Source organism: Mustelus asterias, unplaced genomic scaffold (assembly GCF_964213995.1).
Source record: "Mustelus asterias unplaced genomic scaffold, sMusAst1.hap1.1 HAP1_SCAFFOLD_42, whole genome shotgun sequence".
NCBI classification, from domain to species: domain Eukaryota; kingdom Metazoa; phylum Chordata; class Chondrichthyes; order Carcharhiniformes; family Triakidae; genus Mustelus; species Mustelus asterias.
In genome coordinates, this window is record NW_027590119.1 from 552501 (window position 1) to 624589 (window position 72089).

The following is a 72089-nucleotide window of genomic DNA, read 5'->3' on the forward strand; positions in this document are numbered from 1 at the left end:
CACCACTCTCTGGGTCAAGACATTTCTCAGCCTCAAAGCAACTCAGTCGTAAATGATTTACCCCTCGTCCTCGAACTATGACCCTTAGTTCTAGACTCCCCCACCATTGGGAAAATTCTTTCTGAATCTACCCTCTCTAATCCAGTTAGATTGACTGATTAATTAGCAGTGTACCTCTAATCCACAAGTAATCAATCCACAAGTGTGAGCTGCGGTTCTGAACATTTGTCACTTTCTATCGTTATTTGGCTCCCAGTTTACTTCTCTGGCTTTGGCATCCTACAATGATCCATTTAACGCAAAATATACTGGAAGAATTACACCTCTTTTTTTTCCATTTAAATATTTTGCAGATGTCTCGACTGAATAAGAAGTTAAAAAAAAAACAACCATTGGCTCCTTCTCTTTCCTTTTGTTCTTGTTACCTCCTTTGATTGATTTTGATATATGTTGGTGACTATTCCGGGATTTATATTGATATAATACCACGCATCCGTGTGGCATCGTTATTGTTCCAGCCTCACATTATTTTGTTTTTCACCATCACCACTTCAGACATGTATTCTTTCCTGCCTTCTAACTAATCACAAACATATGCTTCTGTGCATTCAGCACTGCACTAACACCCTCCACTTCCACGCCACCCCACACACAAAAACAAAGGTAAACACACACGCACATAAATATACAAACATACACAAAGAACACACGGACGCACTGACAGGCACACACACACACACATAAACGCGCGCACACACACACGCACACACATACAAACACACACACAGAAAAACACATTTGCAAGCACAAACATACATAAGCACATTCAGCCACCCACATAAACAAAGACATCTCTAAATGCACACAAACAGGCACGTGCACACAAAAACACTCACACACATGCATGCAAAAGAATGCAAACACAGGTAAAGACATGCAGAGATAGTCGCACACATGATTTTGCATACAAATACACACACACTCACATGGGCACACATGTAAAGACACGGACATAAACACACATATACACCCACACATAAAGCCACACAAACACACGGATGCATGTGCGCACAGGCAAACACACATATTCAGACATTAAACAAACACACATACACTCGCAAGGGAAAACACAGGAACACACACAAAACACATGCACAACAAAACGCATGCAGCCACGAACAAATACACAAGTGTACCCAGAAAAAGGTGCATGCATAAGCACACATATACACACAAAATTATACACACAAAAAATTACACACAGACAAACATGCACTCAGCCACTATGCTTTCTTAAATCGTGTCTCATTACCATCGTAAGAAGTCACAAAACACTAGGTTAAAATCCAGCAGGCGTATCTGGAATAACGAGCTTTCGAAGAGCTGTTCCTTCACCAGGTGAGTGATGAAGGAGCAGCGCTCCAAAAGCTCTTGATTCCAGATAAACCTTTTGCACTTTTATCCTGGTGTTATGAGACTTCTTACTGTGCCCACCCGAGTCCAACGCCAGGATCTCCACATCATAATTACTATATATTTCTCGTTTGGATGTAAGGTTACCATCTTGCAACATACACCGGAAACGTGTTTCTCTCCACAGAAACTGCCTGATATATTGAGTATTTCCATGATATTTCTTTTCATTCCATTAATCACGGACACATTCAGTGTGCAAATGCCCCGTTTAGTGTCGTTGTTTCAGGCTGCACAGATCCAGTCCTGCACAAAACTTTCAGCGTGGGCCAGTCGAATTTAGTTCCCTCCAACATGAACATGTCTGTCCGGGAATAGGAAATGTGCAGCCTGTTCACTCCTTGTGTGGAAAGATACAGTTCCCCATGTTTGAGCTCACTGCTTCATGGCTAAACTCAGTACAATGATATTCACTGAAGACAGGGTCCAATTGACACGATTGTCGTTCCTCACTGTTCGACGTTGTGAACAAGTTTCAGTGCAGCCGGTTACCATTACTGATGATCGGGAAAGCAGATCAATTTTCAGTTTGCAGTGCCAAATCACGCAAATTGTTTTCAATAGGGTCAGTTCAAATGATGCACTATTGTCCTCAGTATATGGCGACCCACTTCAGTCATGCTTCATTGATGGTGCACTAATTCTATTCTGCAGGGTTTCTTTGAACGTGGACTGATGAAGTCCCGCAATACGCATTTTGCAGAGTCCCAGTTTTCAGGGTGTAGAAATGGCTTGTGCAAAATGGTTGTCTTCAAATAAGTTTCTCAATGTGCCTGCGTTCGATGGAGCGCATTCCAGTTGAGTCCAGCTTTAATCAGCGTGGATTACTGCCTGTCTGTTTTGTGATGATCCGAACAATGAAGCCAAATTCGTGTGGCTTCATCCAGAGTGCATTGATTCATTTGTGCATTCCGAAGCTCCAATGCGCACTTGTTGTATTTTGTGTTTACAGGCCCAGTTCAGCACTATGACTGTCATTGTGCGCCAACCTAATTTGGTAAGGGCTAGTGCGCAGATGTCTCATTCAGAACGGTTGCATTCAGTGCACACAGATTCAGTTCTGCAGCATTTCTTTTAGTGAGATCGGCTCTCGCTCAGAAGGCTTTTGTGTATGCTGGAAACCACTAAGAAATTAAAGACGGCAGATTTGGAAAATCATAATCGAATCAGGCAGAATCAGCATGGCTTTATGAAAGTGAAATCGTATCTGAATAATTCATTTGCGTTTGTTGGGGATGTCTCAACCAGAGTGGATAGAAGGAAACCTTTGGATGTGTTGTAGTTTGACTTCCAAAAGGTATTCGACAAAGTACCTCACAATTGTTTAATCATAGGGTAAGAGCCCAAGGTGCTGGAGGTAGTATATTTACATTGATAGCGAATTGGCTAATGAGCAGTAAACGCCAAGTGGTGGTAAGGGCTTTTTTGAGGTTGGCAACCTGTAGCCTGTTGGATTCCACAGAGATCAGTTCTGGGACCACGTCTGTTTACAATATATAGTCATGATTTGGAAGAAGTTAGCGAAAAGACGGCTGCCATATTTGCAGACGACACAAGACTAGATGGGAAGGCCAGTAGTGAGAGTGATACACACAATTTACAACGAGGTATTGATAGGTTAAGTAGGTGGACAAAACGTTGGATGATGTATAATGTTAGAAAATGTGAAGTAGTTAATTTTGGAAGGGAAACAAAAGAACACATTATTTAATGGGGATAACTGCAAAAGACTGCTGCAAAAAGATACTTGAGGGCGCTTGTGCATGAAAAACGCAAAGCTAGCACACAGATCCTGCAGGTAATCACGAAGGTTCGTTGATTGTTGGCTCGTATTTTAAATGTGTTGTAATAAATGAATAGGGAAGTATTGCTGCAATTATACAAGATGCTAGTCAGACAATATCGAGAAGACTGTGAGCAGTTTGGGACCCCACATTTAAAGAAATATGTTATTTGATCGGAGGTAGTTCAGAGAATGTTCACGAGGATGATCCCCAGTATGGAAGGATTGTCTGATGAGGAAAGGTTAAATTTGGTCCTCTACTCATTGGAGTTTAGAAAAATGAGAGGTGATTTCATTGAACTGCAGAAGATTCTGAAGGGATGTGACAGGGTAAACATTGAGAGGATGTTCCCTCTCATGCGAGAGTCTTGCATGAACGGGCAGTCTCAGAATAATTGTGGCGGGGTGTTGAGGTGGCGGGGTGATATAAGACTGAGGTGAGGAAGGATTATTTCTCTGTTCTTAGTCTTTGGAGCTCCTTTCCACTTCCTTTCTGTGAGGGCAGACTTCTTATATATTTAAGGGTCAGCTCGGTAGATTTTAATCTGTAAGGAAATCAAGTGTTATGGGGAAAAGAGAGCAAAATGGCCCAGAGGATTATTGGATGACCCATGATCCTATTGAATGGCGGAGCAGACTCAAGGTATCGAACGGCCGACTACTCTTCTTTCATCTCACTTTATCTCACGATCCTACGGTCCAATGGTTATATTGAACCACAGTCATGTCCGGGGAGCACAGTATATTCTGGAACTTTACAGTGGACAGTCAAAATCTCCAACCCAAGAGAGTCAGGCACCTCCCATTGACATTTTATGAAATTGAAAGCGCAGAGTTCCCCCACCGACAAGATTCTTGGGGGGGGGGGGGGGGGGGGGTGAGTGATGGATGAGGTTGAGCAATCAACAGAATAGGTGGACCGCGTCAATGACGTAATTTCTGTCTCTCGCAGTGTATCCAATGCATTTACGGACAGTTTTGTTTTGTACTATTAACTTCCAAAACCGTTGCCACAATCTGCAAGGTACAAGCCAGTGGTGTGCTGGGATATTCATTCTTATTGGGGTCAATTCCAACGAAACGCAATAAACTAGATAAAACAAAACGCGCACAACCGATTATGTTAAAATGTCACTCCTTCCATGGGGAAATATATTGGCTGCAGATGTGCCATCGAACAGATGTCAATCAGTACATCAGCATGGATTCCGCCTGACTATCATTCAGCAGCTCGTACTGCTGCCGGCGAGATAAAGACCGTTTTTTCCAGGAAGTGACATTGACTGCAATATTAATATTGCTGGACAGGGAAGCAAAGTGCGCAAGAATCTGGACGCGACATCCAACCTTCTGATGTAAACTTATCTGTATAATGTCGTTAGGAACCCTGCAGATGGAGTGCCGTAATTGGTCAAAGAGCTGAGGATTCTCCACGATACAGAAACAGCCACAGAAAGGGCATATTATGATAAGCTGGTTAAATTTGTGAAGAAAATATGGTGGTAAGGGGATGAAATTACACTGTTAAACTGGGAGATTGTATTTTTTCCATTATCAGCGAGAATAAATAATCATGTTCAGTAAAAGAAATGCGGTTGAAGTAGAAACGTGTTGCTATACACCATCGACAAGATGCACTACATCTTGGAACAAACCAATATCCCTTCTGCAGCACATTCCAAACCCACACCCATCTAGATGGATAAGGCCCGCAGTTGCCTGGGAACTTGAAGGTCCCCCTGCAAGTCACTCACCATCCTGATTTGGAAATGTATCACTTCTCTTTCAATGCCGCGGTGGCAAAGTCCTGGAAGTCCCTCCCTAGCAGCACTGTGGGTGTGTCTACACCTCAGTGATTGCTGTGATTAAAGATAGAAGCTCACCAACACTTTCTCAAGGGCAACTGGGATGGGCGAGACCCCATCCCGTATATTAATAATAACATTTTTTAAAAACGTGGCCCTCTGCTGGCCAACGACGTGACCTGAAAATGAGGACCGGACAACAGAAAATTAAGCAGCTTGTCTGCCACTTCGCCCACATATAGGGACAATTACGTCAATCTAATGGGTGCGTTCTATGTTTCTTGTTTAATGTAATATTTATCATCTACCTCTGATATAGCTGAAACTGAGATTAAAATACCCAGTTACGGAGACATTGCTGCCAACTCACTTACCAGTTGTAAAGTGTAAGGGTGGAAGTGACTGAAGCAATGGTGATATACTGACTCTCACTCTATGGGGCTATAATGAATGACGGATATCGTGAACTGAACTATCCATATCTGAAATTGTGCCCTCAGAGTGTCACCATGTTTGATCAACAGGTTTATTTTACGTTGCATTTACACAAACAGAACAGTAAATATGTGAATGCAACTGCACTGAGGTGGTCATGTTCATGGTGCACTAGGCCTGTCCAAACTTAATACAGTAAGAAGTGTCACAACACCAGGTTATATTCCAACAGGTTTATTTGGTAGCAAATACCATAAGCTTTCGGAGCAATGCTCCTTCGTCAGATGGAGTGGTCTCTGTTCGGACTCTTTAACCTGGTGTTGTGAGACTTCTTACTGTGCTTACCCCAGTCCAACGCCGGCATCTCCACATCAAAACTTAATACAACAGCGCTGATCTGTGCACGGAATCCAGTTATGTTGAACCTGGAGTATCCACACCGAATACAACAGTACTTAACTGAACGTGTCCACATTAAGCATGCACACAGTTGCAATAAAGCAGATGTGTAATCTCAGAGAGGTTGGAAAACAACGTGCTCCCGGTTAATGATCAAACTGGCTCACAGAAATCATTGACACGATTCTGGAATGGAGTCAAGAGAGAGGTTGGCTGATTTGGCCGAAGCTCATAACACAAAACCTTACCATTTTCACAATTAAGTTTTGTCAGGTTCATTCTGTTCATAATACTTTGGAGCTGTATCAGGTTCCATGAAAAATAAACATTTCGTTCAATGAAAAACAATAAATATCAGGGCAGCAGGTGCTGTACTAACGTGTATGTTACAAAAATAATCACCTTAAACGTAAACCATCTAATTATCTCCCAGGGGACTGCTGTCATGTATAAATTTCACCATTTTTCAGTGCATGCAGAACGCGCTCAGAGCTTCAGATTGAAATGCATGGAATACCAAAAGGCCTGGTGTTTGCGATTTACTATCCGGTCATTGCAGCTATCGGAGTTCCAGGTGCTGTATTGCAGTTTGTTATCAGCTGTGTGAATCGTTGTTTAGTTGCATTAACACTGTCAGTTTACCAGTTGTGCATTTCCACGAAACAAATATTCCTTCTCCAATGTAATAGGATATCATTTTCAGATTCAAAGGTATATTTTCTTCCGTTTCGTATCAGCATTTATATTTAGCAATATTGACACGCCATTCGTGGTGATAATTTATTCTCTCCATTGCCATATATTTGTGGTATAAATTGTTTAATTTTCACACTCACGCTCGCCCCTATCCCCTAACAATTTCTTGCTGACAGTATTCGGGCTCATTTGATCAAATCAGATGTGTAATATGCCTCATTTATCACAATCACCTCTTGCTGTTTCGGTGCTCTGACTGCAAGTGAATGAGTGTACTGCTATCACAATATCAATGCATTGTTGACAATATTATTGGAGATCGATTATCACAAAGTGTTTCGGATGTACAGTTTGTTTCAATATGGCATCAGCATTGCTGGTGCGACTGAATTTTCATGCTCTTTCACCTTCCACAATGATTCCTAATGTCTCGATGGCATTGTCAGTGACCATCCTCTTCGCTTCGAGGGATAGTCAGTTAAAAGATTTCCAACTGAATTGGTTGAAGGGACTATGTTTTGCAAATGCATTTTGACAGATACAAGAGCATTGTAAAGATTTCCCCTCCTGTGAACTGTTGGAATGTCCCCTCAGTCACAAAAAAAGTATTTCGATCTTTATCCTATCACATTGACTACTTCACAAGGTTGCCCTTCTTCCAAATACGCTTCTGTAGTTTGTTGATTGCGGGATTTCCTTCTGCGCCCATCGGCAACAATGTCGAGGATTGTTCTGTTCGCAATTAATTTATCAGCGTTATATTAGTTACCATGACTCCTGGCATCATCTCAGGTAACGTGCAAAATGTATATTGCAAATATTCACTATCAGGTTAAACTGAGCATTCGGGTTGTCAGTTCCATTGGTTCTGATCAACGCAGAAGTGATTATTAGTTGTAGGAACAGACATAACTCTGCATCCAGTTCAAAGTGTCAGCCGGAATGTAAAAATAATAGTCCATTTAATTCGCATAGTTTGAACAATCCGATTACTGACATTTCCGACAGTGAAATATTCGATTATTTTTTTATTGCTCCGGGGAACTTCTGATATAATTCAGATATAATCTGTGTTCTTGTTAGATTTCACACTTGTTATTCTTTTTCTATTTTGTCGTGATTGAGCCAGTTCAATATTCTGCATGGTTATCTGATGTTGCGTTTTCATATTTGTCTATTCCATTCTTCAGTGATATGATTTTGATTCTGTGCCTTTATTTGTTACATCCCACGGCAATAATTTCTATTCCGAATTAATTTATCAGCCCCCTTTCGAAACCGAATGATTATTTTGAACTGATAGCGATTTTCCACAGCGTAAGGGATAAGTTTTTGGCAGCAGGAAGTGATTACTTCACACATAAACTGTAAAGTGGATGATGTCGTTTTTCGTCGATTCATCGATTCATACGCACACACTTTGTCTCTCCCTTTCTATATTACAGCTAACTTGGCAGTGATTGTGATCTTCTCTCGAGGACGATGTGGCCTGTCTGGATGTATCACTTACTACTTGATGTCCATGGCGGTGACTGATCTCTTGGTCATTATAACAGCTGTAATATTAAACCGGATTGCTGGCATTTATTTCCCGTTCAGTTTCCTGTCTATCACGCCGATATGCAGTCTCCGTTCTGCACTCATATTTACAGCAATCGACAGCTCAGCCTGGTTAACGGTCACTTTCACCTTCGATCGATTTGTTGCCATTTGTTGCCAGAAGCTGAAATTGAAATATTGCACCGAGAAGACAGCTGCTTGGGTGATAGGAATCGTGGCTGCACTGACCTCCATAAAAAATGCCTTTTTGTATTTCATATATGAACCTAGATATACAATTAACCAAGTGCCCTGGTTCTGTAATGTAAAGGCATTTTTTTACATCTCAGCAGCTTGGGCTGCATATGACTGGATTCGTTGCATTGTAACCCCTTTTCTCCCGTTCATTCTGATTTTACTGCTCAATGCTCTGACTGTCAGATACATCCTTGCGGCAAATGGGGCTCGCAAGAGGCTCCGAGCCCACGGAAATGGAGAGAATCAGACTGATCCAGAAATGGAAAAGCGGAAACGATCGATTATTTTACTCTTCACCATCTCGGGCAGTTTCATCTTGTTATATTTGTTATTTTTTATAACTATACTCTACGTCCGAATTGCAAAAGTTACTTACTTTTCAGGTTCCAATTCCAGTGAATCAACATTTACCCTGGAGGAAAAAGGATTTATGCTTCAGTTTCTGAGTTCTTGCATGAACCCATTCATTTATGCTGGGACACAGAAAAAATTTAGAAATGAGTTAAGAAATGGGCTGAAATACCCTTTTCGTCAATTTATTAAATTCCTTAGAATCTTAAAATAGGAAAATCCTTCAAGGAATGAATGTTGTATTCCAATGTGTCCTATTCTTGTTCCTGTTAAACACGACCCGCAACAAATATACATTTGGAATTAATTTCATTCCCAATGTGTCAATGTATGAACGACAAAGTAAGACAACATAATTCCATCAGTGAAATATGATCAGTTAGATTTCAGCTCTTTTGTCGCTGCTGACTCAGTTGTTTTATGTACTCCAATTAGCCTCGGGAGTTAATCTATAATTTTTCAAGCACTTGCTCGAATTATAATTTATTTGGATGTTTGTTTCCAACTCGGTTATTGCTCTGACCCCTCTGTGAGGAAATAATTATCATGCAATCGTTTAGATCAGCCTTAAAACTGCGAATAGCTTCCGCCATCACTCTTGCCAGTGGATTCAGTTATGCGTCGATCAAAAAGTAATTTTGACATGTCATATTATATTTATTTTGTTTCGTGTGCCATCATGACAAATTTGCCGTAGAATAAACAAAAGCTTAACATTTGAAAGTGGAAAATATGTGGTTTGTGTCTTTCTTCGGCGGAGACTCTTTGAGAACTCAGATTATAAATGCTTTTTACTGACTTTCTTACAAGTTGGGCTAAACAGGAGAGTAGACTTCACTTCTGCACTTGTTAGGAACGTGCGTCGAGCACTCTGTTTTGTTTCCCTCTCTTTAGCTAAGAAAGGATGCTGTTGCCACAGATCAATGCGATCAAATTTCACTCAAGTGATTGCAACACATACGAGGTCGTTCAAAAATCATTTCATGTCAGTTCTGTGCAGAACAATAATGTCAGTTCAATATCCATGCCTTATTCAAACAATCTTGCAATTTTATTTTCTAAATGTCCAACACCACCATCATCAGTATCCTCATGATCATCACTTTCATCTTCATCACCATCATCAGAATCATCATCTTCTTCATCCTTCTCGCACTGCCAGTCAAATACTTATATTCATAGCTGCAGGACTCATATATATGCCATCACATAATTCCACCGCATCATAACCCTTCTTTTGTCGTTGTTCCCTTAGTCAAACAGTTACATTCAGCTAAATGCATGTCCTTACTTAGTCCAGAACAGATGACAATCGATGTCAATGATGACCTTCCGTTTTCAATCTCTTCTCAGCTGCATTCTCCAATTCTTAGCTTTTATTAACAGGGGGTTGGAGTTTAAGAGCCGTGGGGTTATGCTGCAACTGTACAGGACCTTGGTGAGACCACATTTGGAATATTGTGTGCAGTTCTGGTTACCTCACTATAAGAAGGATGTGGAAGCGCTGGAAAGAGTGCAGAGGAGATTTACCAGGATGCTGCCTGGTTTGGAGGGTAGGTCATATGAGGAAAGGTTGAGGGAGCTAGGGCTGTTCTCTCTGGAGCGGAGGAGGCTGAGGGGAGACTTAATAGAGGTGTATAAAATGATGAAGGGGATAGATAGAGTGAACGTTCAAAGACTATTTCCTCGGGTGGATGGAGCTATTACAAGCGGGCATAACTATAGGGTTCGTGGTGGGAAATACAGGACGGATATCAGAGGTAGGTTCTTTACGCAGAGAGTGGTTGGGGTGTGGAATGGACTGCCTGCAGTGATAGTGGAGTCAGACACTTTAGAAACATTTAAGCGGTTATTGGATAGGCACATGGAGCACACCAGGATGATAGGGAGTGGGATAGCTTGATCTTGGTTTCAGATAAAGCTCGGCACAACATCGTGGGCCGAAGGGCCTGTTCTGTGCTGTACTGTTCTATGTTCTATGTTCTATAATCTTCACTGACCACTCTGATACAATAGCTATTTTAATTGTTCTGACCAATCGTTCCAGATACCTGTCCTAACATTATAATGCAGTAACATGCATTCGTTGTTCCTCTCAGCTTGTTGATGCCATGTTTTCTTTAAATATTGTTTGCACTTAGAAATACAACAACAGGGGACTTACGTGCAGAAATAAGATATTCGGCCTTTCAGATCTGCCATTTTTTATTATCACCTTGCATAAAATTATTGATGAAACCACTTCTAAATTCTTTGAAAAACACCCTAAATATCAATGAGCGAAAGTGAGTAAGGAAATCACTTCTAACTGGAAGGGAAGGACGTTATAGTTGATAGATGTCCTCTATTATGGCCACCCCACTGAAACGGCACATTAGCACAACCTTATCGACCATATGACCTCGATCTCCTGATCATGTCCCCTCAGGATTTCGATGGTTTCAATAAGATCACCACTTCTACTTTTTTTCTAATCTCGAATGGGTATGGGCTAACTCCTTTCAATCTGTTGTGATAATGTAAACACTTAACTACAGGAATGAGGAGAGCGCACATTTTCGTTTCAACTATTTCTCCTATTTCTTATGTTCTTATGTTCTTATGTTCTAACTCCTGCAAACGCAAATGTATTATTATTCCACAAAAGTGTACACAGTACCCTGGATGTGGTCTCACCAATGCTGTCAGCAACTGCAGGAAAACCTTTCAACATTTATATTCTACTCCCTTGCAATATGCTGCAGTAATTCAGTTGCCTTCCTGTTTCTTCGGTTACCTGCACAACCAACCTGTTTTGCTCAATGTAGTGGGCACGCCGACCCCTCTTTACCTTGGATGGTTCTATTCGTTCTCAATTTAAATAGCACATTGTGTTCAATTTCTGCCTGCTGAAGTGGACAATTTCGAATTTTCCCACATCAAACTCGACGGGCAAATTACTCTTTGCCACTCAGGTATCCATCAATATCCATTTGGAGGTCTCCACACTTACTTCGACAATGCATGCGCCCGGCCATCTTGGTGTTCTCGGCAAAAATATCTCCCATACTTTCTGCCTACTCAACCTGCTTCACGGTCTAATGATACATGCAGTTGAGCTCAAAGAACATGTCCCTGTGTCTTCCATTTTCTGCAGTTGGGAAGCCCCAAAATTAATTTTAACTTTTGTTTCTTCTTTTTAGCTAATCAGCCCTCTGCCCATGACATGATGTTTTCCACTACAGAATCAGCTCTTACTGTGTCGTATGCTTTGACGCATAAATTTATCAAACAACGTTTGGAAATCAATGTGTACCACAGCCACATGTTCTACTTTACTTGCTTTGAGTTAATTCCTCAATGAACTCTAATAAATGTTAAAACACAATTTCACTTGCATGGAGCTATGCCAATCCTTCTTGAGACCAGTATGATTTCCTCAATGTCTTCTTATGTCCTGACAAATATTGAAGTATTTCACTTACCCGTGCAATCGATAGTCGGCTGACCAGATTATAGATTGCCGATTTCCGTCACCCACCTTTCTATAATAAGGGTGTTAGTTTAGATATTTTCCAGTCCATTCATCGCGAAAAAGTTATTATATATTGACACTATTATTCATGTGCTGAAAATGAAACCCACTGCTTTTTTGTTTACAAAATAAATTCCGAAGTTTGAAATAAAAAGACATAAATTATGTAGGTAACTACTTTAAATTTGTATTGAGAAATAGATCAATGTTCTGTTTCCAGGGTGCATTTGTAGGAGATCCGCAAAGGGTAGAATATCATGTAACTGTCACCGACTGTTAAAAATGGACAGGTGTTTCTTGAAGCGTTATTTCTCATAATATCACAACACTGTTTGCAAGGACTGGAGTCTTTATTCTTCGTGCCAGTTTCCTACACGGTGAAGGTCTCATACTGGCAGGGTGAAAAAAGGTCTCCAGTTCATGACAACTATAGGATCATAAGTTGTAGAAAGAGCATTAGGCCCATTTGATCCATCACATCTGCTCCGCCTTTCAATGAGATCTTGACAGATTAAATGTGATAATCATCTAATCATTCTGTCTCGCCTCATCCCCATAACCATTGATTCCCTTACTAATTACAATCTAGCCTCTCTCTGCGGTGAACATAACTAGTGGCCCAAACTCTGCAGTATTGGTAAAGCATTCAACAGATTCACCGCTCTATAAGAGAAGAATTACTATTTAACTCGTCTTGAATTGATGGCCGCTTACACTGAGGTTATTCTTCCTGGACCTAGACTCTCCGCTAAGGCAAATAAATCCCCTGAACCTCTCTTGTCTTCAGCCCTATGGGAATCTGATATGTCTCAAAGTGTTCACCTCATATTCTTATGCATTCCAATGAGTCCAGGCACAAACTATTCAACTTCTCAACATAAGAATATTCCTCCATGCCGGGAATCAATCATGTGAACATTACCTAGGCTGTCTCGACTTCCAGCATACCTTTCCTAACATCTGGGATTCAAAAGGTAGATCCCTCTGTTGTCTCTTTGTGTCATCCTCACCTCTTGTCTTCACATCCATTTTTGTGTCATCTTCAAGCTTATCAATAAAGCATTCATTTCCATCGTCGAAGTTCTGAATATATACTGTAAATCATTGTGTTCCCAGCGCTGATCATGTTAACACTCCATGGGTTGTGTGTAGCCATATTTAAAATGCTTATCTTACCCCAACTACCTGTCCTCAAAGAGTAAGTCAAACCTGGATGCATGATTACCTACTGTAAAATATAACATTTGTTTGGTACATTGTATGGGGGCGGCACGGTATCACAGTGGTTAGCACTGCTGCCTTACAGCGCAGGGACCTGGGTTCAATTCCGACTGTGTGTGTGAAGTTTGCACATTATCCCTGTCTCTGCGTGGGTTTTGTCCAGTTGCTCAGGGTTTCCCCCACAGTCCAAAGATGTGCAGGTTAGGTGGATTGGGCATGTTAAATTGCCCCTTAGTGATGGAAGGGTCAATATGGGGATATGGCCTGAGTGGGATTGCGGCCGGGGCAGACTCACTGGGCCGAATGGACTTCTTCTGCACTGTACGCATTCAATGGTTATCAAACATTTTTCAAGTTTATCACAACAACTGTCTCCACTTCATCTATCCTGCTCAATTAATTGTAATGAATTTTGCAGACCGGATTTCCTCTGATGCTGCCATGCTGACTCTGCTTGGTTAAAGTGTGAGTTTCTAAACATTCGTTTCTTACATGCTTTACACTGAGCGCTCATAATTTCCCAATGGCAAATGTCAATCTAAAAGTCTTACAAATACGGTTTTGTTTTATTTCCCACCCTCCCTTTTTTAATATGGATGATATTTTAGCTGATTTACAAAATTCAGGGACAATTCCAGAATGTAAACATTCTTCGAAGATTACGACCAGTGCATCCATAATCTCTGTAGCTATTTCATTTAATATCCTAGGATGCAACTCATGGGGCCTACCGGACTTTAGCCCCATTAGTTCCCGTCGTGCTTTTTACCCAATTACCGTTATTGCTTTTGTTTCTTCTCCCTTTTGCCCCTTAATTGTTTTCAGTAATTTGAATGTCATTGGCAACTTTTTCCATGAAGTTTCGCAGAAGGTTTTGACGTAAATATCATCTCTTGTGTCCCGATTATTAGTTCCCCAATCTCAATGTCTAAAGGCCCTGTATTCACTTCGGCTTTTCTCCTTTTTGTAGATGTTTATAAAAGTCATTACTAGCGGTTATTATATGACTCGTTAATTAACAATCGTAGTTTATCTTCTACTTTTAATTATTTTTTTGGTCAACTAGACCAGTTAGATCTGCTGTTGAAGCAGAAAACAACTTTCATTCTGCATACTTTCACTCATAGTTTCACTTGTTGAAATTTTGACAGTCCTTTGGGGATGAAATCCAAGTTATTATCGCCAGGTGCAACTTAGCGATGATGAACAGTTACACAAAGATTTTACAAAGCTGCTTGATGACTTACACATTTCTACTTAATAATGATCGTTATTTAACAAGCATAGCAGTCGTTCTTCTGCTGACTGTGGAAGGTTGAGACTTGTATACTCTTGAGTCTAATATTTAGCAGTTATGTTGCCACCATGGGACTTTTTATGTTCGACGTAAACTTACCATGATTGGCAAAAAAAAGTGTGCTCACTGAATTTGAACAGGGACTACAAGCAATTATTGCTCGTTAGGAATTAAAACTGGAAATACCTGAACTGTATCACATCCTGTTATAGTCACAACACCATTACATATTATCCTGCTCATGTGGAAATAATTGAAATTAGTTTGAGAAACAACTCTTTGAAACCTCGTACATATCATATTACGACAACTCTTCCCTACATATTGACCGAGTGAACAAAATAATGGCCAAAATGTAGTACTGATGTGCTGAAGCATTAGCAATGGCTGCACGATGCGGATTGGGGGCAGTGTCTCTTTCCCATTGTCCATGTGGTGGCTTCAGAACAACCAACCATCGTTCTAAAGGGACACAGCACATCCACGGGACGGAAAATCTACCAGGCAGATGATGTGCATGGCTTGAAATTCACAGAAGTCAAAACTATTGGCATCAGGAATAGTTTTCCATCAGACGTCCACAGCCTTCCTCAACATCATCCGAGGCTGTTAGGCTGTGCATGATACAGGGAAGTGTCACTGACCCAGTTAACAAGTAAACATAGAAACATAGAAAGTCGGCGCAAGTGTCGACCGTTGGGCCATTACAACCTGCTCTAAAATACAATATGATTGCGGCTGATTATCTACCTCAAAGCCATATTCCTGCTTTCTCCCCACCCACCTTGATGCCATTATAATCTAAAATGTTATGTACCTCTTTCTTGAATGCAAGCTCTGATTTGGATTCCAAGATTTATGTTAGGAATTCCACAAGTTCACTAGAATTTATGTGTTACATTTTTCCCAAATGGAAACACTCTGTGCCAAATGGCTGGTCCCATACCATTAGACCATGTATGCTGGTTCTAGACGCACGCCAGTGAAAAACAATATTTCTGAACATGGTCTAGCCAGTCCTGTAGAAATGTAATATGCTTCAATCACGTTTCCTGCCAACCTTCTAAATTGTTGTCAATACAAGCCCAACCGAACCAATCACATCTCGTAGGACAGTCTCGGCAACCCGATAACATCTGAGTATATATACAACGTATGTACTCTCTCTGTGACAGGTGTGTCGTTTGATAAGGGAAAGAGGCCAAGACTGTACGCAATTCTCCAGGTGTGATCTCACCAGGGCCCGTTATAACTGCAGTAAAACGCCGTTTTTTTGAAATCAAATCATCTTGCAACGAAGGCCGACATACCGGTTTTTCTCTCTAATTGCTTGGTGCCTCCCCAGTTTTAGTGACTGGTGTACAAGGATACCCAGATCCCTTTGTACATCCACACTTCCCAATATTTCAACATTTTAATATTACCATTTTTTTCTTCCAAAGTGCAGAACGTCACATTTTCCATTCTGTATTTCATATGTCATTTTTACCCAGTTAGTCAACTTGCCAAAATCCTCTTAAAGCCTCATTGCATCCGCTTCACAACTCACAACAGTACCTCATAATGAAACTTTGAAATATTACATTTGATGCTCTCATTAAGGTGATTTATAAGTATAATGAGCAGCTGGGTCTCAGCATTGACTCATGCGTGACCCCATTAGTCAGTGCATGGCACTCGGAAAAATGTCCTTTGATTTCCATTAATCAAGGCAAACGATCAGGAGAAACAGTTTTAAATCTCAGGGGGTGGAATGTAAATTCACTTAATAGATAATAATTGAAATATTTTGTCAATAATGGTGATTTTAACAATATAACTTTATAATCCTAACGTTTAAACAATTTTGTTCATTAATTGTTTTGGGGACAGAAACCTGTTCCCCCTCCCGGGTCTGGCTTTTATGTGACTCCGGATCTTTGGCAATGTCCTTGACACCTATTTGTCCACTGAAATTATAGAGCCATAGAATCGATTGAGATACATACATATGAATGGATTGACAAATCACTTAGTGAAGGGTAAAAGGTATGGCGAATACATCCATGCCTTGCCGGAGACGGCCACCTCCACGAAAGCATAAAGAAAAAAAATAGAACCATAGAACCATAGAAAATTACAGCTCAGAAACAGGCCTTTTGGCCCTTCTTGTCTGTGCCGAACCATTTTATGCCCAGTCCCACTGACCTGCACTTGGACCATATCCCTCCACACCCCTCTCATCCATGAACCCGTCCAAGTTTTTCTTAAATGTTAAGCATTTACCACTTTATCCGGCAGCTCATTCCACACTCCCACCACTCTCTGCGTGAAGAAGCCCCCCCCCCGCCTAATATTCCATTTAAACTTTTCTCCTTTCACCCTTAACCCATGCCCTCTGGTTTTTTTCTCCCCTAGCCTCAGCGGAAAAAGCCTGCTTGCATTCACTCTATCGATACCCATCAAAATCTTATACACCTCTATCAAATCTCCCCTCAATCTGCTACGCTCCAGGGAATAAAGTCCCAACCTATTCAATCTCTCTCTGTAACTCAGCTTCTCAAGTCCCGGCAACATCCTTGTGAACCTTCTCTGCACTCTTTCAATCTTATTTACATCCTTCCTGTAACTAGGTGACCAAAACTGTACACAATACTCCAAATTCGGCCTCACCAATGCCTTATATAACCTTACCATAACACTCCAACTTTTATATATAGCTTGAATATGTTTTTCTTTTCTTTATTCTTTAGTTCTCATTTTTGTGTCTTGATTTCCACCACCATTGAATTTATAATCTGCAATGATATTTCATTGACTGGGAATATAGAACATAAATGACATGGAATCCAAATGCCACAGAAGGAGGAGATTAATCTGAGGTGCCCTTATTTCGCCATCCGCTGCCCATCCGTAAATATGGAGGTAATTGTTTGTCGTATTTTCCTTTGTAAGTAGCGGTGTAAATACACCGACACTTATCTTTAGAGTAAATCAATCCTCTATTAGTAACCCCACAACAAACCATAGTTAAATTAAAATACGAGGGCTTGATACTTTACGTATACACACAGAAAACACAGGAAGCGGTGTTTGCAATACCTTCTCCTATTACACTCATATAATGAAAGAGAAATTCGTAAAATAAAGAGGTACGGGGCAAGGCCACGATTACAAAGCAAAAGCTATCATTTAAGGTGAGTGTGGAGTCCAAAATCCAGAGGGCAATGATCACTTTCTTGAGAGGACACCAGCTAAATGTTGGAGGATGATACTTTCCAGAGGGAAGGCCGTCCACGATGAGTGAAGAAACGGAGGGTAAGATTGCTCAGGAAGGTACAGGCACATAAATTCCAGTATTCCAGTCTTACACAGTGCAGACCGTGGCTAAGCAATTTGGCTGGACAAGCATTCTGTTGCTATCTGCTCGATGACAAAATGACTGATCCTCTGAACCTTCCAGCACCTTCAGTTAATATCACCTTATGGTGAAGGAAACAAAGCAGCGAGTGACTCCATTCCCAATGAACATGATTTCACTCGAGTTGAGATGTACATCAAATCTCAAGTCCAGTTCTACCTGATTGCAGAATTTATGTGCAAAAAACAACACATCAGGGATAATATATTGATGTTGTCCATGTACCAGAATGAATTGACCAGAGTGACTCATTCTCTTTCTCTGAGTGCCTCTTTCTCATTCTCAGAGTGCCTGAGACTCTCAACACTCGGTAGCCTACATGCTACATGATGGTCTCTACCAACAAGCACACGAACGAGGCAGGGGATAGAGGACAGCCCCTTTTTGTTCCAAACGTTATTGTTTTTATTTCAATTTATACATGGTTAATATCTGTAGATCAGAGAGATACAAATGATTGTCCATTCCACAAAACACATTCAGTGTTTTTAAGGCCATTGACGAGATCAGAAGGACAATGGCAGGTGTTGAATTCCCTTTGCTTGTACGGGACAATTCTGTGGGATATTATTGAGGTGACTGAGGAATACATGAGGGTGGCATGAAGTAAAAAATCCAACTGAATCCTGAAAGCTAATGGACAGCTGGGATATATTTGATGGTGGCAACGCGCTGAACGTAAGTGGAAATGGAGACGACGATAAATTGATGGTGCAGATTTTTGGGGGTGGAGTTCTGGGAAACTACACACGATTTTGGTTCTTATCGAGGGTTTAACATAGCAGTTGCAAAGACGAAACGAAATCATTGCCGAGTTTGCTCAAATATGTTGAGGTATAACTGCAGAATCTGAAAGTATAATATAAACTGCAGTGTCGAATTTGCACCAACTGAGCAAAGACAGCAGAAATGGAAAAATGGAAGAACAAACTAGGGTCTTACAATAGGCCGCTCCAGTGGATACCTGTACAGTATGGTTCTGGGCAGTTGTTGTGTTTATCATCTCTGAGGGCGAGAGCCTGACCCCAGAAATCTGCACATCAAATTCGTGGAAGGGAATGGAAAATGCAGAGGGGATCCAATACGTGACTAGGATCGAATTTGGAAGAAAACGATATGCGATTTTACAGGTCAGGGACTGACCAGAAGCAACGCTAATGCAGTCACCACTGTACGTGGAAAACAAGCGCGGCTGACAAACTTAATTCGGATTTGGAAACGAGTCGTCCACAATTCCTTCTGAGTGCAATACGTAGCGTGTCCTAATGACTGTCGGCCGGTGGCTCTGACATCCATCACTATGAAGTCCTTGGAAAGATTAGTCATGGGACGAATCAATTCCCGCCTCCAGAACTACCTGGATCCACTACAGTTTGCCTACCACCGTAACAGATCCACAGCAGACGCCATTTCCCTGGCCCAGCACTCATCCCTGGAACACCTAGATAACAAGGACATCTATATCAGACTCCTATTTATTGACTGCAGCTCAGTCTTCAACACTATTACTCCCACGAAACTCATCTCCAAACTCCGTGTCCTGGGCCTCAGCACTTTCCTCTGCGACTGGATCCTGAACTTCCTAACTCACAGACCACAATCAGTAAGGATAGGCAACAACACCTCCTCCACGATTATCCTCAACACCGGTGACCCACAAGGCTGTATTCTCAGCCCCCGACTGTATTCCTTATACGTCTATGACTTTGTGGCCAAATTCCCCTCCAATTCGATTTTCAAGTTTGCTGACGACACCACCATAGTGGGTTGAATCTCAAACAATGACGAGACAGAGTACAGGAATGAGATAGAGAATCTGGTGAACTGGTGCGGTAACAATAATCTCTGCCTCAATGTCAACAAAACGAAGGAGATTGTCATTGACTTCAGGAAGCGTAAAGGAGAACATGCCCCTTTCTACTTCAAGGGGGACGAAGTAGAAAGGGTCGAGAGCTCCAAATTTTTTGGTGTCCAGATCACCAACAACCTGTCCTGGTAACCCCATGCTGACACTGTAGTTAAGAAATTTCACCAAAACCTCTACTTTCTCAGAAGACTAAGGAAATTTGCCATGTCAGTTACGACTTTCATCAACCTTTATAGATGCACCGTAGAAAGCATTATTTCTGATTGTATCACAGCTTGGTATGGCTCCTGCTCTGCCCAAGACCGCAAGGAACTACAAAAGGTCGTGAATGTAGCTCAATCTATCACGCAAACCAGCCTCCCATCAATTGACTCTGTCTACACTTCACGCTGCCTCGGCAAAGCAGCCAGCATAATTAAGGACCCCACGCACCCCGGACATTCTCTGTTCCATCTTCTTCCTTTGGGAAACAAATATACAAAAGTCTGAGGTCACGTACCAACCGACTCAAGAGCAACTACTTCCCTGCTGCTGCCAGACTTTTGAATGGACTTACCTTGCATTAAGTTGATCTTTCTATGCACCCTATCTATGACTGTAACACTGCATTCTGCATTCTCTCGTTTCCTTTTCCATGAACCGTATGTTTTGTCTCTATAGAGCGGAAGAAACAATACTTTTCACTGTATGTTAATTCACGTGACAATAATAAATCAAATCCAATCAAATCAAATCAAAACACACGGTAGCCCAGTGGTTAGCACTGCTGCTTCACAGCTCCAGGGTCCTGGGTTCGATCTGTGTGGCGTTTGCACATTTTCCTCATGTCTGCGTGGGTTTCCTCCGGGTGCTCCGGTTTCCTTCCACAGTCCAAAGATGTGCGGGTTAGGTTGATTGGCTATGCTAAAAAATTGCCCTTAGTGTCCTGAGATGTGTAGGTTAGAGAGATTAGCAGGTAAATATGTAGGGATATGGGGGTAGGGCCTGGGTGGGATTGTGGTCGGTGCAGACTCGATGGGCCGAATGGCCTCTTTCTGTGCTGTAGGGTTTCTATGAAAACATAGATAGAACTCAAGGATACACATAACAATAAACTTAACCTGAAGAAAACGAATGAGTTCGGGCACGCTACTCTGGCTATCAGTGTTAAGTCAGCATGGGCATAATGTCACGAACTGTGCTGAATAAGAACGTCCAACAAGCTGGGTGAACATATGCGCCCATGAATTACAATCGCCGGTGGAAAAGCATTGTCCGCCAAAAATAGAAAAAAAATGCATACTTAAATTCAGCACCGATGGCTGCAGCAGCTTCGGACGCTCAACGCAGCCATTTCACCAGGTGCCAGCGCATCGCAAGAAATTGCAAAGTACACCCCCTTATGAAGCAGCAAGCCTGGTAACGCTCTTGTGCTCCATGTTGCAAATGGCAGTTTTGCAGTGAAAATGGGACCCTTGCTCTTATAAAAGGAAATTATTTGTATTTGCATTCCATTCCTTGCTATTTCTTTCAAATAGTTCATACTGATGATATTTTCTCACTCACACAGCATTTTTAAAAGTTATTTTAATTGTTAAAAATGAGTATTATTTGAGATGTGTAAATAAAAGTTTGATTTGTTTCAAATTTGTGAAAGTACTATTTAGAGTCATACAATCAGAGGGTTGAATTTTCCCTTTCCAGCCGCCACAGGAATTGTAGCGAATGAGGGGCGGACAAGGGAAAGATCCGTTGACCACGGGCGGGATTTACCAGTTTTGGAATGAATGCAACCAACAAATTCTACTCGAAGGACGCCATTCTGCCGATGGTTTCTGAACTGAAAAGAGTTCGGTAATCCTCCTCAATCTGAGGGCAATTTAGCATGGATAATCAACCTAACATGCACATAATTGGATGATGGAAGGAAACCGCAGCACCCAGAGGAAAGCCATACAGACAAGGGGAGAACGTGCAAACTCCACACAGACAGTGACCCAAGGCAATAATTGAACCTGCCTCCCTGGGTCTGTGAGGCAGCAGTGCTAACCATTGTGTCACCGTGTCGCCCTAAATCTGCACTGTTTTAATATGTAACTTTTTAATAAGTGTGTCATGGTTATAACTGTTTGTGTGTTTTAATTTAGAACATTTTCAGAACTTTTTGAACCATGATTTGGATATCTGCATGAAATTGATCAAAGGAGAGTTCCGTTTTGGGCCGTGGAAAATCTAAATGTGTTTGTCATTCGTATTTTCTGCCTTGCTTACTTTAATTATAATTCTCATATTTAACTGGTATGTTTTAATAAAGCTTTTGTATCAATTCAGATTGAAATGTTGTTTTGTTTCAATAAAGCTTTACTAGAATTGTGTAGTTTAAGAAAGAATAATTATGAATAAATATAATGTTATAATCACAAAACATTGATACCATGTTCACATTAACGTAAACAGTTTATTCAGTAGCTGCACTGACATGTTTAATTGCCTCGTATCTTCAAGTTTCTTTCAAAATAAATTTCTGTAACCACAATCAATGAAATATCGATACATTAACACAACAATGCTGTTGTCGCTAAACAAGGAGATGGGCGATGGATCAGAAGAGGGGTAAGGAGGGGATGGGACGGGTAAAGGAGGGGTAAGAGAGAGGAGCGGAGTGGAAAAGGAAGGGAGGGAAAAAGCAGAGGAGGGGGAAAGTTGGGAAGGGAAAAAGGATGGGAGAAAAAGAGGGAGAGAAAAATGGGAGGTGGAAGGGTTTAGATTTTACACATAGCGTGGCTCTTCCATGCCGACATCAAAGTCTCAAAAAGAACTTCAGTTAAGAATCAAGTGAAAAGTGTGATGCTCCAACGGTGGTAGATCACGACTCCAGTTTTTAAAGTTGCACTGGATGCTGAGTTCACATCAGCTCAAATGATCATCTGAAGGGATACGCTTTCCTGAAATATTTGAACTAGCCGAGTTACACAAGGATCAACGTTGCATCAGGGAGACTCTTAAAATAGAGTTAAAATTGCTTCAACTACGTTGCAAATTCCAAACTCTGAAATTCGTTCCAAAAACTGACATCCACTTTGTTATACAAGAACGAAAATTTTAATGGAATTAGTTGTCATGACAAAGTTGATAAACAATCTTATTTTTTCACTTCCGTTGTTTTATTTATATCTTAAACAACTTTTAAAAACATATACCAAAAGAAAACCAACCTCAAGAATGCCTCTACGCGTTGTAGCCAGACCAAAAAAAAGAGCAAATAAATAACGGCAATAACTCACCTAAGCACAGCGGAAGTGTCGAGGTTTTGGCACAATTACAGTTTCGCGCTTCAGGGTCGGCAGCTTTCCGAACCTCCATAGGAGGTGTCAAATTAGCGCGCTTAATGTTCACAGGCGCATGCACCGTGACTTCCGTGACGCCCCACGCGCAAGCCCGTAATCAACGGATCCCAGCATTTCGGGCCAAAAGTTGCAGCCAGAGAATCTAGCATCAGCATTGGCAAAGTCAAGCATGATTGCGTCAAGATTTGAACTCATATCGCTGAATTCAGGGTCCAGAATGCTCAACCGTGCACCAAAGAACACACTACTTTATCGAAAATTGAATTTTAAACAGCGGGGAAATTCAGCAAATTCCACTTCAATCACATTGCAGGCGATGCAGCAATTGACACTCCTGGCGTCACTGCGTCAGCCCCAGAGGACGATTGCTCAAGAATACAAAGCGACCAGGGGCAGAGAAGCTACATGGGGCAGGAGTCCACCAACAGGTGTGATTCACTCACTCATCTGTTCGAATTTTAACAGTAGCTGGGTCGACGAGAATAGTGGTTCCACTGAGATTCGAACTTGCATCCTGAATTCAAAGTTCCAGATTGCTAACCGTTACATCATGGAACCGATCGGACCCTGGTGTAATGCACGAGGCCTTTGCCTCAAACACACACACGCACAGAGATAAATGCACACACACACACAAACGCACATACACTTTCTCAATAATTGACAGACTCCAGTCGAATGGTTGTTATTATGTGACACCAGCTGCTCCTTTCTTTCAACAGAGCAGTTAAAGTGTAGCGAAGAGATGAAAAACATTGACGTTGCGGGCATCTGGCACCAGAGGCTCAATGATGTGCATTGTAATAGCAGCTGAACTTGCTGACAAATTGCCCTCTCCATTCGTACTTTGTGAAAAATTTAAACGAATCAGCAAATCAGCAAATCGATCTTCAGGCATTGGTAAAGAAAAGTAAGGTTTCGCCGAGACTTGAACTCAGATCGTTGAAATCAGAGTCCAGAGCTCTCCACATTACAAACAGAGCCAGAAATCAGCAGGCAACTGCAAATGTTCGCTCAAAGCATTTGACGTCTTTCATTCAATGTGGCAGCAACAGCAAATGTAACAACAATAAGCCAGAAATTCCCATCGCCGTCGGAAATGCATAAATAGAAAAAAAAAGTACATGCTTGCATTTCAGGAGCAGCTCCGCCGAAACTGGCGATGTCTGCAGCATCCGCAGACCAACAGCGAAACCTTCTGGCCAGGCCCCAGCGTTTCGCAAGAGATTGCTAACCGTGCCCCCTTATGACGTGAAAAGCCTGGGAACGCGCATTGAGGTCCAGGTTCAAAAAATCTTTCTTGCAGTGAAAACGGGACCCTGCTCTCCTACAGGCATGTAGTCGCATTTCATTTCATTTTGCTATTTCTTTTAAGTTCTTAATATTGCTGTTATTGGCTCATTCACCTGTATTTTTTTTATTCATTGAACATGATTATTACCATAGAACCATAGAACCATAGAACCATAGAAAATTACAGCTCAGAAACAGGCCTTTTGGCCCTTCTTGTCTGTGCCGAACCATTTTTTGCCCAGTCCCACTGACCCGCACTTGGACCATATCCCTCCACATCCCTCTCATCCATGAACCCGTCCAAGTTTTTCTTAAATGTTAAAAGTGACCCCGCATTTACCACTTTATCCGTCAGCTCATTCCACACTCCCACCACTCTCTGCGTGAAGAAGCCCCCCCTAATATTCCCTTTAAACTTTTCTCCTTTCACCCTTAACCCATGCCCTCTGGTTTTTTTCTCCCCTCGCCTCAGCGGAAAAAGCCTGCTTGCATTCACTCTATCGATACCCATCAAAATCTTATACACCTCTATCAAATCTCCCCTCAATCTTCTACGCTCCAGGGAATAAAGTCCCTACCTATTCAATCTCTCTCTGTAATTCAGCTTCTCAAGTCCCGGCAACATCCTTGTGAACCTTCTCTGCACTCTTTCAATCTTATTTACATCCTTCCTGTAACTAGGTGACCAAAACTGTACACAATACTCCAAATTCGGCCTCACCAATGCCTTATATAACCTTACCATAACACTCCAACCTTTATACTCGATACTCCGATTTATAAAGGCCAATGTACCAAAGGCACTCTTTACGACCCTATCCACCTGTGACGTCACTTTTAGGGAATTCTGTACCTGTATTCCCAGATCCCTCTGTTCAACTGCACTGTTCAGAGTCCTACCATTTACCCTGTACGTTCTACTTTGATTTGTCCTTCCAAAGTGCAATATCTCACACTTGTCTGCGTTAAATTCCATTTGCCATTTTTCAGCCCATTTTTCCAGTTGTTCCAAATCCCTCTGCAAGCTTTGAAAACCTTCCTCACTGTCCATTACTTAACATGCATGAATACAAAATGTTTTATTGGTTTCAAATCTGTGAAGTTTGCTCTGTTTCCTACATTGCAATAGTGAATCCACTTCAAAATAACTTTATTGGCGAGAAAACACTTCGAGATTCCGGTGATGGTGAAAGGTGCTATGCAAATGAGTGTTTTTTTCTCTGAATCGATGTCACTGATTATTGTTCTCTATTTTCAACGCAGTAGATCAAACTTCCCCACTCGATCGAGGTCCCTCATTTTCAAAACTCAATATAATCTCCCCTTTGCCTCCAATACTCCAATGAGAACAAACACATTCAATCAAATGTTCCCTCACAGCTCATTGCGTTGTGTGTACGTTCAGGAGCAATTCATGAATACTCTCCCCTCATCTCATCAAGAAATTGACGAAAGTAAGCCAAAAGCTCCAATATGTTCCATTCAGTCATCAATAACATCGTTCACAACTTGTTATTCAGAGCTGCATCTCCTTCCAAACAATGCAAAATAATTTCCTCGGGATTTGTTCCGGCTTTATGCCCTCATTTTGAAATGAGATTCGCTTCAATATCTGACGCATGAATATCCTTGATCGTGAATGCTTTAATACACTTTTTTTTAACTCGCAAATTGATCACATCTCCATTAATTTGTCTCCAATTTGTTCGTATCTGTTCAAGCACACATTTCGAAATGACTTTCGCTTTAGTATCCAACACAAATTGAATTCCAAAACTGACGGACAAACACTGGGAAACAAATAACTGGGTAACACAAATCCGATTGTGTTCATTTTCAGATTCACAACACTCAGCCTTTCAATCAAATTGACTAATTTAAAACAGAAATTATTTAGAACGTTTAGGTAACATTTTTGTAAATCACTCGCTCGGGTATTTCGTAAATGCTGCTCGGAGGTTTCGTGAGCGTTCTCCTGTGCCTGTGCTCAGTGTATTGGGAGGTTTGACCCTGGTTGGAGCATCTTGTGTCCCAGGGATGGGCAGTAAGCTCTGATTAAAGCTGCAGTCGCCGCTTTCTGCTGGCATCTGGAGATTGAAGAATGTTGGGTAAAATCGTGCTGCTGCTCCCTGTTTCACTCACTGTAGAGGTGATTAAAGTATGTGATTATCTAAATTGCGATATATTTATAGATATGCAGTTGGTGAGGTGTAGACACATGATAGGGCTAGTTGCTTTCTCATTATACCATAGAATCCCGGCAGAAGAAGTCACTTGGCCCATCGAGTGCGCACCGACTCTCCGACAGAGAACCTAACTCAGGCCTACCACATTTTCCATAACCCTATTCATTTCCCATAGCTAATACTGGGAAACTAAGAGGAAATTTAGCATGGATATTCCACTTAAATGTCCATCTTTGGACATATGCATCGGTACGCCTAGGGTGCTGTTGGGAAGGGTGTTCAGGATTTTGATCAGAGCACATATATTGAGAAATCAGGATGGCGAGTTCCACATGGTGTTTGTTTGATGTCTCAACTGCTATTGTCCTTCTGCATGCAAACAGTCGTGGATCTGCAACATGCTGCTCAAGGAGCCTTGCTGAGTTCATCAAATGCGCCAGATGGTGCTCACTGCTGTTATTTATCCAAATATTCACACTGCTCAGCAGGCCCTCAGATATTGTATGCATGACGAAGGATCTTACAAATTCGTCCAAGTTCATAGTCCAATAGTTCACAAGGTAGAAGACTGATCAAAATGGTAGACGAGTAACAGCAGTCTTTCATTAAATTGCTGACACGTAAGCAAGTTTATGTGTGACAACAGCGTTTCTGTTTTGTTGTTAATAACAATGTCACTCGCAAGCAGCACTGCTTAAATTTGGACACCGGCTGAATAAATGAAAAGGTAACGGGTCAGTTTCAGTCTGGACATCAAAAGATCGAATGCGAGATGATAAATATTTCGCCTGACTTCATTGGTCCGGATCTGTCATTAGATACCAAATATTAACGATTTTATGCCGAAGCTTCGACATCTCTCCTGCCTATCGGTTGAAACTTCATGTTAGCCTGTGTCTTGAAGCGGGAAATTGGGTGAAAGCTGAGACTGTCTCTGCTTTTGCACACCATGACCGTGAGAATTCCCAGGCCGACCATATGTGCAGTATTTACCAAAAATTAGAATAGAGATTCACTGTTGTGATTCATCCAGAATTTATAAACATTATATACACTACTTTTGCAATGTCAACATGCCATTCAGAGCATAATCCGTGCTGAAGCTGATGATTCCACTGAATTTCATATAGATTTTTAAATTTGGCTGTTAATGATGCATAAACATTTAAAAGCTAATTATGTAATTAGAGTCGATTCGCACTCTTCGTGGATACTATGAATGTTGTTCTCATTGATTATCTAAAAGAGTACCCAGTAAATAGATTGTTTTCTCCCTTGTCATTTCCCACCCCTGTTCCAATGTTTACAACAGAAGGGTTCCAGTGCAGGCTTGTGAGGGGGGAACAATCAGCGGGAGTAGTATTGCACACATTTCAAGGCACAATCTACCTTCCAGATACAAACCATACAGAGGAGGAATGCCGAGAGGAGTACACTAAGTAGTTAACGTATTGTATTTAATATAGACAACATAGATCGACAACATTAGAACATAGAACATAGAACAGTACAGCAACAGAATAGGCCCTTCGGCCCACGATGTTGTGCCGAGCTTTATCTGAAACCAAGATCAAGCTATCCCACTCCCTATCATCCTGGTGTGCTCCATGTGCCTATCCAATATCCGCTTAAATGTTCCTAAAGTGTCTCACTCCAATATCACTGCAGGCAGTCCATTCCACACCCCAACCACTCTCTGGGTAAAGAACCTACCTCTGATATCTTTCCTATATCTCCCACCATGAACCCTATAGTTATGCCCCCTTGTAATAGCTCCATCCACCCGAGGAAATAGTCTTTGAACGCTCACTCTATCTATCCCCTTCATCATTTTATAAACCTCTATTAAGTCTCCCCTCAGCCTCCTCCGCTCCAGAGAGAACAGCCCTAGCTCCCTCAACCTTTCCTCATAAGACCTACCCTCCAAACCAGGCAGCATCCTGGTAAATCTCCTCTGCACTCTTTCCAGCGCTTCCACATCCTTCTTATAGTGAGGTGACCAGAACTGCACGCAATATTCCAAATGTGGTCTCACCAAGGTCCTGTACAGTTGCAGCATAACACCACGGCTCTTAAACTCCAACCCCCTGTTAATAAAAGCTAACACACTATAGGCCTTCTTCACAGCTCTATCCACTTGAGTGGCAACCTTTAGTGATCTGCGGGTATGGACCGCAAGATCTCTCTGTTCCTCCACAGTCTTCAGAGCCCTACCTTTGATCCTGTAATCCACATTTAAATTAGTCCTACCAAAATGAATCACCTCACATTGATCACGATTAAACTCCATTTCCCATTTTTCAGCCCAGCTTTGCATCCTATCTATGCCTCTTTGCAGTCTACAACATTGGACGCACTGCATAGGTATCTCTGCCGCCCCCATGACTGTTGCCATGCTATTCCCTCGAGGCACAGGGAATAACATTTGCAATTCATGTCATGTTTTATTTTGATCATAATTTAAATAACTTAACAAAAGGACGTAATATATATTTCACGGAATTCTAAATTTGCATTGGGTCCCCGCATAAATAAATGGATTAATGCAGGAACTCAAAAGTTGCAGCATTAGTCCACTTTCTTCAAGAATATAATTGGATTTGCTGAAACTTGAACCTTCTAAATAAATAACGCTCGCAATTCGGACATAAAGGAAAGTTACAACAGCGAGCAAATATAATAGGATGAAACTGGCTGAGATGGCAAATAGTAAAATAATGGACTTATTCCTTTTCTCCATCTCTGGATCATTCTGACTCTCTGCAATGCTCTGGGCTCGGAGTCTTCTGCGGGCTCGATTGGCTGCAACAATATGGTTGACAGTTAGAACATTGAGCATCAAAATAAGGACAAATGGGAGACAAGGTATTAAAATGGCATTTATGCTGCCATATGCGATCCATCCGGATGAAGTATTAAAATACTGATGTTAACTTGCAGTACCGAGGAATATTGTTAATGATAATGGAAGGTTCACAAGCAAAGAACAAGGGAATTTTTTTAGCACAGTGAACAAAACAGACAGTTCCTATCACCAAAGCTGAAATTTTCTTTTTGCAGTATTTTGTTTTTAGCCTTTGGCAACAAATAGCTATAAATCGATCGAAGGTGAAAGCGACTGTTAACCAGACAGAAGAATCCCTAACACCATATATCAGCACAAGACTGAGAGCAAAGGCTGGAGTGATTGAGAGGAAACTGAATGGAAAATATACACCCAAAATGCGATTTATTATCACCGCCAGGATCATGACCAGGAGATCTGTCACTGCCATGGACATCAAGTACAAAGAACAAAGAACAGTACAGCACAGGAAACAGGCCCTTCGGCCCTCCAAGCCTGTGCCGCTCCTTGGTCCAACTAGACCAATCGTTTGTATCCCTCCATTCCCAGGCTGCTCATGTGACTATCCAGGTAAGTCTTAAACGATGTCAGCGTGCCTGCCTCCACCACCCTACTTGGCAGCGCATTCCAGGCCCCCACCACCCTCTGTGTAAAAAACGTCCCTCTGATGTCTGAGTTATACTTCGCCCCTCTCAGCTTGAGCCCGTGACCCCTCGTGATCGTCACCTCCGACCTGGGAAAAAGCTTCCCACTGTTCACCCTATCTATACCCTTCATAATCTTGTATACCTCTATTAGATCTCCCCTCATTCTCCGTCTTTCCAAGGAGAACAACCCCAGTCTACCCAATCTCTCCTCATAGCTAAGACCCTCCATACCAGGCAACATCCTGGTAAACCTTCTCTGCCCTCTCTCCAATGCCTCCACGTCCTTCTGGTAGTGCGGCGACCAGAACTGGACGCAGTACTCCAAATGTGGCCTAACCAGCGTTCTATACAGCTGCATCATCAGACTCCAGCTTTTATACTCTATACCCCGTCCTATAAAGGCAAGCATACCATATGCCTTCTTCACCACCTTCTCCACCTGTGTTGCCACCTTCAAGGATTTGTGGACTTGCACACCTAGGTAGTAGGTGATGCATCCGGAGAGACCACATCTTCCTCGTGACAGGATCACAATTACTGCCAGATTAGCTGTGAGAGGGAAACATACCGAGTGAAAATGCAATCGTGATAAAGGAATGCTGAAGAAACATTTTTGAAAAATTTTCAGATTGGACATCAGCAAACTAAAAGCAGAGCCAGCATTTCAGGTTTGTGATCTAACGGTTTCATTGGAGAAAACGGATGCTAATGTTTAATAAATCCACAATACTGCTCTGTACTCCCAGGAAGAATGCCGGCTCAGTCCTACAGTAAACACGTTACTTCATACTTTGTGACTCAGTTAAATGAAAGACAATGAGTTATTTTCGCATTCACTGAGGCAGAACACGTTTTGGCTGGAATATTGGGGAGAATTAAAAAAGAAAACGCAATAATAGAGCGACATCTGAATTGAGCAGCAAGGCATCAGAAGGTGTTTTCTGGGAAAAGATACTAAATGCTTTCGATGCGAACAAATCCTGGAAAACACATCAATGCGCAGAAGCATTTTGGGACAAAAAGTACGTGACCAGGAACTCTTGAACTGTAATGATCAGAAGGTAAAGGAATAGTGATTCACGGGAACAAGAAAAGCTACCAACATATCGGAAATATTCATTGTAAGTTGGACGTCTATCGCTTCACAGTGAAACGGCATGTTTTCAAAACGTATTTTACCACTGAGAGAATTATACACTGCCCAGGATGCCATATATTTTCTCAGCCGATAAACTGAGGACCCATGCGATAAAATGCGACACAGATTCAAGAAGTGCACACTGATCTTATTCCAGCTCAATGTAAATAAGCATAAATAAAATAATGCAGTAGCTGTGTCTAGAATATGTTACAAGTATGGTAATTGTGTGATGATTCATACAAGGTAACATCGCTGGATAAACATTAGAAATGCAGATGCATCGTGGTGATATTGCGGTACTTCCCTCCTAATAATCATGTAAATGAACAGAAGGACACAGGAAATGAGATATGATAACTGTAAATGGGAACAATTTCTAACCATGTGGTCACAGGAACATTATATATTGTCAAAGTATAAAACAGAAACCAGAAATGGGAAGAAATTATGATAAAGGAAAGAAATAACACCGTTAAAAGGAAGCAAATCCAGCAATCGTGCAAGTAAATAAAGAACACAGATCAAATAAGCTTACAAGACAGGAACAGGCCCTTGGGTCCTCCAGGCCTACGCCGACCACGCTGTTCATCTGAACTAAAACCCCTGACTATATTCCTTTATTCCCAACCATTCATGTACTTGTCAAGACGCCCCTGAAAAGTCACTATCGTATCTGCTTCCACTTACTCCTCCAGTAGTGAGTTCCAGGCACCCACCACTCTCTGTGTAAGAACATACCTCGTACATATCCTTTTAAACCATGCTCCTCGCACCTTAAACCTATGCCCCCTTGTGATTGACTCTTAAACCCTGGGAAAAAGCTTCTCACTATCCACTCCTTCCATTTTCTTCATAATCTTGTCGACTTCTATCAGGTCGCCCCTCAACCTGCGTCGTTTCAGTGAGAACAAACCAGCTTTCTCCAACCTCTCCTCATAGCTAATGCTTTCCATACCAGGCAACATCATGGTAGGTATTTTCTTTACCCTCTTCAAAGCCTCCACACCCTTCTGCCAGTGTGGCGACCAGAAAGAGACACAAGATTCCAAGTGCGGCCTAACTAAGGTTCCAGAAAGCTGCAATATTACTTGCGGATTTTAAACTCAATGCCCCGGCTGATGAAGGCAAGCACGCCGCATGTCTTCTTGACTACCTTCTCTATCTGCGTTGCCACTTTCAGTAACCTGTGTACCAGTACACCCAGACCCCTCTTTCTATCGATACTCTTAAAGGCTCTACCATGTACTGGATATTTTCCATCTGTATTAGACCTTCCAAAATCAAGTACGTCACATTTGTCCGGATTAAACTCCATCTGCCATCTCTCCGCCCAAGTCTCGAACCGAATTATTTCCTGCTGTATCCCCTGACGGTCATCACTGCTGTCTGCAATTCCACCAACCTTTGTGACGTCCACATAAATACAAATCAAACCAGTTATATTATTCTCCAAATCATGTGCATATATTACAAACAGCAATGGTCCCAGCACTGATCCCTGAGGAACACCTGTAGCAACAGCCTTGGAATTAATTAGATTGGTAAAGTGGAACATTAAACAGAAAATTGTTATTTCTTAAAATTCAACGACTATATTGCAAAATGCGATAGAAAGGGAAGTTGTCGCAGTGAAATTAACAGATCATGTTGGATATGAATGCCAGTATGATAAAAAAAATAATAACACTTCCAGGGAACGGGGGCGGTGATGAGCTGAAATCAGAAAGCAATAGCAGCGATTGACAATGATTTCCGTACCGAATACTTCATGAAATGTGCTTACCTGGAATCCCGATCACTGCAAGCACGGGATAGTAAATGACAAAGACCAACCCTTTTGGTAATCCATGCATTTCTGTCAGCAGCTGCCAGTTTATTCTGCTCGACAATTAGAGATTGACAGATATATAACCTAGGCCAGGCTTCAGGGAGTTCATTTGATCTTTTGCAATAATTACACTAATTGAAATAAACAACTTGAAGCTGGGTCTGCTTTGAAAATCTTCATGCTTTGATGAAGTGGAAAAAAAACTTTTCAAGGTCGCTGACACAGTTCTGAAGTAAATTGCTCAGAATGTACAGTATGAGAACTGTAACATTCACCAGCATGCAGACGAAATAGACAGTAGCATGGGGGGATTCTCACGTCATGAAGTTTCACCATCAGATATAACTGAGCAGAGCTGTTCTGGCCCAAAAGTAATAATCAGCCAATGTCTCGCTCCAGATTATTATTCCCTCTGTGTGATCACCGATCCAGTGCGTTAGATCGACCTCAAACTTTGCGTGTCAACACGTCCAGTTTGTTATTGTCTCTTCCATTGCATATTAGCCGATCTCAGTTTCATGTTATTCAAAATGAACAGGTCAAGATTATGCTCATCAGGTCCATTTTCGGAGTTGCACATGATTTGGGCATTTTCAGTTCAGTGCTTTTGCATTCAGCGTGGACAGGCCCCGTTCAGTACGTTTACTTTCAGTAAAATCTCGCCCAATCCAGCATAGTTACATGTTGTCATAAAGGATCAGGCCGGCACAGAGACGGTCATTAATTGCAGCTTCATTCCAGCAAGATTGTACAAAAACCGGGCGACGTCCACTTCAGCACAATTAGATTTAACGCAAGAAGGCTCCAGTCAGTCCCATTACTTTCAATATCAACGTATCCACTTTCTGCTTAGATCCCGGAAATTATGACTATCATTGTCGAATGTCCCGCCTGAACAAGGTTAAAGAATGGTGGACTTGTCTCCGGAACACCCATGCACACCCTACCATCCCGCAGCCCCAACCTCTTCCCTGCCCCTTATAATTGCGGCAAACCGAACCAGAAAACCAGTTCAGTGATTTTCGGCTGCGAGCATTGACGAGTTCGCTGAATGAAAATTATTTGGAGACAACACGTGCAATTTCAGTTCAGCGTGTTTTCATTCAGTTTGCGCGTGTCGAGCTCAGGACTGTTTCAGTGGAATGTGCAGGGCCAGCTCATTGAAAATGTACATTTATCACTTTCCCCATTTGCAAATCACTGGCCATAATCCTCTCCATTTGTGAATGGGCAGTCAGTTACCTGATCTCATCTGAATGATCTGTCTTTCTTCTGTGAACTGAGAACCAACAACTCTCACAACTGAGATTCGATGAGCGTATTCTCACAGGGAAAATAAAATCATCTCTTTTAACTCCACCTGATTCTGACAAATAGAAGGTGTTGCCCTATGTACGCTCCTGTGTCCCAGCAACGTCGGTCTCTTCTTTTATGACATCTGAAACATTCGTTTTGTTCACGAAGACAAGCTGGAGCAGGAGAAGGAGGATGAGGGGCGGCGAGGGGGCGAGGTGGACGTCCTGCCGAATGGGGAGTCAGGGTAAAGAGGGCAGGCGGCGATGGCAGTTGTCCGGCAGGGAAGGGCAATAAGGGATGTCTTAATCGCAGCCCAATTCACATAGTTGGTGCTGTGCAATGAGGAGGCTGCAACCAACACGCATCCACGCACCCCAGGAGCAACTGCAGCCGCCATTCCCCCTTCAAAGCGACCAGGGCCCTCAAACCACATTAACCTTCCCCAGCCTCTGTCACCCAACACCCTGTCCCCCAGAAACATCCAAACATGTTAATGCGCCGGGCTGGCAAGGTTGTGAGTCTTGGTTGAAGGCTGGAGGACGATGACGACTCGATGTTGTGCACACTGGGATCCTACCCCTTGTGCCTCTCAAGTCTGACTCCTACATGTTCTCTGAATGCACGCTGTCACCCTGGCCCACGTAGCAGCAAGGGTTGGGGGCACGAGTTTGTGGGATAATCAGTGAGCATGAGGTGCACTGGGTTAGGCACTGTGTAACATGTGGCTGAGTCTCACAAGGCACAACAGTCAACACCTCTGTGCATGAAAACCCCCGGACACAAAGGGGCAATTTAGAATGCCAAATTAACCTAACCAGCGCATCTTTGGACTGGGTTATCAACTGGGATTCAAACAATATGAGGGTTTCTGAGGGAGAAGAATTCATTCTGTGAGTCCAGGAAAATATTTTCAACAAATTAGTGACAAACCCAAAAAAGAAAAGATGAAATTCTTAACCTAGTTTTGGGAACGAAGAAGGGCAAGTGGGTGAAGTGGGAGTCGATGACCATATCAGGGATAGTGATCACATTCAGTTGGATTCAGCCTTACCATGCAAAAGGACAGAGACAAAGCAGGAACAAAAGTTTCGAACTAAGAGAAGACAATGTTTTCAGGAATGAGAAGGGACTTGCCTGGCGTGGGCTGGACAACACTGATCGGGGATAAACCAGTGGAAAACCAGTCGGAAACACGAAAAAGTGTGATCGGGAATCATAGAAACCCGACAGTGCAGATGGAGGTAATTTGAGTCATCATCAACCCACCTAACCAGCCCATCTTTGGATTGTTGAAGGAAACTGGAACACCCAGAGGAAAATGACGCAGACACGGGGAAAATGTCTAAGCTCCACTCAGTCAGTCACCCATGTTGTTGTGAGAAAATGTACGAAGTAAACATGTCCCCTCCAAAAATAAGAGTGGTTCTGCTAATTCTAGATCCCCTGATTGTCTGCAAGAATACAGGGGACGGTCAAACAGAAAAGGAAAGTGTCCGATAGACACAAAGCAGGAATCACTGCAGATAGCCTCGATGAATATAGGAAGGGCAGGAGCAAAGTGAAAAGGAATTAAGGAAATCTAAGAGAGGGCACGAAAAATGGTTATCAAGTAAAGTTAAAGAAAACCCAAAGATGTTTTGCCAATATCTTAATGGTAAACGTTAAGGCAAAAGTGTGACCTATCAGCAATGAAGAACAGAACGTCTGTGTAGATGCAGAGGATGTGGGAAGGATTTTAAATGGATATTTTGTCTCAGTATTTACAATGCAAAGGGGTGATGCAGATTTTGCCCTGGAGGAACGCTGAGGTATTGGACGGAGCAAGCTGAAAGGGATTTCTCGAAGGGCCAGATGGACTGTTTCCGAGGCTGCTGAAAGAGAATCATAGAATCCTACAGTGCCAAAGGAGGCCATTTGGCACATCGAGTCTGCACCGACCACAATTCGATGCAGGCCTTATCCCCATAACCCCATGCATTTACACGAGCTAGTCTCACTGACACTGAGGTGAAATTGATCATGGCCAATCCAACTAACCCGCATATCTTTGTACTATGGGAGGAAACCGGAACATCCGGAGGAAACCCATGCAGACACGGGGAGAATGTGCAAACTCCACAAAGACAGTGACCCAAGCTGGGAATCAAACCCGGGTCCATTGCACTGAGAAGCAGCAGTGCTAACCAAATTGCCACCATGCCGAGGTCTGGGATGAGATCGCAGATGCTCTGAGAATGATTTTCCAATCCTCACTAGATAACAAGTAAACCGTTTTGGATCCTTTGGGGGATTGCCTATCAGAGGATAACAGCAGCAGCATACAGAACAGTGGCACCACGGCTGGCCCTGGTGTTAAGCAGAGACGGACAAAGAGCACTCGAGCAAGAGTTAAAGGGCACGCTATAATTCGGGGGAAAGATGGGCATTTCTGTGTACGTGAAAGAGACTCCAGGATGTTGCCTCTCAGGCGCCACATTCCAGGATGTCGCTAAACGGGCAGAACGCATTCTGAAGGGAGAGAGTGAACAGCCAGAAGTCATGGTACATATGGGTACTCACGACCATGGAAGGAAGAGTGACGAGGTCCTGCAGCAGTAGTTTAGGGAATTAGGCATACATTTAAAATGCAGGACCTCGAGGGTTGTAATCTCAGGACTACTCCCTGTGCCACGTGCCGGTGAGGCTCGAAATAGGAAGATACTTCAGCTCAGCATATGGCTAAACAGCTGGTGTCGGAGGGAGGGCTTCCGACATCTGGAGCATTGCGTTCTCTTCCAGGACAGGTGTTGCATCTAAACTGGAGGGGCAGGAAAATTCTGGCCGGAAGGTTTGCTAGTGTCACACGGAAGGATTTAAAGTAGTTTGGCAGCGGTATGGGAACCAAAGCAAAGGTGAATTAACTGAAGGGGCACGAGAGAGTAGGGCCAGTAAGACTCAGAGGAACAGCAGGCAGGGCGTGGTTGCTGATCAACGAGGGTCTGGTGGACTGAAGTGCATTTGTTTCAATGTGACAAGTGTAACAGGTAAGGCAGATGAACTTAGAGCTTGGATTGGTACTTGGAACTATGATGTTGTTGCCATTACGGAGACTTGGTTAAGGGAGGGACAGTACTGGCAGCTTAACATTCAGGATACAAATGTTTGAGGTGGGATATAAAAGAGGGGAATATAAAAGGGGTGGAGGAGTTGCATTACTGGTTAAGGAGAATATCACAGCTGTACTTCCGGGGGGGGAGGGGTTGTGGGGGGGGGGGGGGCACCTCAGAGGGCTCATTCTGTGAGGCAATATGGGTCGAGCTCAGGAATAGGAAGGGTGTAGTCACAGTGTTGGGGGTTTTCTAGAGGCCTCCCAACAGGCAGCGGGAGATAGAGGAACAGATATGGAGGCAGATGTTGGCAAAGTGTAAAAATAACAGGGTTGTTGTGGTGGGAGAATTTAACTTCTCCGATATTGACTGGTACTCACTTAGTGTTCGATGAGTGAATGGGACATATTTTGTGCGGATCATCCAGGAGAGCTTCTTGAAACAGCATGTAGATAGTCCAACTAGGGAAGGGGCCGTACTGCACCTGGTATTGGGGAATGAGCCCGGTCAGGTGTCCGACGTTTCTGTACAGGGGCAGTTCGAGAAGACTGGCCACAAATCAGTAAGCTTTAAGGTAATGATGGATGAGGATACGTGTAATCCTCACGTGAAGGTGCTAAATTGGGTGAAAGGTTAATTACAGAAATGTATGGCAGGAACTAAGGAATGTAGATTGGGGACAGATATTTGAGGAGAAAGAAACATCTGACATGTGGGGGCCTTTCAAGTGTAAGTTGATAGGAATTCAGGACCGGCATATTATTGTAATAATGAAGGATAAGTACGGCAAAGATACTAGAGGGCTCGGTAGTATTGAGGAAGCGCGTGGGGGGAGGGGGGTGTTGCAGAAGGACTTGGAAAGGTGAGGCGAGTGGGTAAAGAAGTGGCAGATGGAATACAATGTGGAAAAGTGAGAGGTTATGCATTTTGGAAGGAGGAAAAGAGGCATAGACAATTTTCTAAATGGGAAAATGCTTAGAAAATCAGAAACACAAAGGGACGTGGGAGTCATTGTTCAAGATTCTCTTAAGGTTAACGTGCAGGTTCAGTCGGCAGTTGGACAGGCAAATGCAATATTAGTATTCATGTCGAGAGGGCGAGAATGCAAGAGCAGGAATTTACTTCTGAGGCTGTATATGGCTCGGGTCAGACCCTATTTGGAGTATGGTGAGCAGTTTTGGGCCCCATGTCTGAGGAAGGTGTGCTGGCCTTGGAAAGGGCCCAGAGGAGGTTCAAAAGAATGATCCCTGGAATGAAGAGCTTGACGGAAGAGGAATATTTGAGGACTCTAGGTCTGTGTTCGTTGGAGTTTTGAAGGATGAGGGGGATATTATTGAAACTTACAAGATACTGCGAGGCCTGGATAGAGTGGAAGCAGAGAGGATGTTTCCACGAGTGTGAAAAACTTGAACCAGAGGGCAGAACCCCAGGCTAAAGGGATGATCCTTTAGAATAGAGATGAGGAGGAATTTCTTCTGCCAGAGAGTGGTGAATCTGTGGAACTCTTTGCCGCAGAACGCTGTGGAGGCCAAGTCATTGAGTGTCTTTAAGACAAAGATAGATAGGTTCTTGATGAATAAGGGGATCAGGGGTTAAGGGATAAAGGCAGGAGCATGGGGATGAGAAAGATATCAGCTATTATTGAATAGTGGAGCAGACTCAATGGGCCGCATGGCCTAATTCTGGTCTGATATCTTATGGTCTTATGGTCTTATGGCAAGCTTCGGGAACCTTGGATAACGAGAGCCTAGTCAAAGCGAAAAAGGAAGAATTTGTCAAGGCTCGGAGGCTGGGAACACACGAAGCAAGTTTGGAATACTCGGAAAGTAAAAAGAAACTTAAGCAGGGTGGCAGGAGGGATAAAAGGGGTCACAAAAAATCATTGGCCAGCAGGATGAAGGAACATCACAAGGTTTGTTATACATATATAAAGAGCAAGGGGGTAGCGAGGGAGCAGGTTGGCCCACTCAAGGACAAGGGAGGGAATCTATGCGTGGAGCCAGAGGAAATGGGCGAGGTATTAAATTAGTACCTTGCGTCAGTATTCACCAAGGAGAAGGACTTGGTGGATGATGAGTCTGGGGAAGGGTTTGCAGATAATTTGGAACATGTAGAGATCAAAATGTTGGAGGTATTGCGGTTCTTGAGAAACATTAAAGTAGACAAGTCCCCAGGACCTGATGGGATAGACCCCAGAATACTGAGAGGCGCAAGGGAGGGAATTGCTGGGGTCTTGGTAGAAATCTTTGTATCCTTACTGGCTACAGGAGAGGCCCTCGAGGATTGGAGAATAGCCAGTGTTCTTCCTTTGTTTAAGAAGGATAGCAAGGAGAAGCTAGGTAATTGCAGGCCGGTGAGCCTTATGTCAGTGGAAGGGAAATTTTTGGAGAGGATTCTTCGAAACAGGAATGACTGCATCTTGGAAAAAAAGTGGACGTATTAGGGAGAGGCAACCTGTTTTTTGTGAAGAGGCGGTCGTGTCTCACTAACTTGATCGAGTTTTTCGAGAAAATTACGAAGATGATTGATGAGGGTAGGGCAATGGATGTTGTCTACATAGACTTCAGTCAGGCCTTTGACAAGGTCCCTCATTGCAGACGGTACGGAAGGTGAAGCTGCAAGGGCTCAGAGGTGAGCTGGCAAGATCGATACAAGATGGCTCGGTTTTCGAAGACAGAGGGTAGCAGTGGACGGGTGCATTTCTGAATGGAGAGTAGTGACAAGTGGCGTTCTTAAGGATTCAGTGCTGGGATCTTTGCTGTTTGTAATACATATAAATGATTTGGAGAAAAATGTAACTGGTTTGATTCGTAACATCGTGGATGACAGAAAGGTGGGAGGAATTGCAGATAGCGATGAGGCTGTCAGACGATACAGCAGGACATAGAGTGGTTGGAGACTTGGGCGGAGAGATGGTAGATGGAATTAAATCCGGACAAATGTGAGGGAATGCACACTGATGGGAAATATGCACTAAATGGCAGAACCCTAAAGAGATTGGCAGAGGAATCTGGGTGTACAGGGACACAGGCCACTGAAAGTGGCAATGCAGGTGGAGAACATAAGAACATAAGAACATAAGAAATAGGAGCAGGAGTAGGCCATCTCGCCCCTCGAGCCTGCCCCGCCATTCAATAAGATCATGGCTGATCTGACGTGGATCAGTACCACTTACCCGCCTGATCCCCATAACCCTTAATTCCCTTACCGATCAGGAATCCATCCATCCGCGCTTTAAACATATTCAGCGAGGTAGCCTCCACCACCTCAGTGGGCAGAGAATTCCAGAGATTCACCAGCCTCTGGGAGAAGAAGTTCCTCCTCAACTCTGTCTTAAACCGACCCCCCTTTATTTTGAGGCGGTGTCCTCTAGTTTTAACTTCCTTACTAAGTGGAAAGAATCTCTCCGCCTCCACCCTATCCAGCACCCGCATTATCTTATAAGTCTCCATAAGATCCCCCCTCATCCTTCTAAACTCCAACGAGTACAAACCCAATCTCCTCAGCCTCTCCTCATAATCCAAACCCCTCATCTCCGGTATCAACCTGGTGAACCTTCTCTGCACTCCCTCCAATGCCAATATATCTATCCTTCCTCATAGAAGGGGACCAATACTGCACACAGTATTCCAGCTGCGGCCTCACCAATGCCCTGTCCAGGTGCATCAAGACATCCCTGCTTTTATATTCTATCCCCCTCGCGATATAGGCCAACATCCCATTTGCCTTCTTGATCACCTGTTGTACTTGCAGACTGGGCTTTTGCGTCTCATGCACAAGGACCCCCAGGTCCCTTTGCACGGTAGCATGTTTTAATTTGTTTCCATTGAGATAGTAATCCCATTTGTTATTATTTCCTTCAAAGTGTATAACCTCGCATTTCTCAACGTTATACTCCATTTGCCATATCCTCGCCCACTCACTCAGCCTGTCCAAATCTCTCTGCAGATCTTCTCCGTCCTCCACACGATTCACTTTTCCACTTATCTTTGTGTCATCTGCAAACTTCGTTACCCTACACTCCGTCCCCTCCTCCAGATCATCTATATAAATGCTAAATAGTTGCGGCCCGAGTACCGATCCCTGCGGCACGCCACTAGTTACCTTCCTCCAACCGGAAAAACACCCATTTATTCCGACTCTTTGCTTCCTGTCGGATAGCCAGTCCCCAGTCCACTTTAACACACTACCCCCAACTCCGTGTGCCCTAATCTTCTTCAGCAGCCTTTTATGGGGGACCTTATCAAACGCCTTTTGGAAATCCAAAAACACCGCATCCACCGGTTCTCCTCCATCAACCGCCCTAGTCACATCTTCATAAAAATCCAACATGTTCATCAAGCACGACTTTCCACTCATGAATCCATGCTGCGTCTGATTGATTGAACCATTTCTATCCAGATGCCCTGCTATCTCCTCTTTAATAATGGATTCCAGCATTTTCCCTACTACAGACGTTAAGCTGACCGGCCTATAGTTACCCGCCTTTTGTCTCCTTCCTTTTTTAAACAGCGGCGTAACATTAGCCGTTTTCCAATCAACCGGCACTACCCCAGAATGCAACGAGTTTTGATAAATAATCACTAACGCATCCACTATTACCTCTGACATTTCTTTCAATACCCTGGGATGCATTCCATCCGGACCCGGGGACTTGTCCACCTTCAGTCCCATTAGTCTACCCAGCACTGCCTCTCTGGTAACATTAATTGTATTAAGTATTTCTCCTGCTGCCAACCCTCTATCGTTAATATTTGGCAAACTATTTGTGTCCTCCACCGTGAAGACCGACACAAAAAACTTATTTAAAGACTCAGCCATATCCTCATTTCCCACTATTAACTCCCCCCTCTCGTCCTCCAAGGGTCCAACATTCACTCTAGCCAGTCTATTCCTTTTTATATATTTATAAAAACTTTTACTTTCATTATTTATATTAATTGCTAGCCTAACTTCATAGTCTATCCTTCCTTTCTTTATCGCTTTCTTAGTCTCTCTTTGTTGTTTCTTAAATTTTTCCCAATCACTTGTTTCTCCACTATTTTTGGCCACTCTGTACGCAGCTGTTTTTATTTTAATACTCTCCTTTATTTCCTTCGTTATCCTCGGCTGGTTCTCCCTTTTCTTACAATCCTTGTTTTTTGCTGGAATATATTTTTGCTGAGAACTGAAAAGGATCTCCTTAAAAATCCTCCACTGTTCCTCAGCTATCCTACCTGCCAGCCTGCTCTCCCAGTCTACCTTAGCCAATTCATCCCTCATCCTATCATATTTCCCTCTATCCAAACAGAGGACACTGGTTTGGGACCAAACTTTCTCCTCTTCCATCTGAATCAGAAATTCGACCATATTGTGGTCACTAGACCCAAGAGGGTCCTTCACAATAAGATCCTTAATTCTACCTACCTCGTTACACAATACCAGATCCAAAATAGCTCGTTCCCTCGTCGGTTCCGTAACATGCTGTTCAAGGAAACTATCCCGACAGCATTCTAAGAACTCTTCCTCCATTCCACCCTTACCGACTTGAGTCTGCCAGTAAATGTGCATGTTGAAGTCCCCCATGATTATTGCCATTCCGTTTTTACACGCATCCCTTATCTGCTTGTTTATAGCCCTCCCTACCTCAACATTATTATTTGGGGGCCTATATACCACACCTACTAGTGTCTTTCTCCCTCTACTATTCCTCATCTCTACCCATAATGATTCCACGTTTTGTTCCTCAGAGCCTATGTCATCCCTCAGCACTCCCCTGATATTATCTCTTATTAATAGCGCGACCCCACCACCTTTTCCTTCCTGTCTATTCTTCCTAAACGCCTGATACCCCTGGATATTCATCTCCCAGTCCTGGTCACCTTTCAGCCACGTTTCTGTAATGGCCACTTGATCGTACCCACTTGTGCTGATTTGCACCATCAACTCATTTACCTTGTTCCGAATGTTTCGTGCATTCAGGCAAAGTGTCCTTATTCCAGCTTTTATCTGGACCCGCTTTGCTGAGTCGCGAACAGCCTCTCCCTCTACTCCCTTATCTAAATTACCGCCTTCATTCACTTGCACCCTCTCCTCTACCATTAATTTTGTAATTCCCCTTACCCCTGCATCCTCCCCCCCCCCCCCCCCCCCCCCCCCATCAATTAGTTCCTTGATCCTAGTCAACTCTTCTAGCTCCCCTCCTCTTGGAGAAGGCAGTCAAAAAAGCAGAAGACATGCTTGCCTTCATCGGCTGGGGCATTGAGTTTAAAAATTGGCAAGTCATGTTGCAGCTTTCTATGAACTTAGTTAGGCCACACTTGGAAAATAGTGTTCAAATCTGGTTGCCACACCACCAGAAGGATGTGGAAGCTTTTGAGAGGGTACAGAAAAGAGTTACTAGGAAGTTGCCTGGCATGGAGGGCATTAGCTATGAGGAGAGCTTGGAATGACTTGGTTTGCTCTCACTGGAACGATGGAGGTTGAGGGGCGCCTTGATAGAAGTCTACAAGATTATGAGAGGCATGGACAGAGTGGATACTCAGAAGCTTTTTCCCAGGGTGGAAGAGTCAATTACTGGGGAGCATAGGTATAAGGTGCTGAGGGGCAAGATTAAAAAGAGATATACGATGCACGTTTTTGACACAGAGGGCGGTGGGAGCCTGGAACTCGGTGTCGGCGAAGGTAGTGGAAGCAGATACGATCATGACTTTTAAGGCGTCTTGACAAATATATGGTTAGTTTGGGAATAGAGGGATATGGTCCCCGGAAGACTGGCGGGTTTTAGTTCAGTCGGGCAGCAGGGTCGGTCCAGGATTGGAGAGTCGAAGGGACTGTTCTTTTTCTGTAATTTTCTTTGCTCTTTGTTCTTATACGCATGTCTGCATATTTACATTCTAACTGCACCGAATCCCTACTGATTGCGACTGAGTGAGTGGATCAGCGTACAGTCTGCCTGTGAAGGGAGAGGAATAAAATATTAAGAGTTAATGTAAATTTGTTGCTATCTGCGATAGTTTGTGCAACCTCCCATCTAAGCATCATAATGTATATTTGGGGTCGTTAATAAAATTGCCATCCATGTCTATTGACAAGTTTTTCTGTCTTGATGAGCATTATCTAATACTTACTGTACAAAAGCGCCGCCAGTATGGTCAGAAACATGCCTGGCTGAATCCGTTTCAGTGAATGGGAATGGAATGAGTCAGATTGAGAAGGAGGGAAATCGGGCTCTGTTCAGCTGATTGTAATGAGTGTGTGTGGTGGCGGGGGGTCGGGTGTCGGGGGTGGCCGGGGGAGGGGGGGGGGGTGGCGGTGGGGGCGGGGGGGGGATTGTGACGTCCCAGTCTACCATCCATGCAGGCTTCAGTGACAATATCACGTGAGTTTTGACGCCCGGGCTTGACTGTGGCGCCCTCTGCTGGAGGATTCTGTTTATGGAATTTAGCTGTTGAGTGGATTCAGGTTTTACGACATTGCAGACCAAAAAACAAATGTAGTTCAGAAATCTAAGCTGGAGTTCCTTAGATACTGTCTTTGTTACTACTGGTATCTATTTGGAAAAATGATGCAAAATTTGCAGAAATCATTGCTGGAGTTCCCTGCTCAAGTCCTGAGTACGATGAATTCGATAGAACGCGAAGACTTCCGAGTCAGTGCTGAGTTTATCAAACAGAATCGTGCCAAGGATTAGCAGAATAATTTGGTTTATCTTGCTTACAAGCAAGAAGATACAAAAGCGACACAAAGGATGTGTTCAAAATTTTGCCCTTTTGAGAGAGTAAAATGTGAGATAGAACACAGAACAGTACAGCACAGTACAGGCCCTTCGGCCCTCAATGTTCTGCGGAGCTTTGTCCGAAACCAAGATCAAGCCATCCCACTCCCTATCATTCTGATGTGCTCCATGTGCCTATCCAATAGCCGCTTGAAAGTTCCTAAAGTGTCCGACTCCACTATCACAGCAGGCAGTCCATTCCACACCCCAACCACTCGCTGAGCAAAGAGAACCTACGTCGGACATGCCTCCTATATATCCCACCATGAACCTTACAGTTATGCCCCTCGTAACAGCTACATCGACCCGAGGAAATAGGCTCTGAACGTCCACTCTATCTATCCCCCTCATCATCTTATAAACCTCGATTAAGTCGCCTCTCATCCTCCTCTGCTTTAAAGAGAAAAGCCCTAGCTCCCTCAACCTTTCCTCATAAGACCTACCCTCCAAACCAGGCAGCATCCTGGTAAATCTCCACTGCACTCTCTCCAATGCTTCCACATCCTTCTTATAGTGAGGTGGCCAGGACTGCACACAATATTCCAAACGTGGTCTCACCAAGGTCCTGTACAGTTGCAGCATAACCCCACGGCTCTTAAACTCAAACCCCCTGTTAATGAACGCTAACACACTATAGCCCTCCTTCACTGCTCTATCCACTTGAGTGGCAACCTTCAGAGATCTGTGGATTTGAACCCCAAGATCTCTCTGTTCCTCCACATTCCTGAGAACCCTGCCGTTGACCCTGTAATCCGCATTCACATTTGTCCTACCAAAATGTATCACCTCGCACTTATCAGGGTTAAACTCCATCTGCCATTTTTCGGCCCAGCTCTACATCCTATCAATATCTCTTTGCAGCCTACAACAGCCCTCCACGTCATCCACTACTCCACCAATCTTGGTGTCATCAGCAAATTTACTGACCCACCCTTCAGCCCCCTCCTCCATATCAAAGGTTCCAGCACTGATCCCTGTGGTATACCGCTGGTAACTGGTCTCCAGTCTGAAAATTTTCCATCCACCAACACCCTCTGTCTTCGATGAGATACAGTAAGAAGTCTCACAACACCAGGTTAGAGTCCAACAGGTTTATTTGGTAGCAAATGCCATAAGCTTTGGGAGCGCTGCTCCTTCGTCAGATGGATTGGAAATGTGCTCGCAAACAGTGCACAGACACAGACATCAAGTTACAGAATACTAATTAGAATGCGAATCCCGACAGCCAGCCAGATCTTAAAGGTACAGTCAATGTGGGTGGAGGGAGCATCAAACACAGGTCAAAGAGATGTGTATTGTCTCCAGGCAGAACAGCTAGTGAGATTCTGCAAGTCCAGGGGGCAAGCTGTGGGGGTTCCTGATAATGTGACATAAATCCAACATCTCGGTTTAGGCCGTCCTCATGTTTGCGGAACTTGGCTATCAGTTTCTGCTCAGCGACTCTGCGCTGTTGTCTGTCGTGAAGGCCGCCTTGGAGAACGCTTACCTGAAGATCCAAGGCTGAATGCCCGTGACTGCTGAAGTGCTCCCACACAGGAAGAGAACAGTCTTGCCTGGTGATTGTCGAGCGGTGTTCATTCATCCGTTGTCGTAGCGTCTGCATGGTTTCCCCAATGTACCATGCCTCGGGACATCCTTTCCTGCAGCGTATCAGGCAGACAACGTTGGCCGAGTTGCAAGAGTAGGTACCGTGTACCTGGTAGATGGTGTTCTCACGTGAGATGATGGCATCCGTGTCGATGATCCGGCACGTCTTGCAGAGGTTGCTGTGGCGGGGTTGAGTGGTGTCGTGGTCACTGTTCTCCTGAAGGCTGGGTAGTTTGCTGCGGACAATGGACTGTTTGAGGTCGCGTGGTTGTTTGAAGGCAAGAAGTGGGGGTGTGGGGATGGCCTTGGCGAGATATTCGTCTTCATCAATGACATGTTGAAGGCTCTGGAGGAGATGCCGTAGCTTCTCCGCTCCGGGAAAGTACTGGACGACGAAGGGTACTCTGTCCACCGTGTCCCGTGTTTGTCTTCTGAGGAGGTTGGTGCGGTTTTTCGCTGTGACGCATCGGAACTGTTGATCGATGAGTCGAGCGCCATATCCTGTTCTTATGAGGGTATCTTTCAGCGTCTTGATGTGTCTGTTGCGATCCTCCTCATCCGAGCAGATCCTGTGTATATGGAGGGCTTGTCCGTAGGGGATGGCTTCTTTAACATGTTTAGGGTGGAAGCTGGAGAAGTGGAGCATCATGAGGTTATCCGTGGGCTTGCAGTACAGTGAGGTGCTGAGGTGACCATCCTTAATGGAGATGCGTGTGTCCACGAATGCAACCGATTCCGGAGAGTAGTCCATGGTAAGTCTGATGGTGGGATGGAACTTGTTGATGTCATCATATCGTTGTTTCAGTGATTGCTCACCATGACTCCAAAGGAAGAAAATGTCATCGATGTATCTAGTGTATAGCATCGGTTGAAGGTCCCGTGCAGTGAAGAAGTCTTGCTCGAACCTGTGCATGAAGATGTTCGCATATTGACGTGCGAATTTGGTCCCCATGGCTGTTCCGTGTGTCTGGATGAAGAACTGGTTGTTGAAGGTGAAGACATTGTGGTCCAGGATGAAGCGGATGAGTTGTAAAATTGCCTCATAAGAACAGGATATGGCGCTCGACTCATCGACCAACAGTTCCGACGCGCCACAGCGAAAAACCGCACCGACCTCCTCAGAAGACAAACACGGGACACGGTGGACAGAGTACCCTTCGTCGTCCAGTACTTCTCCAGAGCGAAGAAGCTATGGCATCTCTTCTGGAGCCTTCAACATGTCATTGATGAAGACGAACACCTTGCCAAGGCCATCCGCACACCCCCACTTCTTGCCTTCAAACAACCGCGCAACCTCAAACAGACCATTGTCCGCAGCAAATTACCCAGCCTTCAGGAGAACAGTGATCACGACACCACACAACCCTGCCACAGCAACCTCTGCAAGACGTGCCGGATCATCGACACGGATGCCATCATCTCACGTGAGAAAACCATCTACCAGGTACACGGTACCTACTCTTGCAACTCGGCCAACGTTGTCTACCTGATACGCTGCAGGAAAGGATGTCCCGAGGCATGGTACATTGGGGAAACCATGCAGACGCTCCGACAACGGGTGAATGAACACCGCTCGACAATCACCAGGCAAGACTGTTCTCTTCCTGTTGGGGAGCACTTCAGCAGTCACGGGCATTCAGCCTCTGATCTTCAGGTAAGCGTTCTCCAAGGCGGCCTTCACGACACATGACAGCGCAGAGTCGCTGAGCAGAAACTGATAGCCAAGTTCCGCACACATGAGGATGGCCTAAACCGGGATGTTGGATTTATGTCACATTATCAGTAACCCCCACAGCTTACCTTCTGGACTTGCGGGCTATCCTGTCTTGAGACAATACACATCTCTTTAACCTGTGCTTAATGCTCCCTCCACCCACATTGTCTGTATCTTTAAGATCTGGTTGGCTGTCGGGATTCGCATTCTAATCAGTATTCTGTAACTTGATTTTGTATCTCTGTGCCCTGTTTGAGAGCACATTTCCACTCCATCTGACGAAGGCGCGGCGCTCCGAAAGCTAATGGTATTTGCTACCAAATAAACTTGTTGGACTTTAACCTGGTGTTGGTAAAACTCTTACTTTGTTCACCCCTGTCCAACGCCGGCATCTCCACAAATTGTCCCGATCACAGGGCGGCCATTTTGAACCTTTGACTGAAATCCGCCAATCACCATATTCATTGCCCATTTCCATCTCTAGGCCATTATTCCGCTGTTGTTACTCCTTCTAACACGCTGCGTGTCTGTTGTCTGTTTTCAGAGATGAGTAACGGTGACTCCAGTGCCGGATTTAGGCTAAATAAGCTACAGCTTAGGGCCTCACAATCCGCAGGGGCCTCACAAAATTTCAGAAGGTTTACAATGCTGAGAACATTTAAGAGCGGATACCAGAAAAGAAAAAGAAAGCACCAGCTTGAAGAGCAACTCAAAAAATTACCAAAGGTTGACAGTTACTTTACTCCAGAAACAGATAAGGATCCACAAACCCAAGGTGATCACCAAAGTCCAAAACAGTCCCAGCCTCGTGCTGCTGTTACTGAGACAACAGAGTCTGGAATCTCAGCGGAGGAAAACACTGGAAGTGATGCAAATGTGAGCGTTGCAGAGCCGACATCCACAGTTGAAACAACAAAATTCACCAAACTCAATGTTTACAGGAAAGTCCAGTAGATGCGCACTGAGTCTCGATTCCCTCGTCTGTCTGAGTGGCTTTTCTTGTTTCTTCGTGATGAAAAACGATTTGAAAAAAAGATTCTTCTGTGAAATGTGCGCCATTTCCTCTAGTTCACTTACAGTATCACTTGTATCTGTCTTTTTGAGCACACACGACTATCAGATATTTCAGATGGTGATTAACCATATTAGTCTGCACCTATAAACCCATTAAATTCTGTTGTAGACTGAACGAGATGCGAATATGTGCTCGGTGTCAAAATCGAAATTTCCTGTCAGTGCGTCAAAAAAAAGCGTTTCTTATTTCACAGAAAGCATTTGAGGGTGATGCCAGCATGTCTTTCAGACTGTGGGAGGAAAGCGGAGCACCCGGAGGAAACCCATGCAGACACGGGGAGAAGATGCAGACTCCGCGCAGACAGTGATCCAAACCGGGAATCGAACCTGGGACACTGGCGCCTTCAGGCAGCAGGCTGAAATACTGTGCCGCCCTATGTTTCTGCCTGGTTTCGAACCGGCGATTTTCCGCGTGTTCGGCGAATGTGATAACCACTACACCACAGAAACAACTTCATGATAACATGCCTTTCACATCGAGGCTCGAATAATGGTGAGCAACGAACTGAAAACAAGCTATTTTCCCTTCCACGATATGAGGAAGCTTAATGAAAGTTCCGGCCTGGTTTCGAACCGGGGACCTTTCGCGTGTTAGGCGAACGTGATAACCACTACACTACAGAAACAATCTGGATAGCAGCGGAGCTAATCTGCCTGTCTGCAATGTTGAATTACGCTGTGATGCTGCAGGTTCCGATGGTGAGACTGAGAGCCCATGTCACTGAATTCAGGAAGATAACCGTTACTTTCAATCTGATTCTGCGACTTATCCCGAACATCAAAATTCAAAATCGTTCTTCTGGCAAATATCTAAGGGAGCAATGATTTCTGCCCATTCGTAAATGCATCATTTTCATCTTTCTTCGAACAATCTCAATTAATTAACTCAGTAATAAAAGCAAATTACTGCGGATGAGAAAAGAGAAAATGCTGCAAAATCTCACAATGTCTGGCAGCACCTGTAAGGAGTGAAAAGGGCGGACGTTTCGAGTCCAGATGACACTTTATCAAAGCTCATTGTACAATTGTAGTTAACACATATGTTAACACATATGTCTTCATTATGAATTGAATATCTCTGAAATTGAACATCACTGAATTGCAAACATAACTGACCAACAGAACGAATCGAATCACCGGGTAATACAGATTCAAATTTGAGATTGACTATGGGCAGATTTTAAACAAAGTCAACTGCATTTAAATGGAGGAGAATCAAGAATGATCTGTTCGTGACAGTTGAGCCTTTTTTATTACGGGCGTGAAACATTCTTGCGCATAACTTCTGGACGTTTACCGGAAAGTCCAGTAGATCCGCGCTGAGCCTCGGTTCCCTCATCTGTCTGAGTGGCTTTTCCTGTTTCTCAGTGATGAAAACGATTTTAAAAGGATTCTTCTGTGAAATGTGCGCCATTTCCTCGAGTTCACTTACAGCATCACTTGTATCTGTCTTTTTGAGCACACACTACTGTCAGATATTTCAGATGGTGATGAACCATATTAGTCTGCACCTATAAACCCATTAAATTCTGTTGTAGACTGAACGAGATGCGAATAAGTGTTCGGTGTCAAAATCGAACTTTCCTGTCAGTGCGTCAAAAAAAAGCGTTTCTTATTTCACAGAAAGCATTTGAGGGTGACTTCAGAGCAATGATAACATGCCATTAACATCGAGGCTCGGATAATGATGAGGAACAAACTAAAATCAATCAATTTTCCCTCACGTGACATGAGGAAGCTCAATGAGTGTTTCTGCCTGGTTTCGAACCAGGGTCCTTCCGCGTGTTAGGCGAATGTGATAACCACTACACTGCAGAAACAGCTGGAATCGCACTGGAGCAAATCTGCCTGTCTGCAATGTTGAATTACGCTGTGTTGCTGAAGGTTCCGATGGTGAGACTGAGAGCCCATGTCACTGAATTCAGGAAGATAACCGTTACTTTCAATCTGATTGTACGACTTATCCCGAACATCAAAATTCAAAATCGTTCTTCTGGAAAAAATCTAAGTGAGCAATGATTTCTGCCCATTCGTTAATGCATCATTTTCATCTTTCTTCGAATCATCTCAATCAATTGTACTCAGTAATAAAAGCAAATTACTGCGGATGAGAAAAGAGAAAATGCTGCAAAATCTCCCAATGTCTGACAGCACCTGTAAGGAGTGAAAAGGGCGGACGTTTCGAGTCCAGATGACACTTTATCAAAGCTTATTGTACAATTGTACTCAGTATTTGTTTCAATATTTAATATCAATGCGTTATTTAACATATATGTCTTCATTATGAATTGAATATCTCTGAAATTGAACATCACTGAATTGCAAACAAAACTGCCCAACAGAACGAATCGACTCATCGGGTAATACAGATCGCAAATTTGAGATTGACTATCGTCAGCTTTTAAACAAAGTCAACCGCATTTAAACGGAGAAAAATCAATAATTATCTGTTTGTGACACTTGAGCCTTTTTTATTATGGGCCTGAAACATTTGGGCGCATAACTTCCGGACCTTTACCGGAAAGTCCAGTAGATCCGCACTGAGCCTCGATTCCCTCATCTGTCTGAGTGGCTTTTCCTGTTTCTCAGTGATGAAAAACGATTTAAAAATAGATCTTGTGTGAAATGTGCGCCATTTCCTCTAGTTCAGTTGCAGTATGACTTGTATCTGTCTTTTTGAGCACACACTGCTGTCAGATATTTCAGATGGTGATTAACCATATCAGTCTGCACCTATAAACCCATTGAATTCTGCTGTCGACTGAACGAGATGCGAATAAGTGTTCGGTGTCAAAATCGAAATTTCCTGTCAGTGCGTCAAAACAAAGCGTTTCTTATTTCACAGAAAGCATTTGAGGGTGATGCCAGCATGTCTTTCAGACTGTGGGAGGAAAGGGGGGCACCTGGAGGAAACCCATGCAGACACGGGGAGAAGACGCAGACTCCGCGCAGACACTGATCCAAACCGGGAATCGAACCTGGGACCCTGGCGCCTTGAGGCAGCAGTCTTAACGATTGTGCCGCCCTATGTCTCTGCCTGGTTTCGAACCGGCGACTTTCCGCGTGTTAGTCGAATGTGATAACCACTACACCACAGAAACAGTTTAATGATGACATGCCTTTCACATCGAGGCTCGGATAATGATGAGCAACGAACTGAAAACAAGCAATTTTCCCTTCCACGACATGAGGAAGCTTAATGAATGTTTCTGCCTGGTTTCGAACCGGGGACTTTTCGCGTGTTAGGCGAACGTGATAACCACTACACTACAGAAACAGCTTCAATGGCAGTGGAGCTAATCTGCCTGTCTGCAATGTTCAACTAAGCTGTGATGCTGCAGGTTCCGATGGTGAGACTGAGAGCCCATGTCACTGAATTCAGGAAGATAACCGTTACTTTCAATCTGATTCTGCGACTTATCCCGAACATCAAAATTCAAAATCGTTCTTCTGGCAAAGATCTAAGGGAGCAATGATTTCTGCCCATTCGTTAATGCATCATTTTCATTTTTCTTCGAATCATCTCAATCAATTGTACTCAGTAATAAAAGCAAATTACTGCAGAAGACAAAAGAGAAAATGCTGCAAAATCTCACAATGTCTGGCAGCACCTGTAAGGCGTGAAAAGGGCGGATGTTTCGAATCCAGATGGCACTTTATCAAAGCTCATTGTCCAATTGTACTCAGTATTTGTTTCAATATTTAATATCGATGCATTATTTAACACATATGTCTTCATTATGAATTGAATATCTCTGAAATTGAACATCACTGAATTCCAAACATAACTGACCAACAGAACGAAGCGAATCACCGGGTAATACAGACCGCAATTTTGAGATTGACTCTGGTCAGCTTTTGAACAAAGTCAACTGCATTTAAATGGAGGAGAATCAAGAATGATCTGTTCATGACAGTTGAGCCTTTTTTATTACGGCCGTGAAACATTCATGCCCATAACCTCTGGATTTTTCCCGGAAAGTCCAGTAGATCCGCGCTGAGTCTCGATTCCCTCATCTGTCTGAGTGGCTTTTCCTGTTTCTCAGTGATGAAAACGATTTTAAAAAGATTCTTCTGTGAAATGTGCGCCATTTCCTCGAGTTCACTTACAGTATGACTTGTATCTGTCTTTTTGAGCACACACTACTGTCAGATATTTCAGATGGTGATTAACCATATTAGTCTGCACCTATAAACCCATTAAATTCTGCTGTAGACTGAACGAGATGCGAATAAGTGCTCGGTGTCAAAATCGAACTTTCCTGTCAGTGCGTCAAAAAAAAGCGTTTCTTATTTCACAGAAAGCATTTGAGGGTGATGTCAGAGCAATGGTAACATGCCTTTCATATCTAGGCTCGGATAATGATGAGCAACAAACTTAAATCAATCTATTTTCCCTTAAGCATCACGAGGAAGCTTAATCAGTGTTTCTGCCTGGTTTCGAACCAGGGACCTTTCGCGTGTTAGGCGAATGTGATAACCACTACACTTCAGAAAAAGATTGAAGCGCACTGGAGCAAATCTGCCTGTCTGCAATGTTCAACTACGCTGCGATGCTGCAGGTTCCGATGGTGAGACTGAGAGCCCATGTCACTGAATTCAGGAAGATAACCGTTACTTTCAATCTGATTCTGCGACTTATCCCGAACATCAAAAATTAAAATCGTTCTTCTGGCAAATATCTAAGTGAGCAATGATTTCTGCCCATTCGTTAATGCATCATTTTCATCTTTCTTCGAATCATCTCAATCAATTGTACTCAGTAATAAAAGCAAATTACTGCGGATAAGAAAAGAGAAAATACTGCAAAATCTCACAATGTCTGACAGCACCTGTAAGGAGTGAAAAGGGCGGACGTTTCGAGTCCAGATGACACTTTATCAAAGCTCATTGTACAATTGTACTCAGTATGTGTTTCAATATTTAATATCAATGCGTTATTTAACATATATGTCTTCATTATGAATTGAATATCTCTGAAATTGAACATCACTGAATTGCAAACAAAACTGCCCAACAGAACGAAGCGACTCATCGGGTAATACACATCGCAAATTTGAGATTGACTATCGTCAGATTTTAAACAAAGTCAACCTCATTTAAATGGAGAAAAATCAAGAATGATCTGTTCGTGACACTTGAGCCTTTTTAATTCTGGGCGTGAAACATTCATGCGCATAGCTTCCGAACCTTTACCGGAAAGTCCAGTAGATCCGCACTGAGCCTCGATTCCCTCATCTGTCTGAGTGGCTTTTCCTCTTTCTCAGTGATGAAAAACGATTTAAAAATAGATCTTGTGTGAAATGTGCGCCATTTCCTCTAGTTCACTTGCATTATGACTTTTTGAGCACACACTACTATCAGATATTTCAGATGGTGATTAACCATATTAGTCTGCACCTACAAGCCCATTAAATTCTGTTGTAGACTGAACGCGATGCGAATAAGTGTTCGGTGTCAAAATCGAAACTTCCTGTCAGTGCGTCAAAAAAAGCGTTTCTTATTTCACAGAAAACATTTGAGGGTGATGCCAGCATGTCTTTCAGACTGTGGGAGGAAAGCGGAGCACCCGGAGGAAACCCATGCAGACACGGGGAGAAGGTGCAGACTCCGCGCAGACAGTGATCCAAACCGGGAATCGAACCTGGGACCTTGAGGCAGCAGTCTTAACTGCTGCGTCATTGTGCCGCCCTATGTTTCTGCCTGGTTTCGAACCGGCGATTTTCCGCTTGTTAGGCGAATGTGGTAACCACTACACCACACAAACAGCTTAATGATAACCTGCCTTTCACATCGAGGCACGGATAATGATGAGCAACTAACGGAAAACAAGCAATTTCCCCTTCCACGACATGAGAAAGCTTAATGAATGTTTCTGCCTGGTTTCGAACCGGGGACTTTTCGCGTGTTAGGCGAACGTGATAACCACTACACTACAAAAACCGCTTGAACAGCAGTGGAGCTAATCTGCCTGTCTGCAATGTTCAACTACGCTGTGATGCTGCAGGTTCCGATGGTGAGACTGAGAGCCCATGTCACTGAATTCAGGAAGATAACCGTTACTTTCAATCTGATTCTGAAATGGAGGAGAATCAAGAATTATCTGTTAGGGACCCCTGAGCCTTTTTAATTATGGGCGTGAAACATTCAGGCGCATAAATTCCAGAACAGTCCAGTAGATCCGCACTGAGTCTCGATTCCCTCATCTGTCTGAGTGGCTTTTCCTGTTTCTTCGTGACGAAAAACCATTTAAAAAATGATTCTTCTGTGAAATATGCGCCATTTCCTCTAGTTCACTTACAGCATCACTTGTATCTGTCTTTTTGAACACACACTACTGTCAGATATTTCAGATGGTGATTAACCACATTAATCTGCATCTATAAACCCATTTAATTTTGTTGTAGTCTGAATGAGATGCGAATATGTGCTCGGCGTCAAAATCGAACTTTCCTGTCAGTGCGTCAAAAAAAATCGTTTCTTATTTCACAGAAAACACTTGCGAATGATGCCAGAGCAATGATAACATGCCTTGAACATCGGGTTTCGGATAATGTTGAGCAATAAACTGAAATCAAGCAATTTGCCCTTACGCGACATGAGAAAGCTTAATGAATGTTTCTACCTGATTTCGAAGCGGGGACTGTTTGCTTGTTTGGCGCATGTGTTAACCACTACACTACAGAAACAGCTTCAAGCACGCTAGAGCAAATCTGCCTGTCTGCAATGTTCAACTACGTTGTGTTGCTGCAGGTTCCGATGGTGAGACTGAGAGCCCATGTCACTGAATTCAGGAAGATAATCGTTACTTTCAATCTGATTGCTCAATTTATCTCAAACATCAAAATTTTAAAGCGTTCGTCCCGCAATTATCTAAGGCAGCAATGATTTCTGCCCATTCATTAATGCATTATTCTCATCTTTCTTCGAATAATCTCAACCAACTGTACTCAGTAATGAAAGCAAATTACTGCGGATGCTGGAATCGGAAACCAAAAGAGAAAATGCTGGAAAATCTCAGAAGGTCTGACAGCAAATGTAAGGAGTGAAAAGGGCTGTCGTTTCAAATCCAGATGACACTTTGTCAAGGCTCATTTTACAATTGTACTCAGTATTTGTTTCAACATTTAGCATCAATGCATTATTTAACACACGTCTTCATTATGAATTGAATATCTCTGAAATTGAATATCATTGAATTGCAAATATAACTGACCAACAGAAGGAATCGAATCACCGGGTAATACAGATCGCAATTTTGATATTGACCATCGCCAGCTTTTACACAGAGTTATCTTCATTTGAATGGAAGAGATTCAAGAATTATCTGTTCGTGACACTTGAGCCTTTTTTATTATGGGCGTGAAACATTCAGGCGCATAAATTCTGGCCATTAATAGGAAAGTCCAGTAGAACCGCACTGACTCTCGATTCCCTCATCTGTCTGAGTTTTTTTCTCTCCCTATTTCTTTGTTGTGAAGAACGATTTCAGAAAAGAATCTTGTGGGAAATGAGTGTCATTTCCTGTAGATTACTTGTGTCAGTCTTCTGGAGCACACACTACTATTAGATATGTTTCAGATGGTGATTAACCATATTAGTCTGCACCTATAAACCCATTAAATTCTGTCGTAGACTGAACGAGATGCGAATATGTGTCACAATCGAAACGTTTCTTTCCTGCCAGCGCGTCAAAAAATGAATCAGCATTTCTTATTTTATAGAAAACATTTGAGGCCCAGGTTTAGGGCAGAGACCATATGGCTGTAACATCGAGATTCGGAAGATGTTCAGCAATGAACTGAAATGATACAGATTTCTCTCCCCCTACATGAGAAAGCTCAATGAATTTTTCTGCTCGGTTTCGGACCGGGGACGTCTCGCGTGTGAAGTGAACGTGATCACCACTTCACTACAGAAACAGCTGATAAGTGACGAGAGCAAATCGGCCTGTTTGCAATGTTCAACTGTGCTGTAGTGCTGCACGTTCAAATGGTTAGACTTACAGCCCTCCTCTCCTCTGCCCCCCCCCCACCCCCCCGCCGCCCCCCCCCCCCCCCCATGTGACTTGTTTCGGGAAGATAACCGCGACTTTCAACCTGATTACTCAACTTATCTTGAACTTCAAAACTTAGAAGCGTTCGTCTGCCAAATATCTGAGGGAGCAATGATTTCTGCTCATTCATTAATGCATCATTCTCATCTTCCTTCGAATAATCTCAACCAATTGTACTCAGTCATAAAAGCCAGTTACCGCAGATGCTGGAATCTGAAACCAAAAGATAAAATGCTGGAAAATCTCACAAGATCTGGCAGCATCTGTAAGGAGCGAAAAGAGCTGGCGTTTCGAGTCAAGATGATACTTTGTCAAAGCTCATTGTGCAATTGTACTCAGTATTTGTTTCAATATTTCATATCAATGCATTATTTAACACATATGTCTTCATTATGAATTGAATATCTCTGAAATTGAATATCACTGAATTGCAAACATAACTGACCAACAAAGGAAATCGAGTCACCGGGTAATACAGATCACAATTTTTTTTGATTGACCATAGTCAGCTTTTAAACAAAGTCAACTACATTTAAATGGAAGAGTTTGAAGAATTGTCTGTTAGTGACAGTTGACCCTTTTTTATTATGGGCGTGAAACTTTCAGGCGCATAAATTCCGGCCATCTATTGGAAAGTCCACTAGATCCGCATTAAGTCTCGATTTCCACATCTGTCTGAGTGTTTTCTTTTTCCTATTTCTTTGTTATGAAGAACGGTTTCAATAGAGATTCTTCTGGGAAATGTGCGCCATTTCCTCTAGTTCACTTACAGTAGCACTTGCGTCAGTCTTCTGGAGCACATACTACGATTAGAAAAGTTTCAGATGGTGAATAACGATGTTAGTCTGCACCTATAAACCCATTAAATTCTGTTGTAGACTGAACGTGATGCGAATATGTACACGGTGTCAAAATCGAAACGTTTCTTTCCTATCAGTGCATCAAAAAACTATCAGCATTTCTTACTTAGCAGAAAGAATTTGTGGCCAAGGTCAGAACAAAGATAATATGGCTGTCACATCGAGATTCGGATAATGTTCAGCAACGAACTGAAATCACACAGGTTTCCCTCACCCTGCATGGGAAAGCTTAATGAATGTTTCTACTCAGTTTCAAACCCGGGGCCGTTTGCGTGTGAGGCGAACATGATAGCACCTACACTACAGAAACTGCTGACAGCAGACTACAGCAAATCGGCCTGCCTGCAAGGTTCAACTGCGCTGTATTTCTGCAGGTTCCAATGGTTAGACTGAGAGCCCATGTCACTTGTTTCAGGAAGATGCCCGTTACTTTCAAAGAACAAAGATCAGTACAGCACAGGAAACAGGCCCTCCGGCCCTCCAAGCCTGTGCCGCTGATTGGTCCAACTAGACCATTCGTTTGTATCCCTCCATTCACAGACTGCTCCTGTGACTATCCAGGTAAGTCTTAAACGATGTCAGCGTGTTTGCCTCCACAACGCTACTTGGCAGCGCATTCCAGGCCCCAACCACTCTGTGTAAAAAACGTCCCTCTGATATCTGAGTTATACCTCGCCCCTCTCACCTTGAGCTCGTGACCCCTCGTGATCGTCACCTCCGACCTGGGAAAAAGCTTCCCTCTGTTCACCCTATCTATACCCTTCATAATTCTGTACACCTCTATTCGGTCTCCCCTCATTCCCGTCTTTCCAGGGAGAACAAGCCCAGTTTACCCAATCTCTCCTCATAGCTAAGACCCTCCATACCAGGCAACATCCTGGTAAACCTTCTCTGCACCCTCTCTAAAGCCTCCACGTCCTTCTGGTAGCGTGGCGATCAGAACTGGACGCAGTACTCCAAATGTGGCCTAACCAGCGTTCTACACAGCTGCAACATCAGACTCCAGCTTTTATACTCTATACCCTGTCCTATAAAGGCAAGCATACCATTTGCCTTCTTCACCACCTTCTCCACCTGTGCTGCCACGTTCAAGGATTTGTGGACTTGCACACCTAGGTCCCTCTGTGTTTCTATACTCTTGATGGCTCTGCCGTTTATTGTATAACTCCCCCCGACATTCGTTCTTCCAAAATGCATCACCTTGCATTTATCTGGATTAAATTCCATCTACCATTTCTCCGCCCAATTTTCCATCTGATTGCTCAACTTACCTGGAACATTAAAATTTAAAAGGGTTCGTCTGACAAATATCTGAGGGAGCAATGATTTCTGCTCATTCATTAATGCATCATTCTCATCTTCCTTCGAATAATCTGAACCATTTGTACTCAGCAATAAAAGCAAATTACTGCGGATTCTGGAATCGGAAACCAAAAGAGAAAATGCAGGAAAATCTCACAAGGTCTGGCAGTAAGGATAGAAAATAGCTGACATTTCGAGTCCAGATGAGACTTTGTCAATGCTCATTGTACAATTGTACTCAGTATTTGTTTCAATATTTAATATCAATGCATTATTTAACACATATGTCTTCATTATGAATTGAATATCTCTGAAATTGAACATCACTGAATTGCAAACATAACTGCCCAACAGAATGAAGCGAATCACCGGGTAACACAGATCGCAAATTTGAGATTGACTATGGTCAGCTTTTAAACAAAGTCAACTCCATTTAAATGGAGGAGAATCAAAAATTATCTGTTCGTGACACTTGAGCCTTTTTTATTATGGGTGTGAAACATTCAGGCGCATGAATTCCGGCCCTTTACAGGAAAGTCCAGTAGATTCGCGCTGAGTCTCGGTTCCCTCATCTGTCTGAGTGGATTTTCCTGTTTCTTAGTGATGAAAAACCATTTAAAAAAAGATGCTTCTGTGAAATATGCGCCATTTCCTCTAGTTCACTTACAGTAGCACTTGTATCTGTCTTTTTGAACACACACTACTATCAGATATTTCAAATGGTGATTAACCATATTAATCTATAAGCCCATTAAATTCTGTTGTAGTCTGAACGGGATGCGAATAAGTGCTCGGTGTCAAAATCGAACTTTCCTGTCAGTGCGTCAGAAAAAGTCGTTTCTTATTTCACAGAAAACACTTGAGAGTGATGCCAGAGCAGTGATAACATGCCTTGAACATCGGGTTTCGGATAATGTTGAGCAATAAACTGAAATCAAGCAATTTTCCCTTACCTGACCTGAGAAAGCTTAATGAATGTTTCTGTGCGGTTTCGAAGCGGGGACTGTTTGCGTGTTACGCGAACGTGATAACCACGATACTACAGAAACAGCTTAAAACACGTTAGAGTAAATCTGCCTGTCTGCAATGTTCAACTACGCTGTGTTGCTGCAGGTTCCGATGGTGAGACTGAGAGCCCATGTCACTTAATTCAGGAACATAACCGTTGCTTTCAATCTGATTGCTCAGCTTATCTTAAACATCAAAATTTAAAAGGGTTCGTCCCGCAAATATCTAAGGGAGCAATGATTTCTGCCCGTTCATTAATGCATTATTCTCATCTTCCGTCGAATAATCTGAACCATTTGTACTCAGTAATAAAAGCAAATTACTGCGGATTCTGGAATCGGAAACCAAAAGAGAAAATGCAGGAAAATCTCACAAGGTCTGGCAGTAAGGATAGAAATTAGCTGACATTTCGAGTCCAGATGAGACATTGTCAAAGCTCATTGTACAATTGTACTCAGTATTTGTTTCAATATTTAATATCAATGCATTATTTAACACATCTGTCTTCATTATGAATTGAATGTCTCTGAAATTGAATATCACTGAATTGCAAACATAACTGACCAACAGAAGAAATCGGTTCACTGGGTAATACAGATCTCAATTTTTTTGATTGACCATAGTCAGCTTTAAAACAAAATCAACTATATTTAAATGGAAGGGATTGAAAAGATATCTTAGTTACGCTTGAGCTTTTTTATTATGGGCGTGAAATATTCAGGCGCATAATTTCCGGCCATCTTTTGGAAAGTCCAGTAGATCCGGACTGAGTCTCCATTCCCTCATCTGTCTGAGTGTTGTTTCCTATTTCTTTGTTATGAAGAACGATTTTAAAAAAGATTCTTCAGGGAAATATGCTCCATTTCCTCTCGTTCACTTGCAGTATCACTTGTGTCTATCCTTTTGAGCACACACTACTATTGGACATGATTCAGATGGTGATTAACGATGTTAGTCTGCACCTATAAACCCATTAAACTCTGTTGTGGACTGAACGTGGTGCTATTATGTGCATTGCGTCAAAATCGAAACGTTTCTTTCCTGTCAGTGCGTCAAAAATAAATCGGCATTTCTTATTTTACAGAAAACATTTGAAGCCGAGGTCAGAGCAATGATAATATGGTTGTAAGGTCGAGATTCGGATAATGTTCAGCAACGTACTGAAATCATACCGATTCCCCCCACCCGACATGAGAAAGCTTAATGAACGTTTCAGCCCGGTTTCGAGCCAGAAACTTTGCGTGTGTTCAGCGAATGTGATAACCACTACACTACAGAAACAAGAGACAGTACCACGCCTCCAATTCGCCTGACTACAATGTTCAACTCCACTGTTTTGCTGCAGGTTCTCATGGTTAGATTGAGAGCCCATGTTACTTAATACAAGAACATATCCGTCACTATCCACCTGATATCTCAACTCATCTTGAACTTCAAAATTCAAAAGCGTTCTTCTGGGAAATGTCTATGGGAGCAATGATTCCTGCTCAATCATTAATGCATCATAATCATCTTCCGTCGAATAATTTCAACCAGTTATATCCAGTATTTGTCGTTATTCAACATTTTATATCAAACATAACTGACCAACAAAAGGAATCGAGTCACCGGTTAATAGATGTAACTAACATTCAGGCGCTTACAAAATTCTGTCCATCGATAGGAAAGTCCAATAAATCCGCACTAAGTTTCGATTTTCTCATTTGTCTGAGTGTCTTTTTTCTATTTCTTTATTATGAGAACGATCTTTAAAAAAGAATGCTCCTTTATTTCACTTACAGCATCAGTTGTGTCTGTCTTTTTGAGCGCGCACCATTATTAGACATGTTTCAGATGGTGATTAACTATGTTAGTCTGCATCAATTAAACCAACTAAATTCTGTTGTAAACTGAAGCAGATGCTAATATGTGCACGGTGTCAAAATAGGAACGTTTCTTTCCTGACATTGCGTCATAAAATTCAGCATTTCTGATTTTCGAGAAAGCATTTGAGGCCGAGGTCAGAGCAATGATAATATGGCTGTAACATCGAGATTCGGATAATATTCAGCAAGAAACTGAAATCATACAGACTTACCTCACCCTACATGAGAAAGTTTAATGAATGTTTCTGCCTAATTTCAAACCGGGATCTTTTTTGCTTTGGAGGCGAACGTGATAACAACTACACAACTGATACCGCAGGCTGCCGGTGTGTTGAAAAATGTCTGTTTGGATTTTCTGGCCGAGTCAGTGTTTTAGAGCAGGGGAAGAACCCCTGGAAATTAATTCACTTAATTCAGGATGTGAAAGAGAGTTTCACAAACTCGACCAACATACGATGCCACCACCGGGTGGCGTGACTTTCATTGCGAAGTTTTCAAGTTGGCGCCTGAGAATCAATAAATGTCTTATCTATTTGTCTCATTCAGTGAATTCATAGTGAGCAGAGAGCATGAGGATGCCACAGTAACTATGAAGCGGACAGATGAAGTCAGCAATACCCATTGAATGTCACTTGTGTTCCCTGCTGTTGCATTGGCTGGAAATAGATATTGTTCAGCTAACATAAGGAGAGATGGAATTAGGCGCTTTGGAATCACAGAAAAATAGGCAGAGGAATCGACAGAAATGCAAGGACAATGACAAGTCAGTGAGAGAGTTAAGCGGAGACACAGTGAGAAAAATAAATAGACAAAGGGAGAAGCAATGGCTGAGATGGCAGCAGAAATTCAAGGAATATATGAAGTCAACAATATAAAGTACAATCTGATATGGGAAAGGTTTATCCTGAAACATTTACTCGATTGAACTGTGATTGTAGAGCATCAGGCCACTGGTTCATTTAAATAAGTTTAAATTTGGGGCACAGGTCAGGGCACAGTTGGTTATGTCGAGAGTGGTCATCACTAACAATGGAATTTGATCAATGTAAAAGAGTCAAAAACAAACATAGTGGTCCCCTAACAAGTAAGACAAATTATAAGGATGTTTGCAGATTTCTGAATTGGCAACTTATGATGAGAATAATGAAAGTCCTCATTCCCCAGTGCCATGCGACTTCTTGATTGATTAGTTGCAGTGGTCATGAATACGTGATGCAAGAGCTCCCTCTGTTGGTGCTGAGTGGTAAATGGCCTTCTTTCTGGAGATTCAATGTATTCATTATATTTTCAAAATATGTTTCTGCCAAATCTTTCCTGATTTGTATTATTGTTACTGTGATGCAACCTGTAGATTTTATGACTCCTGTGAAATTGAATGCGAGTTGTTTTCTACACAGATAGCTTTGAAATTTGCTGTTGAGTGCAATGACGGTGGGTTCAATGCCTGTAATGTTTTGAGAACTGTCCCCAATTAACAAAGAAGGCTTTTATTCCCAACCGTGGTCGCAGCCAATTGAAAAATTCCCACGACCAGGACATTAATTGTGTCGCAGCTTGAGGTATTTCCATTCACTGGTATACAGCTCACCACCGACTGGTGGAGCCAGACCAGAAAAGTGGCATGATTGTCTTTTGGAAGAATGAGTCGAGTATGGTTCTGTGCTGGATCTGCCTGACAGATTGGATTCTGCAGTTTGTTTTCTCCATTGCGGCTGTAAAGAGTTAGGTGTCAGTTGCATCTGCGGTTAACTTGGTTTCCTCTGTTTGTGTTTGAGCGGCCGAAAACTCACTTAACATCTGGCCATGAGTCTCAGCAATCCTCAGTCGCCACGAGCTCACATCTCCAGTGTTAAGCAGGTTTCTGAATGAGAGTGAGCTTTCTTTCTATCTCTGTGAGTCTGGACGCGCAATGATAAACGGCAGCATCAGTCAGGCTCAGATCAAATATACTTAAACTCATGAATTTGTACGAGGTCTGGAGATAGACGTAGAGTCATGAAGTCATAGAGGTTAACAGCATGGATCCAGGCCCTTCGGCCCAACTTGTCCATGCCGCCCTTTTTTAAAAAAATCCAAAGCTAGTCCCAATCGCCCGCATTTGACCCATATCCCTCTATACCCATCTTACCCATGTAACTGTCGAAATGCTTTTTAAAAGACAAAATTGTACCCGCTTCTACCACTACCTCTGGCAGCTTGTTCCAGACACTCACCATCCTCTGTGTGAAAAAAACTGCCCCTCTGGACACTTTTGCATCTCTCCCCTCTCACCTTAAACCTATGCCCTCTAGTTTTAGACTCCCCTACCTTTGGGAAAATATATTGACTGTTTAGATGATCCATGCCCCTCATTATTTTATAGACCTCTATAAGATCACCCCTCAACCTTCTACGCTCCGGAGCAAAATTTCCCAGTCTATCCAGCCTCTCCTTATAACTCAAACCATCAAGTCTCGGTAGCATCCTAGTAAATCTTTCCTGCACTCTTTCTAGTTTAATAATGTCCTTTCTATAATAGGGTGAACAGAACTGTACACAGTATTCCAAGTGTAGCCTTACCAATGTCTTGTACAACTTCAACAAGACGTCCCAACCCCTGTATTCAATGTTCTGAGCAATGAAACCAAGCACGCTGAATGTCTTCTTCACCACTCTGTCCACCTGTGGCTCCACTTTCAAGGAGCTATGAACCTGTACCTCTAGATCTCTTTGCTCTGTAACTCTTCTCAATGACCTACCATTAACTGAGTAAGTCCTGCCCTGGTTCAAACTACCAAAATGCATAACCTCGCATTTATCTAAATTAAACTCAATCTGCCATTCGTGAGCCCACTGGCCCAATTTATCAAGATCCCGTTGCAATCCGAGATAACCTTCTTCACTGTCCACTGTGCCACCAATCTTCGTGTCATCTGCAAACTTCCTAAATATGCCTCCTTTTTTCTCACCCAAATCATTAATATAAATGACAAATAACAATGGATCCAGCACCGATCCCTGAGGCTCACCGCTGGTCACAGGCCCCCAGTTTAAAAAGCAACCCTCTACAACCGCCCTGTGGCTTCTGTCATCAAGCCAATTTTGTGTCAATTTAGCTACCTCCTACACAGCTACATTAGCTACATAGAAGCGACTTTTAAAAACATCTGCTTTATTTTCATAACTATCAGTATCTTTCCGCACTATAAACACGGGCTGCGTGTCTGGATGTTGTCGGTATCAGTGCAGCCTATAGTCGCTCTCTGCTCCCTGAAAGTGGAGTCACAGGTGGACAGAGTGGTGAAGAAGCCATTCAGCGTGCTTGGTTTCATTGCTACAGGTTAAAGTCACGATCTCGCCTTCTCTCTTCACATCTGATGTGAGCGGCTGGGTGACAGAATCTCCATGTCTCAAATATGGAAATAACAACACAGAAAATGGTCAGAAGGGTGTATGATTAATTTGTGGTCTGGAACCAAGCTTGGGAAACGTGTGAAACAGTGCAGTGTTTTTTGCACGTAATTACCTGTCAGGAATGATCCCCACAGCAGCTGCATTGCCGCTGTCGCTCTGTAAAAGGGGAGCTGCGTGTTTGATTTTATCCGGTCTAATCCCAGCCTTCAATAATCAGCTTCCTTTCTCCGGATGTTCTCAGCTCCCTCCCTTCTGTCTCCAGTGGTGCTGTGTGACACCCAGGTGGTGAGATAACAGACAGTAACCAGACGCACCGTGAGCTGGATTAATATAATCATCCTTACAGAGACAACTTACACATTTAGCGATTGACTTGGGGAAGAATGTAGAAAAATGGGGTGCAGGAACATGAGAACAGCAGTAGGCCATTCTGTCCTTCGATTCTGCTTCGTCATTCAGTTAGATCAGGGCTGATCAGCCTGAACGCAACTTTCCGGCGCTATCTGCATAGCGCTTAATGCCATTAGGCTCCCAAAAGCTGTTGATTTTTTTGAACATGCTCAATAATTGACATTCCACAAAAAACCCTTATTTTCTTACTGTGACCCGGAAGCTAATGGAGGCTAAATAGTTCTGTCCTTGTTTTTTTTTCTCAATACGTCCATTAGCCTTATTATCAGGACAGTTTTAACAGTGATTCCAGTGAATTTTTTCTGTGTGTGGGACATGGATACCACTAGTTGTCCATCGGTAGTTGAGATCAACCACATTGTTTTGGCTTTGGAGTCACGTGTCGGCCAGACCAGGTAAGGACGGCAGATTTCATCCCCCAAAGTACATGAGTGAACAAAGTGGGTTTTTCCGACAATCGACAATGGCTTCATGGTCGTCAATAGATTCTTAGTTGTTGATATTGTTTTAGTTGAATCGGGTCCGCACAACATTCGCTGAGTTTCTGGATTAATAGTCTCAGGATAATACCCCTCGGCCATCACCTCTCCTGTTGTGAATATCAGCAATACCGAAAATGTATAGAAGCACCACAGAGTGAATCATGCTCTATTTATAGCCCAATATTATTACCATTCTCTGCTCCGTTCATCTTGTCACTCTGGGGCAATGTTTTTTTTCATACCAGGCTCCCTCTGGTTTCTGTCATTGCGTCTCTCAGTCCACAGTAATACACCGCGCTTTCCGACAGCCGCAGCTCACACATGCTGAAGTTCCCCTCGCTTTTCGACCTCTCGATATATGCAGAAAATAGTGTTCCCACACCCTTTGCACTGGAAATATCTTCATAATAAGAGATATAGATCAAGAAGATGGGGGCTTTCTCCGTTCTTTTTGCTGGGAACCTTCTCCCGGTCCTGGCGATACAATTGAATGTAATATGCACCAGCTGCTGTGCCGTTAATCTATTGGTCACCGGGGCATTGAGTTTAAAAAATGGCGAGTCCTATTGCAGCTTTATAGCACGTTAGTTAGGCCGTACTTGGAATATAATTTTCAATTTTGATCGCCACACTACCAGAACGATGTTGAGGCTTTGGAGAGGGTGCAGAAAAGATTTACCAGGATGTTGCCTGGCATGGAGAGCATCAGAATCATAGAAACCCTGCAGTACAGAAGGAGGCCATTCGGCCCATCGAGTCTGCACTGACCACAATCCCACCCAGACCCTACCCCCACATGTACACGTTAATCCCTCAAACCTACGCATCTCAGAACTCTAAGGGGCAATTTTAGCATGACTAATAAACCTAACCCGCACATTTTTGGACTGTGGGAGGAAATCCGAGCACCTGGAGGAAACCCACGCTGACACGAGGAGAATGTGCTTACGCTACAGACCGTGACCAAAGCCGAGAATCAAACCCAGGTCCCTGGAGCTGTGAGGAAGCAGTGCTAACCGCTGTGCTACCATGCCGCCCATTAGCTAAGAAGAGAAGTTGGAGAAACTTGGTTTGTTCTCACTTGAACGACGGAGGTTGAGGGACGACCTGATACAAGTCTACAAGATTCTGAGGGGCATGGCTAGAGTGGATAGTCAGAAGGTTTTTCCCAGGGTGGAAGAGTCAATTACTAAGGGGCATAGGTTTAAGGTGCGAGGGGCAAGGTTTAAAGGAGATTAATGAGGTAAGTGTTTTACACCGAGTGTGATGGGTGCCTGGAACACGCTGCCGGAGGAGGTAGTGGAAACAGATACGATAGTGACATTTAAGGTGCGTCCGGACAAATATATGAGTAAGATGGGAATAGAGGGATATGGTCCCCGGAAGGATAGCGGGTTTTAGTTCAGTCGGGCAACATGATCGGTCCAGGCTTGGAGGGCCTAAGAGCCTGTAACTTTCTTTGTTCTTTGTTCTTTGAGTCCCATTCAAACTTCATCGCTGTAACCGGCTCCTTTGATATTGAGTCTCCAGTAGTGACACCGGCAGAAATTTAGAAATATTGAAAGTTAAGGTGTTATTATCATTCTATTGTAACTCATAACATCAGAACACGGATCACATTATCATCTACAGCAAAGCGGACCTAAATTACTGTCGACATCGCTTGCAAGAAGAAGTTTATGTCCCTTGTAGACTTACCAGGCAAAAGAGCTGAAACAGTGAGAAACGAATACAAAATGATACCCAACATGTTTGCAGCGAGTTTATTGCGGAATTAAACAGAATGGGTTCAATCTGTAATTGTTTGGGTGAAGATATTTACATGTATTTCCGGTCTCTCCAGCGATTGGTTAGTTCCCAAACGAATCAACTGGTGACGTCCAATCATGTCCCTGATTCTCCAATTCATCCAATCAGCTCACAGACCCTTTGTTCTCCAGTTTATTACGTCAGAGCAGGGCCAGTGAATCAATGAAGTTGTTTTCCCCACAGCGGGACCGAAACGAGGATTCACCGCAATGTTGGCCCTTTGGCCAAGACAGCTTCTGAGGTGGTGACAATGAGGTAAATGGTTAATGTTGTCCTTGTAACAATGTCGGGAGTTCCCATTCAACAGTCTGAATATTTTGCATATCCTTTTTCACGTTATATGATATTGAAAATATCTACAACGAAGAACGAATGGTCCAAAATACCCTTTTTGATTTTGATGCCCTTGCATTTAATATCAGCGGGGTTCTTGTCAAACATTTTGGAGGGCCGAAGGGCCTGTTTCCTGTGCTGTACTGTTCTCAACAGTGGGTGGGGGCGGTGGCCGGGGAAGGGGTGTGCTTCCACAGGTTGATCTTCAGATTCAATGTCACCGAGGAGATCCATCTACCTGCCTAAAGAATGTTCCTGGAGACCCATCTTCTTTCTCAGGAGGTCCATGTCCACCTCAGAATTTCTATTACCTAAATTGACCTCATCCAAAACTCTCGGAGGCAATGAGTTCCAGGTCCTGAGCATTCGCTGTGGAAAAAATGTTGCTTCCAAATCTTCTTCGCCCCCGCCTTGCCCAATATCTTAAAATTTGCCCCTCCCCCTCTAAACTTGCCCTAATCTAGTCCACCTCGATTAAATCGCTCCTCAATCTCCTTCGCTCCAATGGACAACAATCCCAGCATCACAAACCAGAAACTTCTGGCTAATTTGAACTTTTCAAAACTAAACTTACTCCAAAGAAATTCCTCCATCTGATTTAACTGAAATTTGTCAACTTTTAAAAAACATTTCTGTGTATTTTGCTTCTTAAAATTAAACATGTTTAATCAGAGTTCATCAACGTTTTAGAAAGTGTTTTCACTATTTTGAAAAATGTAATGTTTCCACGTATTTTTCGAGAAATTTCCACCTTTTTAAAAGGTAGCTTAAACTTGCTAACATATTTTCCCCGAATACTTTAACGAGAATTCGTCATTTAAAGAAACTATTTTTTAAATAAAAACTTAATTGAACTTTATCAGTATTTTTTTCTTAAAATAGTCAACATTTTTTTGAACAATCATTGGCTAAGATAAATTTCATCACAGAAGCTGACTGCATTTGGTCAAAACATTTCTCTGAATTGGTCCAAAATTTGTGAAAACACATTTTTCATCCACACGAATATTGTTAAAATCCACATGAACTACTGTTAAATTATTACACCGAGCCAGTCAGGAGTCGAACCTGGAATCTTCTGATCCGTAGTCAGACGCGTTATCCATTGCGCCACTGGCCCACAGCAAAACCACATGCAGCAATGTTTACATATCGGTCCGAGGCTTCAAAATCGGCAGAAACATGGTCAAAACATTTTAGTGAGGAAATGTTGCATAATTAAAATTTTCTCTACTCACTTACAGTAATTCTACTTTGCCTTGAATTGCGTTAACCTGCTGTGTTGGAATTCGAACCCTGGTTCCCAAAGCTTCAGCCTGCTTCTCTGCTTTATCAATCCAGCGTCAAAAACATGACTCGAAACCGTACCCCTCCCGCCAGTGAATCCACGATTGAATATTACCTGAATGTAGTATCTTACAATCATATGACATTGGCCCTTACTTGAGCCTCAAAATACATTCAGGAAAAGACAAAAGTGCGGAAAATTCACGACAAACTGAGCAGGAAAGAAGACACACCTATTCTGACTCAGCACGCATGTTATCAGTTTATTCAGTGGCTAAAAGAGCAGGGCAGAGGATGGGAATCCTATGGGAGTAACTCATCTCCCGACTCCCACAAAACAGTCCACGATCGACGTGGCACAAGTCAGGAGTGCGATAGAATATTCTCCACTTGTCTGCATGATGCAGGAATCCACCAAAGGCATTTTAGACAGCATCTCCCAAACCCAAGACCGCTTCCACCTGGCAGCTCCCCTGCCAGCCCCACCCCCCCCCCCGCCCCCTCTCCCCCCCTCCCCCCTCCAACGCCACACAGCCAACACCACACTCAATTCCCTCAGCATTCTGATTTGGAAATATATCGCCGTTCCTTCACTGTCATTGGGACAAATTCGTGGACTTCCCTCCCTAACAGCACTGTAAGTGTACCTGTACAAATGGATTACAACGTTTCAAGAAGGCAGCTCACCACTACTTTCTCAAGGCTAAATACTGATGGGCAGTGCATGCTGATCTAGCCAGCGACACCCACATGAACAAAAAGAAACATCCAGGCAGCTCACTGAACCCATAATCATGGGGCCAGCTGAAGAGGTGAATGGAGATAAAATGAACGTCAAGTTACATAGCCAACCCTGTTGATCATATCTTTATTTTCGAGCGAGTGTGTTGTGCTGATAGTTTCCTCACAGTTTGTGCTCAGGTTCTCAAACGAAACCCCATGTGGACCAATCCCAAAGTCTGCAATGCAAAGAAAAAAACAAAATCTGCAGCTCATGAAATCTGATCAAATCTTCGTGGGAGAGGGCGGCACAGTGGCTAGTTCTGCTGGCTCACAATACCAGGGACCTGGTTTCGATTCTGGGGTTAGTCACTGTCTATGTGGATGGAGATATACAGCTTTTTAAAGTTGCAGCAGTAGCTCACCGATAGTCCCAGTAACCTAACGCGTAAGGCACTGGCTTCCTAAACCAGGGAGCGTGTGTTCGAGTCACTTCTGGGATGCGGCTTATTTTAACACTTAGGTGTCCAACATTGGCAAATGCATTTCTTGCCAACTAATCCTGGCTATTTCTGGGCAGATATGTTTTGGGTGGTACATTGGTTAGCACTGCCGCCTCAAAACGCCAGGGTCCGAGGTTCAAATCTGGCATCGGGTCGCTGTCTGTGTGGAGTTTGCACATTCTCCCCGTATCTGCATGGGTTTCCTCCGGGTGTTCCGGTTTCCTCCCATTGTCCAAAGGTGTG

General features: G+C 43.1%; 6 non-coding genes across 6 annotated transcripts; all 6 read right to left on the bottom strand.

The window, feature by feature from the left end:
* Positions 1-50370: 50370 nt before the first annotated feature.
* Positions 50371-50443, bottom strand: trnav-aac (transfer RNA valine (anticodon AAC)). The gene has a single exon. It is a non-coding gene; the product is annotated as a tRNA-Val (tRNA).
* Positions 50444-51564: 1121 nt separating this feature from the next.
* On the bottom strand, positions 51565-51637 carry trnav-aac (transfer RNA valine (anticodon AAC)). The gene has a single exon. It is a non-coding gene; the product is annotated as a tRNA-Val (tRNA).
* A 1384-nt stretch (positions 51638-53021) lies between these two features.
* On the bottom strand, positions 53022-53094 carry trnav-aac (transfer RNA valine (anticodon AAC)). The gene has a single exon. It is a non-coding gene; the product is annotated as a tRNA-Val (tRNA).
* A 1148-nt stretch (positions 53095-54242) lies between these two features.
* Positions 54243-54309, bottom strand: trnav-aac (transfer RNA valine (anticodon AAC)). The gene has a single exon. It is a non-coding gene; the product is annotated as a tRNA-Val (tRNA).
* Positions 54310-55687: 1378 nt separating this feature from the next.
* Positions 55688-55760, bottom strand: trnav-aac (transfer RNA valine (anticodon AAC)). Its single transcript has one exon. It is a non-coding gene; the product is annotated as a tRNA-Val (tRNA).
* A 14623-nt stretch (positions 55761-70383) lies between these two features.
* On the bottom strand, positions 70384-70456 carry trnar-acg (transfer RNA arginine (anticodon ACG)). The gene has a single exon. It is a non-coding gene; the product is annotated as a tRNA-Arg (tRNA).
* Positions 70457-72089: the final 1633 nt, after the last annotated feature.